The sequence below is a fragment of the Prorops nasuta genome, unplaced genomic scaffold, assembly GCF_024137725.1.
Source record: "Prorops nasuta isolate Cenicafe-Biocafe unplaced genomic scaffold, Cenicafe_Pnas_1.2 PNAS00023, whole genome shotgun sequence".
Lineage (NCBI taxonomy): Eukaryota > Metazoa > Arthropoda > Insecta > Hymenoptera > Bethylidae > Prorops > Prorops nasuta.
Window position 1 is genome coordinate 3,629,123 of NW_027116820.1, and position 72,089 is coordinate 3,701,211.

Below are 72,089 nucleotides of genomic sequence, written 5' to 3' on the forward strand. Positions count from 1 at the left end.
ACCTTAAACCACTTAAACTTCTGCATTTACCGTAGACCATGTACGACTACACACACAACGCCGTATTTAATTTTTCTAACCGATGCTAAACCACACCGCACGTAGCACGTTCACAAACCCGATACAAGTGCTCGTGTTGCTCAAGCCAGCGCCATTACTGACGACCATAAACGGAAGAGGACAATTCCCTCTCAGACACGGCTTATATATAACCGTCAACGCCTGCGCGTTGTCCATCCTGACTAGGAATTATAAGTAAGCCGAGATAAGGATACCAGCCTGTAGGTAATCCGACTATAGCTCTCGCTAGACTATAGCTAATACCCGACTATAGTGTGTCTAACTATGGATTCTTACAGTATTCTCATTTAATAACATTTTATTATTCCAAAGCATATTCCTTCTCTACGAGTTTCACTCCTTTTTATTTTATTACCATAAAAAATATATCCTTAAGATGTCTTTGGGCCAAATATTAACAAAAAGCTTTGAGATACCCACAAAAAACACTTTCGTCTAAAAAAAACACGGCAAGTAATTTTTAATCCTTTCTCTCCACAAAAATTGTAATCCCAATGAAAATCCCCCCCCCCTCCCCCCCAAAAAAACAATTATTGAAGAAAATATACCCTAAACAAAAACCTCCAAAAATAGTAATTCCAATAAAATATCAACAAAAAAATGTTTACAGATAGTAAATCGCAAACAAAAATAATAGGCACGCAAATGATTGAGATAATTTACAGTAGACAAGTAATTATATATATTGCCTATAAAAGTAACAACAAAGAAAGTTATTATAGATAATAAATCTCAAACAAAAATACCGGCAACACAAAGGATTGAAATCACTTATAAATTCGACAAGTAATCAAGCGGCAACATAAAGCAATGAGATCGCATAAATTAGTCAAGTATAAAAAGTGAATGAATAATTAATTATTATATAAGTTTTATATACGTACTACTTGCCGCAACGGGCCAAAAAGTGTAAATTATATTTAAGTCTTCGTTATAGTTGTATTTTGAAATATCTGCTGCTCTACACTTTTTGGCCCGTCCTAGCAAGTAGTATATATACAAAAATTACATAATAATTAATCATTCATTCACTTTTTTTACTTGCCTATTTTATGCGATCTCATTGCTTTATGTTGCCGATTGATTTCTTGTCGAATTTATAAGTGATTTTAAACCTTTGTGTTGCCGGAATTTTTGTTTGAGATTTATTATCTATAATAACTTTCTTTGTTGTTACTTTTATTGGCAATAAATATAATTACTTGTCTATAAATTAAATTATCTCAATCCTTTGCGTGCCTGGTATGTTTGTTTGGGATTTACTATCTGTAAACATTTTTTTGTTGATATTTTATTGAAATTACTATTTTTGGAGGTTTTTTTTTAGGGTATATTTTCTGCAATAATTGTTTTTTTTTGGGGGGGGGGATTTTAATTGGGATTTCAATTTTTGTGGAGAGAAAGGATTAAAAATTACTTGCCGTTTTTTTTACACGAAAGTGTTATTTGTGGGGTAAATATTACTGTAACAGCTGCTCTTTACATTTCATGGTGCAGATATAAAACGAGTATAAAAATAATTTCAAATTTTTAAAAGTAATCAAAATAATTATAAACTGTTTTATAAAAACTTAAAAAATGGAAGTAAAAGTAAATGAAATAATATAACAAAAAAAGTAAGTAAAATAAAAAACATAAATATATGGACCACACAAATCCTTAAATATGCCTCGTATAAGTTTCATTCGGAGCTCTTTTGCAATATATATATACTTGTGCGTCATGTTTGTAATTGCTAATTTTACTTTCTAATGTTAAAAATTCAAGAATTGAAACATATTTGAATGATTGAGCAAGAAAAGTATAAAAAACTTGACAAAATTGCGTTTTTCATGATTTTTACACCTGCGAGCCGCCATCTTGAGTATGCCATCTTGAAATTTTGAAATTGCATTTCATAACTCTTTAGTATGGATCCATTAACCACTTTTAAGCATAGTTGCGATGCTTTCCATGTCCTTTTTCACGCTCGAAATTTGAGATTTTAGAAGGAAAACGATAAAAAAATCACGTCATCCCTTACATTTTCTTCTGTAACTTTTTTATTTGATTTCATATGTCTATGTTCGAGATCGGGAGGAGTAGAAATGCTGAGAAGTAGATTCCACATTTCTGCTATATCTCCCTTTCTCTAATGCACTCACAGTAGACGGCTAGACCGACAGCGTCTAGCCGCTCTAGCTGTCCTTATCTTTCCGCGGCGCGCTTGCGCGTCTTCTAGCCCTGGCGCGTCGCGGCCGCGACAGCGACACTACTTGCGCGCTTGGCCACTAGGTGGCCAACGCCCGCAGCAACTCTCTCACTGGCAAGATTAGTGTCGCGCAATTACTTAGGTGAGTCCTTGATAAGGACCCATCGCACCCCAAACCAGTGAAGCCAGACTGGGTCTAAAATGCTTCCCCACTCTGCCTCCATAGGCTCACTAACACGTAGAGCTACTGAAGCATCGGTGAGAGCACCCCACTTCTACCTCCTCGAACGTTGCACGCATACCATTACTGCAGTACGTGCATGTTTCGTTGTCCTTCGTATAGCTCCGGTATATTTCGAGTACGAGAGAGAGCGGTATACTTTTCTCGGACCTCTCTTTCTCGCACTCCTTCTTCGCTCGTTTAGCCAACGAGCTTAAACGAGAGAAGCCGAGCTAGCCGAAGGAAATTAAGAAATGTCTTTTTCGCGGTCAGCTATGATAAAAGCTGAATACGCTAAATGTGAATGTATTAAGATAAAATATTTATAAGCAGCCGTTAACTTATTAGATTTTATAATAAATAAGGAAATGCGATGATATTACGTAACATTGGTCAATTGTCTTAAGACTCATATGTTACGTATTATTGTTAAAAATATTTTATTTTCTTAATTTATTATTTAATCTAGTAGGTTAATGGTAATAAAAAAAATTAAAAAAGTTTGCATAAGTCTGCGGGAATCGAAACCCGAGCCCGCGTAAGTAGCAAGCAAGCGCCTTTCCATCTGCGCTACGGAACGTACTTGTTAACTGTGAAGCTTAGTAGCCTGATAGAGCAATGGAAGCTTTTTCTATGAAATTCAATTTACAGAATAAAATATCAATTATAATCGTACATATATTTATTTCGTATGTCTTTTCCTAATGAAATAAAATATTTCTTTTACATATTTCTAATCATTAATCACTTTAACAGCTGTAGCTTCAAAAAGTGACTCCAACATTACGAAGAATATTTTTGATAGCTGTGGAATTAAAAATAAGTAACCCAAGATTTGTATTTGGGATTCAATTTATTATTTCTATTGTAATCAATTTATTTTGAAATAGCTCATATATAGAAAAACGATTCATCGTTCTTGACAAGTAAACGCGCATGACTGACAGAGATAAGACGATGTAGCCAAACAAAGTATTTATATAGCATATATACTGTATTAAAAGGCTAACAGAATATAAAACTTATATATTGAGTAAGTACAACAGAGATCCCAAATACGAATCTTGGGTTACATATTGTTAATTCCACAGCCATCAAAAATATTCTTCGTAATGTTGGAGTCACTTTTTGAAGCTACAGCTGTTTAAGTGATTAATGATTAGAAATATGCAAAAGAAACATTTTATTTCATTAGGAAAAGACATACGAAATAAATATATATACGATTATAATTGATATTTTATTCTGTAAATTGAATTTCATAGAGAACGCTTCCATTGCTCTATCAGGTCACTAAGCTTCTGAGTCAACAAATACGTTCCGTAGCGCAGATGGTAAGGCGCTTGCTTGCTATTTACGCGGGCTCGGGTTCGATTCCCGCAGACTCATGCAAACTTTTTAAATTTTTTTTTCGTCATGATTTTTTTTTATTACCATTAACCTACTAGATTAAATAATAAATTAAGAAAATAAAATATTTTTAACAATAATACGTAACATATGAGTCTTAAGACAATTGACCAATGTTACGTAATATTATCGCATTTCCTTATTTATTATAAAATCTAATAAGTTAACCGCTGCTTATAAATATTTTATCTTAATACATTCACATTTAGCGTATTCAGCTTTTATCATAGCTGTCCGCGAGAATGACATTTCTTAATTTCCTTCGGCTAGCTCGGCTTCTCTCGTTTAAGCTCGTTGGCTAAACGAACGAAGAAGGAGCACGAGAAAGAGAGGTCCGAGAAAAGTATACTGCTCTCTCTCGTACTCGAAATATACCGGAGCTATACGAAGGAGACCGAAACATGCACGTACTGCAGTAATGGTATGCGTGCAACGTTCGAGGAGGCAGAAGTGGGGTGCTCTCACGGATGCTTCAGTAGCTCTACGTGTTAGTGAGTCTATGGAGGCAGAGTGGGGAAGCATTTTAGACCCAGTCTGGCTTCACTGCCCCAAACCAGTGAAGCCAGACTGGGTCTAAAATGCTTCCCCACTCTGCCTCCATAGGCTCACTAACACGTAGAGCTACTGAAGCATCCATGAGAGCACCCCACTTGTGCCTCTTCGAACGTTGCACGCATACCATCACTGCAGTAAGTGCATGTTTCGGTATCCTTCGTATAGCTCCGGTATATTTCGAGTACGAAAGAGAGCGGAATACTATTCTCGGACCTCTCTTTCTCGCGCTCCTTCTTCGCTCGTTTAGCCAACAAGCTTAAACGAGAGAAGCCGAGCTAGCCGAAGGAAATTAAGAAATGTCTTTTTCGCGATAAGCTATGATAAAAGCTGAATACGCTAAATGTGAATGTATTAAGATAAAATATTTATAAGCAGCCGTTAACTTATTAGATTTTATAATAAATAAGGAAATGCGATGATATTATGTAACATTGGTCAATTGTCTTAAGACTCATATGTTACGTATTATTGTTAAAAATATTTTATTTTCTTAATTTATGATTTAATCTAGTAGGTTAATGCTAATAAAAAAAAAACCATGACGAAAAAAAAAATTAAAAAAGTTTGAATGAGTCTGCGGGAATCGAACCCGAGCCCGCTTAAGTAGCAAGAAAGTGCCTTACCATCTGCGCTACGGAACGTATTTGTTAACTCTGAAGCTTAGTGGCCTGATAGAGCAATGGAAGCTTTCTCTATGAAATTCAATTTACAGAATAAAATATTAATTATAATCGTATATATATTTATTTCGTATGCCTTTTCCTAATGAAATAAAATATTTCTTTGCGTATTTCTAATCATTAATCACTTTAATAGCTATAGCTTTAAAAAAAGACTCCAACATTACGAAGAATATTTTTGATGGCTGTGGAATTAAAATTAAGTAACCCAAGATTTATATTTGGGATTTAATTTATTATTTCTATTGCAATCAATTTATTTTGAAATAGCTCATATATAGAAAAATTATTCATCGTTCTTGACAAGTAAACGCACATGACTGACAGAGATAAAACGATGTAGCAAAACAAAGTATTTATATAGCATATATACTGTATTAAAAGGCTATCAGAATATAAAACTTACATATTAAGTAAGTACAACAGAGATCCCAAATACAAATCTTGGGTTACTTATTTTTAATTCCACAGCCATCAAAAATATTCTTCGTAATGTTGGAGTCTTTTTTTAAAGCTATAGCTATTAAAGTGATTAATGATTAGAAATACGCAAAGAAATATTTTATTTCATTAGGAAAAGGCATACGAAATAAATATATATACGATTATAATTAATATTTTATTCTGTAAATTGAATTTCATAGAGAAAGCTTCCATTGCTCTATCAGGCCACTAAGCTTCAGAGTTAACAAATACGTTCCGTAGCGCAGATGGTAAGGCACTTTCTTGCTACTTAAGCGGGCTCGGGTTCGATTCCCGCAGACTCATTCAAACTTTTTTAATTTTTTTTTTCGTCATGGTTTTTTTTTTATTAGCATTAACCTACTAGATTAAATCATAAATTAAGAAAATAAAATATTTTTAACAATAATACGTAACATATGAGTCTTAAGACAATTGACCAATGTTACATAATATCATCGCATTTCCTTATTTATTATAAAATCTAATAAGTTAACGGCTGCTTATAAATATTTTATCTTAATACATTCACATTTAGCGTATTCAGCTTTTATCATAGCTTACCGCGAAAAAGACATTTCTTAATTTCCTTCGGCTAGCTCGGCTTCTCTCGTTTAAGCTCGTTGGCTAAACGAGCGAAGAAGGAGCGCGAGAAAGAGAGGTCCGAGAAAAGTATTCCGCTCTCTTTCGTACTCGAAATGTACCGGAGCTATACGAAGGACACCGAAACATGCACTTACTGCAGTGATGGTATGCGTGCAACGTTCGAAGAGTCAGTAGTGGGGTGCTCTCACGGACGATTCAATAGTTCTACGTGTTAGTGAGTCTATGGAGGCAGAGTGGGGAAGCATTTTATACCCAGTCTGGCTTCACTGCCCCAAACTAGCTCGACAGCTGTGTAGCAGCAGCAACAGCAGCAGTTTTGACGCCTCATCGGCAAGTTTTGACGCCTCTACGGCAGCGCCTCCACGGCCATCCAACGAGCGCCTCCACCGGCGAACTCTTCTGGTGAACCACTTTGGTAAGTATCACCAACCACCCACCGCCTACCAAGAGGGGACTTCCCCTTGCGGTAATCTCCTCCCTCCTAAGGGAGATTTCGCCGGGGACTTCCCGGGAGGAATTAAACCCTCTCCTTCCCCTCCACACTGCCTCCGAGGACTACCTTGGACCCAGTGTTCCGAACCTCAATCCAGGGCTCTCGAAAGAGTCGGGTAGTGGAAGGGGTAGACTCACCTTAGGGGTTGGGGTGGCTCGGAGCCACTAGAGCTCTTGGAGGTGGAGGCTGAGGTGTAAGGGGACTTCCCCTTCCCTAAAACCACTTCTCCACATCCGCTTCCTACCGAGGCTGGGGACTTTACTGGGGAATACCCCAGGGAAAATTGTCTAGTCCGAGAGTTTTAAGTTCGCGTTCCTTTCTGGGGAGTTTTTAGTCTCTAGGGTTATTGGGAATCTTCGCCTACCGTAATTCCCTAGAATTTGACGACAACAAATTTTCTAGGAAGTCTATAATTAAGTATAGCGGTTCTTTTGTATATATTTTGTAAATTTTGTACAATATTATTTATTGAATAAATCACCTTTTTCCCGTTAAACTTTGTTTTGACAATTTTATTTCAAGAACAAAAAGCCTTCCCGTCTGACCACAGGTTCGGAGCCGACTTGGAACATTGTTTCGCACAGTCTAATTGAACAACGGCATTCAAGAACTGACTTTTTAAGCATTCAAAATCACTACTGCAAAATTTTTTTACAGTGCTTTTTCATGTATAGAAATACTTCTGAAAATGATGTTAAAAATGTGTCCGCCATGTCCTTAAATGGTTAACGTAAAACAAAAAGCGGTAATTGTATTATGTTAATCTTCCGTATTTTTTATTATTTTTCATAATCGATACTTATCAGTGTATGACTGAAAATAATATATCGCATAATGTTACCACCCAAACATGTTAAAAACTTGTAATTGAATTGGATGATTGAATGTTTGGATTTTGAACAATATATAATGCTTATTGCTTGAAAAAATAGGTATATAAAGTTGATCATTTGTCGGAGTGCTTGAAAAGCCCGCTCAAACTGTATCTTCAACCTTTTCCCCACTACATATCTGTTACTTCTTACGCTGTACAGTGGTGAAGTATTCTCCCTCCATTTTGGTCAATATGCCGTCTCTTATAACGCGAACATCCTCCTTGACAGCAGAAAAAAGGGAGGAAGCGAAGTGAGAAATGTTTCTTGTGTGGAGAAATTGAGAAGTTGAATTATTATATCTGTGCAGATTACAGAAAAGCAAAAAATCATCCGTTTTGGTTACAAATTTGCAGTATGCAGACCTTCTTCTTGAAACTTACAATTCACCTATTGACCGGAACGGCACACCATGTTACAGCAATTTCCATGAAATAAAATTAAAATTATCAGAAATGTTATCACCTGAGTAAGTTATATATTGGAATATGTAATAGAAAATAATAATTTTAAAGTGGAATGACACAAATGTGTTTAATAAAATAATGAAGAAATTATAACAATTTTTTAAATTCCGAAATAGCTTACAAAGGTAATAACATTATATACCTATTGAAATTACGAGCAAAACTTAGGATGTTGAGAAATTCAATAATTACAAGCCGGAAACAAATGTGACCGATAGTTTTAAATAGTATCACTATCAATATAAAGTTAATATGTAGATTCGTAATTTTTTCAAATATTATTATAATCAATTATATTTAAATTTATTTTCAATCTTTTTATCATGCACATATAACTTAACGAAACATGGTTCATGTAATGCGGTTTATATTACTAAAATAATTACACATTATATTGAATTTCGATGAACAATGCAATTGTAGAGTAATATAGGTTATGAAAGGTTGAAGGTTAGAAACCATGCATTATCCTTAATTATCAATAATGAAATGCCTTTTGATAATAGTGACTTCTTGGAAAATTACGCTGATTCTTGCGCAAACGAGAAAAACGAACAACTATTATTATAAACTAATTTTAAAATACCAGTAAATTTTTGAAAATTGTTTGGCAACACATCTTTTTACCCAATGAAATTAAGAAAATAATGATTGCTCGGCACGGAGCAAAACTACCGAAATGCTTTTTATAAACAATATATGCAGAAATGTACCTACAAAAATAAGTTTTCCAGTAATCCCCAATATCAGTGCAATCAATTGTTTTTTACAAGTCTCTAATCTGAAAAATTGTTGGAAAAATCACTTCATATAAGTATACATATTAATGAATTTGTTACAAAATTTAGATTCATTGAAGCATTTCGGCCTATTTTATTTATTAATAAGATGGCGGCATTGCTCTCTCATGAAAATAGCCCTCTTTTAATAATAATTTAATAGCCTAGAAGGATGTGAACCAAATATATTTGCTAAATTATTTGCTATGAATTGCTTTATAGTAATAGTTCTTTACATTTATAGTAATTGTAGGCTGAATTTTTAAATTTACTTTTTATTGATGTTTGGAATAAATATTAAATATAGTAAGGGAAGTCTGTAGCATTGTTTTATAAATGCCAAAGCAATTGTTTCATCCGTTTTTCGACCTATAATTTTTCCATTACTTTTTGTTCAAAATTATGGCCACTTTCAATATTATATATTTTCATCATGATAATTGCCATGAGTAGTGGTAGCTAGGCGGTTCCTGTGACACGCTGGTGAGGGGAGTGCGGGGGGGAAGTGTCTTAAGAGCTGGGGTATATCGGGTGATGAGGGGGAGTGCGGGTGTGCGAAGGAAGAGCCTTGGCTGTGGGGAGTGTGTGTGAGAGAGAGCGAGAGAGAGAGAGATCCCTCTCACCCTATCTTTCTCTCTTAGTCTCTCACCCCTCTCTCATCACCCTAGGGCCCGGATGGTTAGTTATCCTACGGGTCCACTAGTTCCCTAAGGCTTACCCCCTCTCCCATGACTCTTGGGCCCGGGTGGTTAGTTATCCTACGGGTCGACTAGTTTCCTAAGGGTTACCCCTCTCCCATCACCCTAGGGTCCGGATGGTTAGTTATCCTGACAGTTACCCAGAGAACTTTTTTCGTATCTTAGTTGGTGGAGAAAAAAGTTTCAATTTTCTCCACTAGGTGGCGATCACGAAAATTACTGGGGCAGCTACACCGCTAGGGGTCCTCACCATCTTACAGACTATCATTTTTTCTTAGGACTGCCCTCGGAGGGTCTTTTCTCCCTCCACATACTTATCCTAGACCCTCCCACTATTTTTCTAATATAGACCTGCCATTTAACTTGATTTTACATTTTTCCTTAAACATTGAGCACTTGGTAGATTTTTTCTTTTATGAGTTAGTAATAATCATAAAATGTTTTTTCATTTTTTTCTGTTTTTCTTTTTTTCTTTTTTTCTTTTACGCATTAAATTAATGGAAATAGGAGCAGGAGAAAAGAAAGAGACTTTTAAATAAAATTTATCATATAATTAAAAACGAACATGAAACTTATATAAAAACTAATACAATTGAAATTTATATAAAAACGAATATACAATAATATTTAGCCCATTCAGCTAATAACAGCTTCTAAAACATAAAAAAATTTATTAATATCAAGTAAATTGCGAACTTAATTTTTAATATTTACCTTTTATTTGTTTCCGCACCCACTTTGCGAAAACATCTACCTCCTGTTTCACACAGTGGATAGGCTTTTGTGTTTTTCGCGTAATTTTAATTTTATGCAGCTCACAATGAATAATGTCTGTTTTTATATATTCAATTAAGAAATCGAATTTTGGACAATTAAAATTTTCTAATTTGACATTATTAATATTCATTATATTTAATAAGTCACGTTCGAAGTGTCCACCTTTATATGCAAACATTGGTTGCACACTTATTCACATTCAATGATTTTTAGAAAATCATATATTTCATTTTGTGAATATCATTCATTTCCTGTATTTCCATATGCAATTCCGTGCACATTATTAAACACAAAAGATGCAGTTTTCAGGTCAGCAATACTTAAAGTGTTCATTGATTCACTAACTTTAAACGCACCATAATGTGTTAAATTAGAGTATATTGTAACCGGACAAAACTACGGTTTCGATCGGTTACATAGATTTTGATTTCCGCGCCGCCAGTAGTGCGGTGGCACAAGTGGGCGTGGGCCCGGACCTAAATCGATCAATGGATCGATGCGAAAAACTAGTTGCGCCGGCCCTGGGCGCGCCTGCGCCTTTCTTCTTTTCAGGACTCGAGCGAGGTGAACCCCGTTGCCTCGTGGCACTTTTTGAAAACCCTAGACACGAGTAGGTCCAGGCAAGGAATAAATAGAGGAAAGAGACAAAAGGAAAAAGGGGTAAAATAAAGGAAATAGAGAAGGAAAAAAAAGGATAAATAGAAATAAAGGACAAAGGAGAAAAGCCAAGGTAAGTGATAACACGTGTATTTATAACCTAACCTATAGGCGCCAGGATTACTCCTTTGGCTTGTTTGCTTTTCATAATTTATAAGAAAACCTCTTCTCTTGGCGGGGCATGGTGAGGGCTGTTGCTGATGGCAGAGAGGTTTTGTTGGGGGTGCAGAGTAGCATGTGAACCATATAGATGGTAAAATATGAATTCATGCTGCTGATGCCTATTTAGTGAAGGTGAATTATGATTAAGAAATCTGGCAGTGAATTAGCTAGCATGCTATAGGAAATAATCACCTAGTGGGACCCTCTCCCATCAGCAATAGGCTACGTAGCCTGTCAGGCAAAGGAAAAGAGAGGTACAAGACAAGTATCTGGGGCAAGCGAAGCCCAAATATTCTTCCCAGCAGGTCTTGAAAGATTATGTGCAAACAATCCAGTATAAGAAATAGTATTAACTGACAAGCCAGTCAGTAGTAAGGAAAATATACCACAGGAGCATTAGTCGAAAGGGATACCCATCAGAAGAATGAGCATTGGAGGGCTTACGCAGTGCCTACCAAAGGATAAAAGGGCAGTGCGAAGAGGAAAATAGACTGCGAAGAATCTTTTAGGACTCTGATGAGGCTAAACCACCAGCCTAAATTAACTATAATGTCCTGGAGGACATTGAGCATACAATCAGTCTCTTTAAGCTCTTAGTATAGAATTTTATAATTTAGCCTCATGTAAATTAGGCCTCTAGAGTAATTATATGAATGTTAAGGATCTATTAGTGATCCCTAAAATGGGAAGTTGTAAGATGTTCAAATGTATATAATGATTATAACTAGCCTTATTAGTGTAAAGTAGTATGCTTGAGAGGGGACTGTAATTTGAATATAAAGGAACTGTATAATAGATAGTAAAAGTTGGAATTTAATATTTACTCTAATACAATTGTACTTGTTAAATGCGTGGGCAGGACTCAAATCTAAGAGAACTCAAGCCGGGAAGGCCGCGGACTGGTCTATAATAAAATAGGCCTGGCGCCCAAAAATTTAAAAGTATTAAATCATAAAGTCCGTGTGCATTGTGCCTGTCTGGCGTTCACTCGCCTTTCCCTTAGTGAATATCCGCGATAGGTTACAATATATTTTTAATAGCCATTTCCTTGTACACTATCTTCTTATTAACGATAAATCCTTCCACATCTATTATGTGCGTGATATCTCTTAAATGATGCATAATGTCAGAGTACCTGAAAATTCTGTGACTAAAACTGAACTGAAGATTCTGTGGCTTAAACTGAACTGAAGACTACCCTACACGCTTCTCAAGATTTTTTAAATGCTGTAAGGGATGTGAAAAATTTGATCTGTGGTGGGAGGTGACTAACCAGACACTCTTAGAAACACCATTGGTCCAAAGAGAGAGAGAGAGAGAATATAGTTAAGGATAGTGGGAGAATTGAAATACTTGGTTTGAAGAGAAGGGGAAAACTTTAGAGAAACAAAAAAAGAATATATTTAAAATAAAGGCAAAGTGTAATAAATTTAGTATAAAAAACGCTAACATGATGATCCCAACGTTCGTCGATTTTCAAGGATTCCATTTAATTGATAAGACATTTATAGTTAAAGAATTTGCAGTTTTACAAGAACTAAAAGTGTATCATATTTTATTTTCACCCCCCTATCCACATACTTGGTTAAGTGAAGAGGAGAGAAAGAAAACAGAGTAAGTATATTTCATAAAAAACAATAACGAATTATTATTTTCAATGAATAAGGAATTTCTTTTTCAGTTCAATCTTTTTCAATTATCATGGCTTAAATTGGATGGATGGTTTTTCACCATATTATAAATATAAAGATATTATAAAAAAATATGTATATGAGGATACGGTTTTTGTAAAAGGGATGGAAAAGTTAAATTGGCTAAGGAGTAATTGTGATTTAGAAATTAGCAATGTAGTTGAATATGTGTGGGGAAATTGTAATTTAGAAGATGGTTTATATAATTCACAACTACCTATTTGCATGAATCATGAGGGTATATGCGCACTGAGAAATGTATATTATATGAAATATATGTATGAATCAAACATCTAGAATATATGTATATTTCAAATTTGAATGCATTCTTTTTACTTCAACGCGCAACCTGATCCGTAAAATATTTATATTACTGAAGTGTCTCGGAGACTGATTATTTGAAAGACTCTCCATCTAAGATTTTTCATTAGTTTCACGCTGATCATTTAAACGGAAAGAACTACGATGTCGCTTCTAAATAGAGTTTTAAATAGTCAGGATTAATATCGTGAGTGGGTACGTGATTGTCGTGATTACATTAAAAAATTGGGAGTTGCTAGCCACAATGCACGTATAGGGGCAAGGCAGAAAATTTTTACGGAAGTTGCTCAGATGGTAACCGGCCAATTGGCCTAAAAATTTTTTGGTCAGGCGCATCGCCTCTATATAATCGCATGAATATGACTGAACTTCGCGCAGCTCTTAAATGCCTCTGGTGGAGAATATTGGAACTAAATGTTCCAATCCGGCAACATTGGTCTAAACTGTCAGATTTCATGTTGTCATTAATTGTTTGTGTGTCAGGTTAGTAATAATTATTTATTTAATTATAAATTTGTATTTTAAGAAAATGATGCTTTGTAGAACATTTTTGTTTCAGATTTCTTGTAAATTCATCGTTATTCATGGAAATAGTATGACAAGAAGGAAAAGATAAGTGATATAAGATTACGGTGAAGTATTAATTATCATTTCATTTACATGGTAAATATTGAAATAATCTCTCATCTCATTTAGAATACACGTTAAGAAGTAAAGGATACAAATAGCATTATTGTGGTAATGATAAAAGAGTTATATTTCTCCGCTTATAAACTTTAGTAGAAAATATCTACTATAAAGTGGAAAGAGAAGCATCGTTCCATGAAAGAAAATCTATAAAGCGACTTGCCACACACACAGATATGGATGAAAGTGAGGATTTAATGTATGAAACATTTAACCGAGTGAGTATAAGAATTGGTTATTATTAATAAACTAGCAAAATTTAATTGTATTAAAGTATATTTATTTGTAGTGTTTGTATGGTACAAGACACTAGAGGACAGCGGAGAACATATGCTCTTCGATACAGTGATCACATGTAGCATTTGGGGTACATGTCTACAGATGTCACAATTTAACTTCTGCGGTTACTGCATCTAGCCTCTTCGCTGTTTGCATCAAAGATTTTTTGGTTCATCTTTGCCAGAATGTTAAATTGATGAGGATGGCAGGATAAATGAGCCACTATTGATTTTGCAGTTTTCAGGTATACTTTAAAATTATCCTGTTATTATTTTTCTTTTACTTTATAAAAGAATTGTAGTCTATTTCATCCGTCAAATGACATCAATTTCTTATTTTAACTTGCCTGTAATTTCATTTATATAGAAAATCAAATTTAAGGAAAGTAAAAAGGAACATTATTCTGCATATACCGAAAAATGAAGATCAACCGCATGATTTCTCTCCTAACGTCACCCTGCTGAGTTCAGTTCAAAGATTTGCACAATTATGACAGTTGGACTCAAGTACGGAAAAACCTTTGACACTGACAAATCAGGCAGCTAAATATCTATAACAAAATTGAGCAATAGAGATTGCAATAATTTAAGTTGCTGGTAATATACAACTATGTGCACTACTTATAATTAATTAAGGGATTTTCAATTAATCAATTTTTCTGAACTGATAAGATACATGAAGTTAAAATAATGATGTTAAGGATGCGTCTAATATTTTTAATATGTATATTTCGATTGTATAAATATAAATTATTTTATTAATAATTAATACATGTTAATACATTGTTTGATAAAAGTTTATCAATGCATGTATTTCTTAATTTGAAGCATTTTTCATAACACAGTATTTATAAGAAATTTTGTAAATACATAATAAATAGTAAAGTTCTTGTATATAATACAGAATTATTTTATTTGAAAACTTAAATAGTATCCTATATTCTTTTTTTGTCAAAGTTTGCAGGCTAATCTTATACCCATATAAGGTCGTATAGGAAACTAGAGGCAGAAAAATGGAACCATCATCTCATATTTATATGAATAATAATTATCACTAAGATAATGTTCATGAATGCGCCTGGTAATCAATAATATAATAATAAACTAGGTTATAATAGAACACTTTTCCAGTAAATGCAAAACGTCTTAAGTTTGATTCTAACTGATTTTTTTTGTACGGATAATTACATGTTTGAATATTGCCATTAACATCAGAATTAATAATAAATATATTCCAAAACCTTAACAAAATAAAATAAGGCTACCACCCTTGTTAAAATACTAGATAAGATATAATAGCAAATTTGTTTGATTATATTCAATGGTATTTGTGAACCCCGAAAATGTCAACTTTAATCATTAAATCATAAAATATTGTTACATACACAGTCTATCTGATCTTGAGAAGTGAATGTTGTATCTTCATTTAAAATGATGGGATTTCTTAAAATTCAATTAAAATGTTACTTTTTCTATCAATTTTAACAAGCGTAATCAAGTACAAATGGAACTCGAATTTGTGGCTAGGCAAGCATTTACGTTACTACCTTCAGTTATTTATTCATTTATAAAATCAGAAAAAAAGCCCCTTCTTAAATTGGTGAAATTGCTGAACTAATTATAAACACACACAACCAAACGCTATCTAAAGCCCTTTGACATTTCAGAAAGATTTTCCCTTTTTTTAGAGAGTATTGTATTATTTTACAAAATGAAGAAAAGAAATGTATTGTTTTTACGAAGAGTTACGATTTTCAAAGCAGTTTTTACACCTTTAAATATTTGCTAAAAAGCATACTCTATGTACCTTTTATAGCATTGTCTGATATATAATAGGTCTGGCTACTGGACGAGCAATATTTACAGAGTCTGATGATAATATGATTATTCTTTGTAGTTTTTTTACGAATAAATGTTTGTTTAAAAAAATGGGAAACTACTGGAGATTTCATTTCCATTTTTGTAGGTTTTAATTTTATGGTATGATATTTGAAATTCATTTCACGCTAATTTAAACTAACTTCTAGTTTATTTGCGAAAGAAAGAAAAATTTTAACTTTAAATATGAAATGATTTAGTACATAATTAATAATGTTGAGAAAGCAGTAGTTTTATTTTGACTAGCTAATAGACATTAATGTGCGAAATCTATGTTTGTCTTGCAGAAAAGCTAAAACATAAGTCCTGTACATAGTTATAGGAATAATAGTAAAGTTAAGAACAAAGATAAAAACAAAAAAGGATAGCAATGACTTGCTTAATAATTTCGACAGAAAGCTTTATCGGCACCTTTCATGCTTTTGCGGTAACATATCAAAGAAGCTGCGCTGCACTTCTTATAAGCTTCACCGGCATAAATGAAAAGAAGCGATTCGTAAGTAAACAATATCCAGGACGAACTAAATAATACAGTAAAAGCATAGAGCTCAGTTTCAATCTGATATTCGTGAGGTGCTCGTCGATTAAAAGTGTCAAAATGTCTTCTGCAAATTTAGTGTTTCCAGATGGATTTTCGTATCACAAAGTGAGAAGTTACGAACGAAAAAATGGTACTTCCATAATGTAAGTGTAATATATAGACTATAAATCATACATATGGGTTCATCTGAATTAAAATCACCTGAATTTTAAAATTGTTTATCTGTGGTTCAAAAATTGGTACAGAGGTCTACTCTTCGTCGGACTCAAAAAGTTCAGCAAAAGTCTTTAAAAAGGTATGTGCAGGTTAAACAATATTTTGTATTACCTCATTAATGAATACAAATTTACAGTAAAAATTTATAGTAAAAATTCAAAATATTTTTCATTTTTAAAATTACATTTATCATTGACAGTTATAATTAAATTAGAATATTTTATATAATGGATCCTTGAGAATTTTTCAAAATTTATTTTTGTAACATAGAAGATATATCTATATTTATTATTTAAAAAAGCTGTTACTATTTCAAAACAAAAAGGTAAATTTTTACACTTAAAGAAAAGTTAGAAGTTTCTAATATTTGAGAATATTCTATAATACACAGGCATTATGTACGTACACCGGTTGTATAATAAATTACTGAAATTGATGTGTCACTTTTGGAAGAGTGAATAATATATTATTTTGAAAGAGCTGTAACTTTCTAAAAAGAATAATTGTATCATCATCTTTCTATAAATTGAAGCATAACATTTTCACTTATAAATTAATTTTATTTTTTATATTTTGTTATTCTTAGCTCCAGCAGCATAAAAAAAACTGATGCAGCATTTGTATTTTTGAAAATACCAAATATTGCACGAACTTCGGAGTCTTCTTGTGTTTTTCGGTTCATATTTAAAACATTGAGTTATATAATTTAGACTTTTCCGTACTATGTAAGACCAATAAGAAGAGCCCGCTGCAATTTTTGTCACAGAGTTAGTGCATATTCTGTGAACCCTTTGCATTTATCTCCGGTTTATCTGCAAATTTTATTTTTACTCGAAGGAATCAATATAATTTTAATTGGAAACAAACGTTTTTAAATGTGAGATTTTCCTCGTAACCAAGAAAAATGTGAAACTTCTGCGATCTATTTTCATGAACATATAAAATGAGTTTATTCTTTTTTTTGGGCAAATTTACTTTATTGATACTAGATTAACAGTATGTAAAAGTGATGTAATGATATTATCAGGAAAATTGAATTTTAATCTAAATAAAGAATATATTTTCCTCAACAATTTAGAAAAAGAAGACTATCAGTTTGCACTTTTTTCACAAAGTTAAAACGTATCAGTGTTACTTTTACATTTTTCATTAATGAAGGATGACAGAGCGCTCGTACGACCCTTCTAAAAAGTAACATAGTGTTGCATTTTGAAACGAACAAAGAAGTTTCTATATATAGGATTTGACTATTTAAACACCCCGAACCATAGATGTAATTAGACATGTATTTCCTTAATTATAAGAGACATTAATTATTGACATAAAACGTTTTCGAACCACTTTAATAATTATTTTCATAAATGTGTGTGTCTTATAAAATTGTTGATAATTTCAGTAATTACGGAGATACGTGTTTCTTCTTACATCTATGTTCTAGAAGTTTTAACGATCAGTCTCTATTGATTAACTGTATATTTTACGCTTTTGTTTGAAGCCGGAATAATTTTTTTTCTCAGTAGAAAATTCAGTGTTTTTAATAGAACCTCTAATTTTGTATTGCATATTGTTGTAGATCATATGCAGAGAATTCCAAAACATTCTTTTCATTCTTTTTAATTCCAACCAGTCATTTACGAGATATTTAAATTTGAAATTGTATCAACTGTGGTTTAGCTGAAGTAGTGTGCGTGGCCGCTACTTTTACCTCGACCTTCTTCTATTTGGTTTCCGAAAATTTGAAGATAATGAGACTTTAGCTAATAAGGTCTCTTTTTCTTAACAATACCCGAAGTTAGATCGATAAAGGTTCATTTTTACGTACGTACATATTCGCTCGTTTACGAATAATTTCAAATCTTAATATCTCATGAACGATCAGATGAAATAAAAAATTGTAAAGAAAGTTTGGAAAGCTTTTGAGATAAGTTGCAAGAATATACAATTTTTAAAGAAGGGGTTTCATTAAAACAAGTTAATAAGTCTCTTACTAAAAAAATTATTTCCAATTTGGAGCAAAAGTAGAAAATATATTCATTTGATAGAGCGTATTCGGTAAACATAGAAACGGGTAAGCACACCTTGATTTCAAAACTTCTTTACTTTTTAAAAGAGTATACTTTGGGTGCTACATTAAACATGTTTCCTTAAACGCTGTAAAGGATCTAGCCGGAATTAGGGTAAAAAATGCTCCTAAAGATTTTCAATTCTTACATATGGGATCTCAATTTGCATAAATAGAAAACTATTTTTCCAAAGTTTGAAGTCCTGATGTCATCAATGTCGGCTGTAATCACGAAAAATGTGTTTTTCGGCATTTATCGATTATCACCTAAACGGCTGGTCTTACAGTGGGCAGACAAGTGGAGGATATAAAAATTAGTAAAATACATCGTATTATGTACATTTAGAATGGTTGCGTTATGTGACCTTGCTTTCATTTAAAAAATAAAATTTAAAATCGCTGCCATTTCTACATTCTTAGAGGTGGTATAATGATTTTTTTGTACATAATCTACCTACTCATCTAGTAATTCTCAAATTATTTCTGATTTTTTGAGCTGGTACGATGTTCTCAAAAAAATTTAAATACTTTTTAATACGAAAATCAAGATGATTACCATCTTTATCGAATTAATTTATGTAGAAAATTGTTAAATTACTTTGTACAAATAATTTCCCATACATTAACGAAACTATACAAATATTTAATTGTAAGGTAGTATTTTGATTGGATCCAGTCTTTAAGTTTATATTTACATAAAAATTATTTATACAAAGTAATTTAACAATTTTCTACAAAAATTAATTGAGTAAAGATGGTAATCATCTTGATTTTCGTATTAAAAAGTATTTAAATTTTTTTGAGAACATCGTACCAGCTCAAAAAATCAGAAATAATTGAAGAATTACTAGACGAGTAGGTAGATTATGTACAAAAAAAATCATTATACCACCTCTAAGAATGTAAAAATGGCAGCGATTTTAAATTATATTTTTTAAATGAAAGCAAGGTCACATAACGCAACCATTCAAAATGTACATAATACGATGTATTTTACTAATTTTTATATCCTCCACTTGTCTGCCCACTGTAAGACCAGCCGTTTAGGAGATAATCGATAAAAGCCGAAAAACACATTTTTCGTGATTACAGCCGACATTGATGACATCAGGACTTCAAACTTTGGAAAAATAGTTTTCTATTTATGCAAATTGAGATACCATATGTAAGAATTGAAAAGCTTTAGGGGCATTTTTGACCCTAATTCCGGCTAGACCCTTTGTAAGAAGTTGTAGAGCTTATTTTAAATCTTGCAACAACAGCATACGAAAAAATATTTTACGTTTTGATAAAACTATAAGGCACTTAAACCGCTCCAGAACATGGATGCAAAGATGACGCGTATCTCTTTCACTATAAGAGATATTCAATTTTCGCATATGACCTTTTTGAAAGCAAATAAAAAGAGGCTTCGAAAAGGTCCTGAGTAAAAATTGAATATCTTTCATAGTTAAAGAGATAGGCGTCTTTTTGCATCCACGTTTTGGGGCGGCTTAACGGGATCCCTCACACGAGCTTCACCGACAGTACAAGTCAATAAACAATTCGTTTAATAAAAGTCAAATGCGAAGCAAATTGCAAAAACGGGCTTCTTTATGACAAGGTGCCAATTCTAACGAGTCAATCGAGCTTAAAAAAACTCAAATCGGATGAAGAATAACGCTGTACCACTGTCCCGCGTTCTTGAAGTGGAAATAACCAAAAGTAACCTCTTTTCAAGAACGCGACACAATGGTACAGCGTTATTTTTCAACTAATTTGAGTGTTTTTAAGTTCATTTGACTCGTTAGGACTGGTACATTGTCCAACAAACGCCCGATTGTTAAATTTGCTTCGCATTTGAATTTTATTAGACTAATTGTTTATTGACTTGTACTGTCGATAAAGAAGGCGTGAGGGATCCCGTTAAGTACCTCACCCTGTATAGTTAGTTTGTTAGAATAGTGAGGTAATTATTGTTCCGTCATTTTGTTCTAAACAGTTTTTACTCATTAATGATGTTATAAAAATATTGAATTAGTTTATAACGCATACTCTTTCAAAAACCCTGAAATAAGATTTTGAGTGAGACCAAGAAAACCTGTACTATTTTTAAAACTATACATAGAAAATTTTAACTTTAAATTAATTTTCAATCAGTTAAATTCTTATAATACTTTTGTATGGAAAAAAACAGAAGTTTTAATATTACAATTGTTTAGATGTTTTAGATGTGCTTTGAAGAACAGTTGCCCTGGTAGAGCAAAAATTATTAAAGCACAAACATGTTTAGACAAATTTATAACAAGCAAAGCGCACAATCATATAGTTGACGAGACAAAAATCAAAATTAAACTTTTTAAAAAGGAAGTAAAAGATTTCGCGCAATCATCAAAAATAATGCCGTCAACCTCAACGAGAGAGATTTATAATAATTGCGCTATACAGTAAGCAATACAAATTTCAAATTGAAGATTATTATATTTATAAATTACTTTTAATCATATAAGTAATCATACGTTCTCTTACCTCCATAGAAATCCTACAGCAGCCAAAATCACTCCTTTTAGAACGGTCGACAGGTCCATTAGGAAATGGAAAGGAAAAAAATATCCGAAACTGGATCTAACTCTGCAAAATTTAGACGGAGTTCTAAACTCTACTAAATACAAGAAATTTTTATATTTTAAAGTTGGCAGTGAAAAACATAAATTTACTGTATTAGGATATCAAGAGGATGATATTAGTTTTGTAATTATATTTGACAAAAAACTGATCAAAGCTTTAAAAAATTTTAACAGAGTATATGTAGATGGTACATTTGAAACCACGCCTAAAATAATAAACGTCTATCAAGTGGTTGCAATAATGACTGAACACAACGGAAAGGTAAAGTTTTTATTTTCTTTCCTTTAGATATAGTTACTATAGAAATTGGTAAGTGTATGGGGAGAAACTTTTATCTTGTGATACTCTTTTCATAAATTAATAGAACTTTCAAAAATAGCTAATTAAGATTCTTTCGTGTATTGACTTTAGGCATGCATGGACTACTTGTCTTTTAAATATCATAGGCTCATTTTTATATGTTTGTTTTATTTGAAGAATAAGAAAACTTAACAATAATCCTAATGTATGGTCGAATATACGGAAACTTTACGTTTAAGTTTGTATTAATATTTACTTATATAACTTTAGTAGGGGAGACCGGGGCTAAGTCGGCGTTTCTTTGAGCATACAATTTTCTGTATTATAATTATTAAAAAAAAACGTTTATCCGTACTAAGAATAACGATATTGTCTTAAATCAAGTGAAATGTCGTTAGTAATAGACTATATAGAAAATATTTCAATAATATTATACAGATAGGATCTCATTTTACTTCCAAGTACAGACTTTGCTCCAAGGCCGAATTAACCTCTGTCTCCCCTAATACAAACTGTACGTATAAAACTTGCAGCACTTTCCGTTGTACAAGGAAGTCCAAAGAACAGAGCTGTTTCCTATTCCAATTCTTTCATATTTTTTAATTTACAGGCAATTCCGTTTATTTGGGCGTTGGCAAATAAGAAAACAGGAAAATTGTATGATAAGTTATTTTATTTCATACAAATGAAAGTTATACATTTGTGCCCAAAAATTATACACGTTGATTTTGAAAAAGGATTGCAGAATGCTCTAATAAGTAATTTCCCACAAGCACAGTTAGTTGGGTGTTACTTTCATTATGTATATGTATGTAAACTTTTTTTATTTAACTAAAATCGAAATAATATTTGAAGTATTCTCAATCAAAAAGGTCATCCCATCTTCATACTTCAATTTTTTAGATAAAATGCTTTTTTTGGTTATAAATTTTCGTTGTAATATCTATTTTGAATGCCATATCGTCTTTTTGAAACTTCATAATAACCGACCCAGATTCAATACTGGAATGAACGACTGCATAATATTTCCTCTACCATTATGCAAGTTTTATTTCAAACAGTAGATTGGAGATGCAGCGGCTCTCTGGAAGAGAATACATCATATATTTATGAACGTGTATATTACTTATTCACTAATAACTAGTGCGCATTCATGTAACCTATTTTTTCGTTAATTGTTTCGGTTGAAATTAAAAAATGTTGTGATTCAAAATGTAGGGTTTGTTAAATCTCATCTATTCAAGAGTAATGATTTTTCGAAATATTATAATTCAGTTATCTTAAGTAATTTTTTAATAACGATCGCATCATTTCTACCGATTCAATTTAGGTTTGTGACATATTATATTGTTTGTTTAATAATCTTTCATTGAAGATTGCAAATAATATAATTGATATATATATATATATAATTAAAAAGAGTTTTAACATATAATATTTTAAAATATGAAACTATTCCTCAGCCCTTGCCACATCCATCGTTGTCTCCTCATCCTCCTCCTCCTGCTCCTCCTCCTCCTGCTCCTCCTCCTCTTCCTGCGGAATTATCCCTGCCTCTATCTCAATCATTCTGATACCTCTCATTAACATTTGCATACAGCGTGTTACTGTAAAAAATCATCAGATTTTAGAAAAATGTATGATGCGATCTCATTCATAATAACTTACTATTTTCATACTCCATTCCATCCGTCTCGATTGTTTCTTCATTTACCGCTCGTGATAAATTTTGCATAATTTCATCTATTATTCTTGTAATTATAGGAATTACTGGAGAATTCTCTCTATACGCTAGATTAATAATCACTTGATAATGCATATTTTTTCACTTTATATTTATCGACAGCTTGTATAAGAAAAAAGGAATCTGTATCCAAGGTTCAAGAAAGGTATAATGTGAAATTAAAAGAAGGACCCATAGGAGGAAAATAGTAGGTGGGTCTATAATGGGTATGTGGAGGGAAAAAGACCCTTCAATAGCGTAGAGGTCGTTTGAGAGGGGAGAAAAATGGTTAGAGAGTATTAGGGAAGTTTTCAAGAAGAACATTGACTTTAGTTTTAAACAAAATTTTAATAGATTCACTTGTTTCATTATTTACAAGTTGTAACATTATATCTCATTCAATTAAATTTTTGTTAACATATAATATATGAATCTATTCCTCTTCTTCCTCCGATCACGTATACGAATCGTCAATCGTATGTCCTCCTTCCTCAATTTCCCTGATACGTCTTAAAAACATTTGTAAGAAGCATAACACTGTTGATAAAAACAAAAAAATTAGAAGATTTTCAAAAAAAAAAAAAAATGTTTAATGTGGTCATCTATAATAACTTACCATCTATATCCAACACATCTTCTGGCCCTCACTCACTTATTTCAAAGAAATTCAAATGAAACAATTCAATCATTTCCTGTATTATACTATCCGTAGGACGTCCTAAAATAATAGCAATGCTAACTTTCATATTTTTTCAATTATTACTAACTTGTGTAAAAGAAAAAAATCTACCTAGTGCTCAAGGTTTAAGAAAATTTGAAATCAAGTTAAATGGCGGGTCTATAGTAGGAAAATAGTGGGAGGGTCTAAGATAAGTATGTGGGGGAGAAAAGAGCCTCCGAGGGTAGGTCTAAGAAAAAAAAATGGCAGTCCGTAAGATGCTGAGGACCCCCCTAGCGGTGTAGCTGTTCCCCGTAATTTTCGTGATCGCCACCTAGTGGAGAAAATTGGAACTTTTTCCTCCACTAACTAAAATACAAAAAAAAAGTTATCTGGGTAACTGCCAGGATAACTAAACATCCGGGCCCTAGGGTGATGGGAGAGGGGTAACCCTTAGGGAACTAGTGGACCCGTAGGATAACTAACCATCCGGGTCCTAGGGTCATGGGAGAGGGGGTAAGCTTTAGGGAACTAGTGGACCCGTAGGATAATTAACCATCCGGGCCATAGGCTGATGGGAGAGGGGTGAGAGACTAAGAGAGAAAGAGAGGGTGAGAGGGATCTCTCTCTCTCTCTCTCTCTCTCACCCCCCACAGCCAAAGCATTTCCTCCGCACACCCGCAACCTCCTCATCATCCCAATGAACACTAGCTCTTAAGAAGACACTTCCCCCCCGCACACCCGCACTCCCCCTCATCACCTAATATACCCCAGCTCTTAAGACACTTCCCCCCGCACACCCGCACCCCCCTCACCACCATGTCACAGGAACCCCCTAGCTACCACTACTGATGTATATACAACCCACAAAAAACAGACTTCGCCTGTAAAAAAAAGACGGCAAGTACATAAATCGTCCATCGTAAACAATATAGTGAAATAAAATATTCCAATTAAAAAAATTAATGAAATCCAAATGCTAGGCAAGTATTTATTTTTACTGTGGGAAAAATTAAAATTTCGAAAAAGAAATAGTAACATAAACAAGTTACTTGCCGGGGGCCCTTTGTGTGCAATGACATTAAGTAGCTACATTTTGGAATTAGGAGAAGCAACGCTTTTATTGTAAGAAAGTGACTTACATATGAAAATTACGGGCCCCCGGCAAGTAACTTGTTTATGATACTATTTCTTTTTCGAAATTTTAATTTTTCCCACAGTAAAAATAAATACTTGCCTAGCATTTGTTTCATTAATTTTTTTAATTGTAATATTTTATTTCACTATATTGTTTACGATGGACGATTTATGTACTTGCCGTCTTTTTTTTACAGGCGAAGTCTGTTTTTTGTGGGATCTCATAATGTTTTTTTCATAATTAATAAAAGCGTAGATAGTTAAGTGTAAATGGTTATTTTAACTAAAAATTTGTTCTATTATTCGTTATAAATATCATTTTACTTAATTAAACTCAATCATCACATTTAATACTTAAATTAAATGGAAAACAGTAATTTTACTATAATTCAAATTGCTATAGTCTAATAACACGAAATATATTGTGAGTGCACAATCTATTAAAAATTAATTTTTGAAAAGATATAGATAACACAACGTGATATCTGTGAATTGCATGAACCAATTTTGATATTCATGGTCTCAAATGAAAACTTGTTCAAAACCAATTTAAGAAAAGCTTTACTTAAATCATGACAATCGATATTTACGGTGATAAATCGGTTTGATATAATTGGGACGACTAATCTAACTATATAAGAAACATAGTGTTTCGGCGGCGGTATAGACAAGTCTTTATTTACTTTTAAATGTACTTGTCGTTGAGACACTACTGTGCCTCTTGATTTATTTGTAAATTCATACTTTTTCCAAAAACAATATATACAAATTATTTGCATTACGGGGCCATTTACTATTTATTATTTTATTGTTATCAACAGTTATCCAAGTAGAACCTGTACTACGTAATATAGCAGTATAATGTCCTTCCGTAATAGTATCACCATCATGGAAGATACCACCAATAACTTTATAAGTGTTATTCATAATTCGTAATTTTGTTGTTGGAATTCCTTTAATACCACATTGTTTAAGTTTCATTAATTCATGTCCAACTATTTTAAATATTACGAATTGAATGATAAGCACGTTACTACTCGCTGTTATATCAACTTTTTCTAGTTGATATTTGCCGTTACAATATTTACAACGCTTCTCTCTTTTAATCCATATCGAATAATTTTGATCTATTAATTCAGAAAGATTAAATGATTTTTTGGATATTTGAGGTATATTAATTGAAATTAAACAGCTTGCAAAATGACACATTTTTGTGTCATTGCACGTAACACATCTTGAAGTAGTAGTAAAGTTATTTTCTACAAGTGGCTGAATATAATGGAATTTTTTGCAAACATCTACAAGAAATTTGCTTGCATCTTGTTGAATGTTCTCAAAGTAAGTATTTCCTAAATATTGTCTAATTTCATCAAGTGTTATAATATTTGTATTAGACTGATAAGCAATGATAAAACGGTTCATCAAATCACTTTTATCTAATAAAAATGTAGAGTTTCTAATTGAGGAACAATAGAACATGCATTGCATCGTCGCATTTGCATATGATGCAATCTTATTTTCATCTGTAATTCCTTTTACATTCCATCCCACATTACTAGGATTTTCATTATTACTAATTTGACACTCCATTATGTTCTTTGGTATCATCCAGATAGTATCGGCTAATTTTCGAGCTTTACTGTTAAAAATATTTATTTTCTCTAACTCAGGTCTAAATTTTTGTCTAAGTCTATTATATTCTAATATAGCCAAATCACTCGCTTTCACAGAAGAAGGATCGTAGTTAATAATATGCAATCCTTCTAATTTGGTTACTCGCGAAAGTGCAACGTAAGCTTGAGCTATTTCCTCCTTCGGCCTGTTTTGGACGAGGAGGAGGAGGGTTAGGCCCTGGCTGGCCTTGTGGCGGTGCTTCGGGTGGCGGTGCTTGGGGTGGTGCCGGTGGTGCCGGCGGTGCTGCTGCTGCTGCTGCTGCTGCTGCTTGATCTGGCAGTGCTACTGAAACAATATAATTTAGAATTATTATTATTTTTTTTTTTTAATTTATTTTGTTAACTTACCATTAACTGGAGGCGTGTAACGCCTGGTCGGCGGAATGGGCAATTCCTGCCCAACCACTCTCCCTGATGGCCCAGGCAATGCTTCTGAAAATAATTAATGTAATTGTTAATACACCTATAATAGTATTAAAAAATATAACTTAATAGGTTAAATATCATATTAATTCTTCTAGCTTTTGCTTCAACAAAAGCTACTATACAATATTTTAACCTATCTAAGTTACCACGTGCATGCATTTATCTATTTAATTTTTATTAATGAGATACATACCCTCAATATCCATCATTCCGAGCAGTCTCTGAAATATAAAAAACATGAGTTACATTAATTGATTTATATTTTTAATTCAATAAGCAATAAAAATTAAATAAAATCAGCAACTTACATCTTCCTCGCTGCTTCGGTCAGACATCTTTTAAAAACAAACCTATAGATTGTACTCTCTAGTGTATTTCTTTTCAGAATTCAAATTTTGATAGATTGCACACTCATAGGAGATTTCGTATTATTTTACTATAGCTATTTTAACTAGTATAATTACTGCTTTCCGTTTGATTTAAATATGAAACAATGACCGAGATTAATTAAATAAAATAATATTTATAATGAATAATAGCAGCAATTAAACCAAAATAATCATTAAAACTTAACTATCTGCGCTTTTATTAATTATGATAATGTATATTAAGTGATTAGGTGCTACAGTCAAATAATACAATCCTAGAGTTTTTCTCTTAGGGCCGTTGTAATTTGGAAAAATTCAGGGCTGGAAACCTTAGAATTTGAAGGCAAAAAAGCAGTAATCATTCTAGGTAGACGGTAATTCCATGCGAAAATGATAAATTTTTATATAATTTATCTAGTTTTACTTCAGGGTGTCTTCATTTCAAGCTCCCGAACATGAAAAATGCTTTTTTGTTTTCAAATTCTGAGGTATCCAGCCCTGAATTTAAAGGCAAAAAAGCAGCAATCATTCTAGGTAGACGGTAATTCCATGCGAAAATGATAAATTTTTATATGATTTATCTAGTTTTACTTCAGAGTGTCTTCATTTCAAGCTCCCGAACATAAAAAATGCTTTTTTGTTTTCAAATTCTGAGGTTTCCACCCTTGAATTTTTCCAAATTACAACGGCCCTTAGAGTGAGTCCGACCAAAACCTGTAAGGTAAAATTTTACCACCTAAGATTGCCAATTTATCGAAAATACGTATGCTGATTGGCTAATTCACAGCAAATTGGCAATCCTACATGGTAAAATTTTACCTTACAGGTTTTGGTCGGACTTACCCTAAAGGCAGAACATAAGGTCTGTTCTCGTTGCCTACACTTTTTACACTTTGTGCACTTTTTAGGGTGTCAACTTATACAATGGACAAAGACAGAAATACGGAAAGCGTAGAAAGTGTTAAAAGTGTAGGCCAACGAGAACAGACCTATAGAACTATATTATTTTACTATAGCATTAAATCACTTACATTGGCTGCGTTTCAAAACTTTAGCGCTATGGTAGCGCTACGTAAAATACGTGTCATGATTGGTCAAATTGATTCAACTGACCAATCATGATATAGCGCTACCTTAGCGCTTAAAATTTGAAACGCAACCATTGGTTTACATTTCTAATCCTTAGCGCTAAAGTAACGCTGTATCGTGATTGATCGATTCAGTTAATTTAACCAATCATGACAAGTCTTTTGCATAGCGCTATACATAAGCACCAAAGATTAGAAACGTATTACTATAATTAACAAAAGCATAGATAGTTTATTTTTAATGGTTATTTTAGTTTAATTGCTTCTACTATTTATTATAAATATCATTTTACTCAAATAATCTGGGTCGTTAAGTTTAATACTTAAGGCCCAAAACTTCCAGTCGGATTAAGTTAATTATTATGTGACGTCAAATGTATTGATTGAGTTCCTTTTAACTTTTCATTCCTTCCAAACTTTCATAATAACTGGCATTAAATTGATTACTATTATGATATTTTTATTGGCTGCGTTTCAAAACTTTAGCGCTATGGTAGCGCTACGTAAAATACGTGTCATGATTGGTCAAATTGATTCAACTGACCAATCATGATATAGCGCTACCTTAGGGCTTAAAATTTGAAACGCAACCATTAACTTCAGATCTCAGGATCACCAAAGAGTTCTGGCATATCCTATGCCAAACTCAGATCATTTTTATCTTTTTCTGGACATTTTTAATCAGAAAATATCACAAAGAATATCGTTAAAGCCTCTGCTTTTTAGATATTCCGCTGTCAATTTCCTACTTTCACCCACCGTATACCTGTAAAATGAAAAATCATAAATTAATGGATTTTTCATAATTGTATGCTTCTAAAAGTTTGATCATAACACTTTTTAAATATTAGCCTCATATTGCATAGAATTTTAGTGCAAACTGAGTTGAGAGCCCTTCTTTTCTCAGAATGTGGTATTAAATTTATTATTTTATTGACATCTTCTTTAACTCCAGGTCTGAATATAAACATTGGGTTCTGGCATATCCTATGCCAAACCAAGGTCATTTTTATCTTCCTCTGTATATTCAGAATTAGGAATTACTATGGAGAATATCTAAGAAGTAGAGGCTTCCTAGATATTCTGCTGTCAATTTGCTACTTTCACCCACCGTATGACTTTAAATGAAATAAAATGACTCTATGAATTTTCCTGATTATAAGATTCTAGAGGTTTTGTTTATAACACATATTAAATATTAACCTCATATTGCATAGAATTTTAGTGCAAACTGAGTTGCAAGCCCTTCTTCTCTCAGAATGTGGCATTAAATTTATTATTTTGTTGACATCTTTTTTAATTCCAGGTCTGAATATCAACATTGAGTTCTAGCATATCCTGCGCCAAACCAGTGTCATTTTTATTTTCCTCTTGACATTCAGAATCAGGAACTACTATGGAGAATATCGTTCAAGCCTCTGCTTTTCAGATATTCCGCTGTCAATTTCCTACTTTCACCCACTGTATGCCTGTACAATGAAAAATGATAAATTATTGGCATTTTCATAATAATAAGGTTCTAGATGTTTTAGTCATATCGATTGTTAAATATTATCCTCTTATTCCTTAGATTTTTAGTCCAAACTGGATGGCAAGCCCTTCATTTATCACAATGTGGCTTTAAATTTATTACTTTTTTAATATTTTTATTAACTTTATGTCTTAACATCACCATTGAGTTCTGGTATATCCTATGCCAACCATAGGTTATTTTTATCTTCCTCTGGACATTCTCAATCAGAAAATACCACAGAGAATATCAATAAAGTCTTTGCTTCTTAAATATTCTGCTGTCACACACAATTTTATCTCCTTTTCAATTGTACAAATGTCATTTGCAAAATACTAAGCTAACGAATTATTATGATTAATATATCATTCTAAAGAATTCTCATCATAACATTCATCAATCATTAGTCTTATATTTTAAAGAATTTTACTTTGTACTCACTAGCAGGTGTTTCTTTTTCCAGGCTTCAGTTTCAAACATCAAGTTTTTGTATATTTTAATAATTAACTGCTGCTGTCTATATCACCATTTGCATTTCTTACTTTTAAATATAGAATTTGTCCGGATAGTTGATATTACAATTATCAATGTTATAGTATCGTTACCATGGAAATCCATTTTGATAATTTTAAACTTCTCCGTCTATTGCACAACTTTCTAGCCAAAAATCTTTTTTCAAACTTTCCTTATGCAAAACATTATATTAACCTGAAAACATAAAATCCCACAAAGTACCACAAAATATTAAATTTTAATATATTTTACAGTGCTGTGTTACTTATCTGATTCTGTTTCAGACTCTTTCATGTATTCATTCCTTTAGTTTGTTTAACAACTTTATAGCCAAAAATCTTTTTTCAAACTTTTCTTCATATAAAACATTATATCTTTCTAAAATGAGGTGGCATTACAAGAATCTTAACCTGAAAACATAAAATCCCACAAAGTACCACAAAATATTAAATTTTAATATATTTTACAATGTTGTGTTACTTATCTGATTCTCCATCAGACTCCTTCATGTATTTATTCCTTTAGTTTAATTATCTACACTTTGAATTATATCATACTATTTTTATCCCAACAGAGTAATTTTGATTTTGACAGTTCTATCAAAATCGATCGAAATTTAGGGTTATGCCGGTATTGAATATAGCAGTTGAATATAGCAGCCAACTTCAGCCCGAGACATACAGAGAGAAAAGGGAGAAGAATTTCAACTTTGGCATATATATAGCTAACAGAGTATGAGATCTCTGGATTGCGTGAACCGATTTTAATGTTTATGGGCTCAAATGAAAGCTCGTTCAAAACCATTTTAAGAAAAGCTTTGCTTAAATCATGATAGTGGATTATTCACAAAGAAAAATCGGTTTAAAAATTAGGACAGCCAAACTTGCTGTATAAGAGAGTAGTGCCTCGACGGCCGTATATACATGTCATTATCTACTTTTTTGTGTACTTGCCGTCGAGACACTACCGTGTCTCTTGATCAAGTTTTATTGTAAATTAGTAATGATGTACGATAATGTTTTGATTGCTACTTTTATAAATTAAAACTAGTTCAATTAACCTATTATTTATATTTCTTCCCTCATTCCAAATTCTATATACACATAGCACGTAATTGCATATTCTCATATTAGTCATATATTCTTTAAATTATTAACAAAATTATTACAATTTTATATTTGTAGGGCATAACTGTTTGTTGCAATGATTTTTATTATTCGATCAATGTAAGACAAGTTGCAAAGGGTTTCTGCTAATGTTTTATTGATCCACCACATCCTTCCACATCTTGTGTGACATTTATTTGGCTCCGTTGCACTATTTTCTTCTAGTCTATAACATATAACATTAATTTTCTAATCATTTATACATACACACAGATCTGATAATACTGCTGATCTGCAATTATTTTTGTAATAGTTGAAATGATTGTTAAACCATTATCTTCTTTAATTTGTAAAATGGACATTTGAATGATACTATTAAAATTTGGCATCTTTTCTGCGAGATATGTTCTCATAATACTTGTGAAAATAAAGTTCGTTAAAAGGTATTTTTATACTGCTGAGTTCATCTTCTTTTCAGCTTCAAATAGTTTTCCCACTACACGCATAGATATCCATTTTGAATATAGAATACTTATTTCATTACATCTATTATGAGGTTGTTAGGATTGATAGAAAGACATATCAATTCTTTGAAAATGATATAATATATATCTAGTAAAAAGATAAATTAAGGAGGCTTACGATTAAAGATTGGCATTTCAATCCAGATTTACTTTTCTGCAGTCATGCAACTATCAACTCAAAAATTACTATACCGATCCGGATTGTCGCCTTCCGACAAAAGTCAATCCAGATTGAAAAGAATGGGAAGTGACCAAATTGCAAGTGTAAAGGATAAAAAAATTAAAGATAACCTCGTTAAAAAATACAGCAGTAAAATAGTGTAATACTATTTCTTTTTTTTTAAGATTATTGAAAAGAACATGGAAGAAAGTGACTTCGAAATTATTATAAATGAGATACAAGAAGATTGCTCAGGTGAAATTGATTTTTTATATGTGCATATAAAATATTTTTACTTGTTTAATTACTATTCAAATATTTATTTTTCTTAGATAATAATAACAGATTCGAATGGACATTAGAAAATACTAAATTATTATTGGAAGAAGTAAGGGTTAAGTCCGAGCATTTGAATAAAAAAAATTGCATAAATAAAAAAATATGGCAAGAAATTGCTTGCGTTTTTAAATCTAAAGGGCACTTCGCTACTCCAGAGCAATGTTCTTTCAAATGGAAAAATTTGAAACAAAAATATAAGAAAATAAAAGATAACAACCAAAAAACAGGCAACAGTAGAGAAACTTGGGTACATTTTAATGTGATTAATGAAATTATGGATCCAATGCCAGAAGTGAATCCAGTTTCTTTGGCTTACAGTGTATTATACCCTGAAAAGAATGATGAAAACGCTTGTTGCTCAAACATAATGCCAAAAAGAACAATTACAAAGCGGTCGAACATTAAAAAAAATGTGAAACCTGAAGATTTTTATAAGCAAAAAGAAAAGCATCATCGTGAGAACCTTGAACTGAAAAAGGAATTTTTATCCTTACTAAAGGTGCATCTAAAACGTACATAAAAATAGATTCATTTTAAGGTAACAAAATTATGTGACAAGTATTAAGTAATTGCATTTGTTTATGTTTTTTGGTTAGGACTAATCAATTTGTGAAATATATACTTATATAGATTATAATTTTCAGTTGAAAATCAGAACAAGACTGGAATTTTTTTCTAAGGTATTAAGAACAAGCCAGTCATATTTACATCTTACAGCACGCTTGAACAATAATATATTAAAGTATTATAGTTAAATAAGAAGTACTCACACTCAATTATAATTTTTAAAGAGGAGTAAACTGTAAGAGAAAGATAGTCTTGAAGGTTAGTAAACATTATCAAAGTTTATAATATGTAATCTAAGGAAAGGTATCATTTTTCAGGTCGGTGATACACAATAATTAAGTGACTATGATGCACCTTTAACATTTTTTCTACTGGAAAAATTTTATTTTAACTTTGGATTGAAAAGCACTCAAAGATAGTCGAAATCATACATTATATGTAAAAAGTTCATCGTTTCAAGATAAAATGTATGTTCCTAAGTTAATTTTATTTGTTTCGAATTAAAATCAGAAATTTTATGTTTGTCATTTATTATATTTATATTGTTATGAATGTGTTACCATTAGAATTAAATTGGCAATATGCGTAATTTAATTTTTTTAATGTATAAGATTTGTGATGATTAAAGTTTCTTTGAAGTCTAAACTGTAAAACTATTTATTGTATGACCTTTGGTATTTTACGTAATACAATTTAATATACTTGCAGATAATTGATAATACATAAATATAAAGAATATAGAAGAAAAGCTTTCAAGAATTAAAACGTACAGGAATAACAAATGAATGTTTACCAATTTTTTTATTTTTAATTAAATTAATATTTAACACAGAATTTAATAAAGTAGCTAGTAGTTCCCTTTTTTCTTTTCCATCTACAAAGATGTCATTGTTATTATTATAGTACATATCTTCTTCGTCATCTTCATTCACCTCAATTGATTCAAAGGGATCATCATCATTTTCAATACAAATATTGTGCAATATGCAACAAGCTAATATTACAGAAGGAATCATATCCGTATTAAACATATAAATGTAGTTTAATTTTCTGAATCTTCCTTTTAGAAGCCCAAAGGTTCGCTCTATTATCATCCTTGTAGAACAAAATTTTCTGTTATAGTTTATTTGTATTTCATTTAAATGGCCGTTATCCTTATAAGGTGTTAATAAGATCTTGTATAAGGGATATGCTGAATCTCCCAGTAAGTGTGTATTATTAGGAAAATATCTGTCACATTCATTGTCTATTACTAATTTGATTTTGCTATTCTGCCATACCCGAGCATCATGAACACTACCACAGTAACCAGTAAAGACATCGATAAACTTCCTGTTTGAATCACAAATCCCTTGTAAATGTATCGAATGAAAGCCTTTACGGTTTATATAACTGTTGGGATGGTTTTTGGGAGCACTTATGGGAATATGGCATCCATCGATAACACCAATCACTCCAGGAAAATGACTAATTTCAGCAAATTTTTGTATATTATATTTAATTTGGTAATCATTTGGCCATTTAATGTAATCTGCTGCATGATTTTGGAGTACGTATGTTACATTAAAAACGCAATTCCATATAGTACTTTTACTTAAATCGAATCGATCTGATACAGATCTGAAACAAAAAAATATATATATATCTTATGTAGTAGAACTATTGTTTAAAATTCAACCCTACTTTTATCAAACATAATCTAGTCTTTCATATTAGTTGAGTATTGATTTATGTGGGCCTTCTTAAGGACACACACACACAATGACTTTACTCTAAACCTTCAATGCTATTCGCTATGTGCACACCTACACGTTGGCAGTCAGGTAAGAATGTGTAGCAATATACATAAACAAAAAAAGTCCGGCAAAAGTGACAAAATTTACCGATAGTCAGCGCTGATATTAAGCATATGCATCACTACACATTCTTACCTGACTACCAATGTGTAGATGTGCACATAGCGAATAGCAATACCCTCTTAAACTTTCACCACCATGAGCATATACATATAATAAATAAATACAAATCTATTACTTCAATATAAACTTAAGTTACACAATAGCCACAGAAACATTAACTTACCTGAATACCTCCTGATTTCCAAATATCCATAATGCAATAGCTAATTGCTTAAAAGGATGTACTTTGGGACCATTAGCTCTACGAAGTAGACATGGTCCTATTCGTTGTACCAATGCTTCAAATGTAAACTTCGATAGTCTGAAGTGTGATTTAAAATCTGCAAATAAATAATACTCTAAATTATATTATATAATGTTACTTACAGATATCACAAAAAGAAGCGGTACAGTAAACAGTACATAATATTATGAACTATTTAGTTAAGACTAATTTTTATATATAAAAATATAATATGCTATATATGTTACATTAAGACATTTTCAAATACCTGATAGTGAATAATGGAGCACAACATTTGGCAAATAATTTGCCATTCTAGCATGATATTCTCTTTTTCCTGATAACATTATTATATTTTCATCTTCTAGTTCACTATTAGCATCTTCAAAAAGTGAATTCCAGAAACATAATATATCCATTTTAACTACAGCCACTTATAATTTATTTCTTATAATTAATAATAACAAGATATTATCTTGTATTGACACAAATATGTGCTCTGTTAATTGTACTCCAAAATGTTCAATTTGTAATCAGGATTGACTTTTGTCGAAAAGCGACAATCTGGATCGATCTAGTAATTTTTGAGTTGATAGTTGCATGACTGCAGAAAAGTAAATCTGGATTGAAATGCCAATCTTTAATCGTAAGCCTCCTAAGATTTTAGAACAAATGAATTTCACAAACAAATAGGAGTATCAAAATATGTATCATATATTGAGGATGGATATACAAATGTGAAGTTGGATAATTATTTGAAGCTAAAAACAAGAAGCATTCAGCAGTACATTTAAATGTATTGGAGAACAACATCCTCTCAAATGTAAAGAGAAGATATCCTATGGAAGAGGTGCCAAACATTATAAGCACAATAATTCAAGTGTCCATTTTTCAAATTTAACAGAACAATGGTTTACCAATCATCTTAATATTTATAAAATCAGTTAGTTAATAGAATAGCCATATCCAAGTGTATTTAAAAATAGCAAAAAAATATTGGTATATGTTGAAAACTTGAAAAAGGGATTAACAAGGAAAATAGATGTCATACAAGATATGGAAAAATGTGGTGGATCAATAAGACATTTGCAGAAACCCTTTGCAATTTGTCTTACATTGATCGAATAATAAAGTCATTGCTACAAACAGTTATGCTCTACAAATATAAAATTATGGTAATTTTATTAGTAAATTAAAGAATATATGATTAATATGAGAATATGTAATTACGTACTATGTGTATATAGAATTTGGATTAAGGTGTAACGTAGGGGTCAGCCACCTCGCCGAACCAAAGTAGATCGCACCCGTCCGTGTGCAATACCGGTAGTATTGCACATTGCTGACACCCGGACTTCTTTTCCGGAAATGCGTCAAACCTTGGGCGTCGGCCGTGGATGTGGAGACTTTTTGGTTGTCATGTGTCAAAAGATCATGGCGCTACTGACGACACATGACCTATTAAGCCTCCTACATATATGCGAGTTCCGCGACCCTTGAGTTGAGTCTTATTCTGTGCAAGCTTAGCCGCTGCCGCATCATCCGCGTTCCAAGGTCGCAACTCTAGTGTTCGTTCCACGGGAGCAGAGTACTCCACCGTATTCTAACAAATCTCTTGCCCAGTCGCCGTGTACTAGTAGTTAAGTCTAGTATAATTCAATCCGAAACAAGTCGTGTAGAAATTGTCGCGAGTGTACATCTTTCAGTCGTGCCTAACACGTACCGTTCTGGAAGACAAGCACAACTACTACGAACTGATCATAATTAATTAAGTGCGAGTAATCCATAATCATCGGAGAGTCTAGTCTCTCCAATAGTTGTGACAAATAGTAAATAATCCTGCGAATGCTGATCCAGCATAATTAGCGTTTACTGTAAGTACATTTGCAATACCTGAAAATACATAGTTTTGTGTCAAACCTGCTGTTCCAACGTATGTTTATACATACTATCATTCACCCCGAATCTTGCCAATTCATTACATTCTTACCGCTCGGAGTGTAATACTATATTTCATTGTACCGATAGTCGAAAAGCTCAATCGGCGTTTCTACTGACCCAGACTGTAGTGTCGAGTCAGCGTGAAACTCGACCGATAGGCGGCCACGACTACCCAGTACGTAACAAAGGAAAGAAATATAAATAATAGGTTAATTGAACTAGTTTTAATTTATAAAAGTAGCAATCAAAACATTATCGTACATCATTACTAATTTACAATAAAACTTGATTGTATATACACCAATCGCTTACACATTCACTGTTATAACATTATGTCTAAATTATTGAAATGACTGGGCTACACAGAAATGCTTTATAATTTAATGCTTTTTCATTTATTGATCTATAAGTACTTTTTTCCTTCATTGAAACTCATCAGAAACAGGATTTCACCTGTAACAAAAATAAAATAATCAAAAAGTATATTTCCTTAGAAATTTACAATAATTTTCATGTTTTGTTATTAATTAGTACTCATCTGATATGTTTTTTCTTCTCTGTTATTTACTAAAATCCTTTCTTCTTTTCTAAAATCGTTTTCCGAAAATATTATTCTTGTTTACAATTAAAAATTAAGGTTAACCACGCCATTTGATAGCTAAGGACAAACTCCATTTTGCTACAGTTAAAATTCCCTAGATAAGGAGTCCTTAATCTAAGGAGCTTCTTAAGGACCGACTATGAATACGGCCGTAAGCTGGAACATGAAAATCTGGGATTCCACAAGTTTTACAACTTTGATACAAGATTCGTTTATAGCATCGAAAAACAAAAAGATGCATGGATTGTAGCACTATGGTGGGTAGCTTCCATTAAAATTTGGAAATTTTTTCAAATTTTATCAATTTTTGTCCACGGTCAAAATGAGGTAACAGTAGACGGTGCAGATGGATTTATTCTCTAAACCGTAACAGATAACAGTATTATCCATAGGACCTTTTTTACTTAGCTCGATGAGATCGATAAAAGACTCCATTGGACCTAGTCCCCATCTTGACTCCTTTTGCTGATAATTATCTGGAAACATGAAATTGGAAGTTTCGTCAATTACTACAAATCTGATGTTATAGTCATTTGGGGCTTTGGAAAGCTTCATGTTTCAAGCATTAATATCATTTTCTGTTTACGGTGAAAGAAAACTTCTATATAATGGAATCTAAGAGCATGATTATTATAATTTGGATGTAGGACCTCCATATCCTACTGAATAGGTTACGCAAATAATGTGAACCGTGTTACTTATGGATAATATGAAATCTGTTCTATTTGGCAGCAACTATAATACTTATGGTTTACCTCTTAGAGCTTAGATTTCTGTGTAAACAGCTATTTGGTAGCTGTGCTCTGTGGATTGCTTATATAAATGTCTCTTCCATTTTGTAAATTTGTTTAGTTATAAAGTTTAAATTAAATGTAATCCGAGTTACAATGGCTCAATTAGTAGATGCATTTGACATGAGATTCTGATAAATTTAATAATGATTGTATAATAGCCAATTTCTGATTGTGTATATTCTATATTTTATTAAATAAACAGTGGTTTGGTTTCACCCTCCCCCCCGCTCATAAATTACACCTCACTCATTTTAATACTGTAAAGTTACAATTACAAACAATCTACAGAGTGTAAACTATCAATTGGCTACTTACCAGAACTCTAAGGTCTAAAGGCAAGCCGCAATTGTATTTGCTGCAAAACAAAAATGATTTCCTAATAAACGAAAGCAACAGGGCTCTCATACTGCCGCTTTCCAACAAATTGGATTTCAGCATATTGTCTAATATCAATATTCTCTAAAGATTTATCAAAAGTTTCTGTAAGCAAAAATAAAAGATTTTAGAGAATTGTCTGCTCCTATACGAAATAGTACACTTCTAATTGAATAACAATTTACAATGCATTGTATAACTGCATTTGCGTATGAAGAAATATAATCACGTTTCATTATCCCTCTTATGTATTAATCAATATCATTTGCATATACAGCAATTAATGACAAATTTAGATGATGAAAGTTCTACTTATTACTACAACCTTCTATCCTCATAAAAAATTAGTCACCAAAAATTTTCGTAAGTTATAATGTTTCAACTGCATATCTTTACGCAAACATGTGACTGCTTAGCCTATTTCCCACTATTCTAGATGCTCCTTCTTGTTTCTGATATAACCTGTAAATATGAAAATTATAATATAAACATTGCTAATTAAGATAAAATATGTATAAATTAAAATTAGATAGGTATTAGACGATACAATTTTCTTCCAATTGTTGCTTTGCTACTTATAGCTCAAGTCATATATAATAGTTTCCAGGCTTACTGTTTAAATATACATATACATCGGTTAATGAAAAATTAAAATGATGAAAGATCTGCTTATTACAACAACTTTCTATCCTCATTAACATTAGTCACCAAAAGTATTTGTAAATTATAATGTTTTATCTGCATATCTTTACACAAACATGTGACTGCTTATCTAATTTCCCCCTATTATAGATGCTCCTTCTTCTTTCTGAAATAACCTGTAAATAAAACAAAATTTTAATATAAACAATGCTAATTAAGAGAAAAGGACCCCGCACTAATCATATGGAAAATCGGTCCCGGTCAAATAAATTGGTTTTTACATATGTTGTAGCTTATTACCTACTGAACAAAAGATGTAAAGGGTACAAAGCTCAATATTGGATAGTTATCGAGTTATAACCAATCAAACATGTAAAATTCGGGCTGCCGAATAATCAAATCTCGGAAGGTATTGATTTTTTTGAAAAATGTTTTAAACAAAAATAGTAGGGTTTTACAAAATTTGTTAATTAGTGATATTATTTAAGAATTTTGAAGAAACTTGAAAAGCTCCGTGAACAAAAATTTTTGTCTTACAGCAGAGATAAGGACCCTACGGTTCGTCACTTCCGTAGTATTTTTTGACTCCAAACCCTCTCTGCTGTGTGTTTATATGTGTGGTAATATAATAAAGGATATTATTGTTTATTACTCATTATTTGGATCCTGCTGTGGTGGTCTCTGAGCAGCATCTAATATTGTGTTCAATAATGATGAAGAGGGATAGCGAATATTGGGCTGGTGTCGTGCATATCCTAAGTACCACAACACGCTAGCTACATGTGCACATGTACCCACAGTCCGTGCGCCTGACTTACAGGTACAGTAATAACCCAAAATCGCATCCCTCTCATCATCTATATTATCTGCATCTCTTATGTCGTAAGCTATAAATATTTGATGTTTTGTAGCATTACGGAATCGTGAAAACACTCGCACCCTTATGAAACCTTGTTCATCAAACAACGAATCCAATTGAAATTCTTCTTGTGCATCACGCTGCATCTTATCTTGAATATAAGATCTTGCTAGACGAACCTGAAATGTGCCAATAGTCAAATCTCGTAAATATTCTAACGTTAGGCGTGGAAAGTCACGTAATTGCCCTTCATGTAAATGTATCCATTGTGCATTTCTATAACACATTCTTTCTACTTCAACTCGCGCTTGAATAATATTAACCTCTCTAGATTTATCAAGAAGTTCTCTCGCTAATTCTGCATTAGCTTCTGTCATTAAAATTAAAGGATGATATCTATTAATTATAGCACCTGCAATGTTATAAAAGTCGCCTAAGTGATGAAGTTGAGGCATTATAATTATATGATCAAAGAACTTGAACAGAGATTTGATATGTCCATTTCTAGCTTCAATTATCCACCTTGTTTTTGTCACCAATCGAGACTCATTAGCTTCTTGAGTGCATAATTGTTTCTGTTGAGGTTCAAGAAAAGCTGGCATTTTATGCTCAATGCCTAATTCGCGAAGTAATAGCTGAGCATCTCGATATCCACGATCCAATATAAAAATGTCACCATCATGAAACCATCCTCTCATATTGTCCGCATCACGTTGAAATTCATTATTTAATATTCGAGCATCATTGTTACGTGAATCGGAAAAGTAAGGACCCTGAATAGCCAGTATATACCCATCTGGAGCAACTATAAGAGAAGGTTTTATCAGATGTCGACCTTTTTGCATTGAGTATGTTTGTCGCAAAACACGAAAGTTGCTACTTTTATGAGTATAAGAATAAGTACCGTCAATATAAGCAATTACTTTCGGAATAGTTGGCTCAGAATTATATAATTCGTTTGCAAAAGGTGTTACATGTCTCATTATATACTCTTCTCGAGTTATAGCTTGAAAGCCAATATTATCAGGGACGAATCTGTTTACTAAAGACTGCCGAACTTTGGAAATCGCTAAACTCACTGCTTGTCTAGACGAATACTGAAACAGTACTTTCAGAAATTCATCAGACAGTCCTTGTCGCAGCTTGCATAGAAAAATTAAAAGATCTTTTTTAGTAACGTTTCTGATACCTTGTTCTTCGAATATAGGATCGCAATATGTATACAACTCTTGAAACTGTTGTTTTGTAAAGGGTGCTATACATTTAAATTCATCCTCTGTAAAACTATTTTCGTTTTCATAGCGATTATTATTACTTGCTATATTACGAAGAGCTTCTAAGAAAACTTGCAGTTGCTGACCTTTTATTACATATGGTCTATAAATAAATCGCAAACCTGGCAGCAGTGACTGTAAAATAAATCCGCGATCATCTAAGTGTTTGTCACAACAATAAACGTGTTCAGGAATATAAATAATTTTCAAAACATAGACATTTACCCTGGATTCTAACGACAATCGTCTAATATTTACAATAGCATTGCAAAATAAACAAGAATTATTTCGGGTTTGAGTAATGACGTTGAGTCGTAGGCACGTCGGATCAAGTTCTATCTGTTCTATTTCATGTATAATAGATATATTGCAATTAAAACATAATCGGCTTTCATTGTCTATGTCAATGGGCTCCTTACCCAGTCCAGTTCGTCTAAACACAGCGATTTGTTTTTTAATTGCATCATTATCGCCATTAATTCGTACCATTTGTCGAGCTTGAAAAGCACGATCGCAAACACAGCAATGTATTCGATGTCTGTAAGCCATGATAATATTTTATTATCGAATTGCGTAGAAATATCAGATATCCGATATCAATAATATCAATATCGAACGTAGTAACGTCAGAAAGTAATAGCATACGACAGCAATAACGCTAGAATAGATACGCTTAGTAATGACAAAGTCTGCGCTAGCAATATAAACCAATATGATTTCTTACAGATTGCAGATAGAACACTAAATCGCCCGCGGTGTAGCAGTGGGGATAAGTCGCCTGGCGGCTCTAACTGTAGGAATAGAACGCTCTACACATAACTCTACGCTCATAACCAGAGATGGTAAATCGTGTATATTGATTCTCAAGAAGTTTTAGTAGGAAAAAGGTTCATCAAAAATATTTTGAAAACGTCTCGAATTTAGCTACACGAATATAATAAAAAATAACCGTTTTTGTGGAAGATTTCGGTTCACGGAGTTCTTCAAGGTTCTTCAAAATTCTTAAATAATATCACTAATTAACAATTTTGTAAAACCCTACTATTTTTGTTTAAAACATTTTTCAAAAAAATCAATACCTTCCGAGATTTGATTATTCGGCAGCCCGAATTTTACATGTTTGATTGGTTATAACTCGATAACTATCCATTATTGAGCTTTGTACCCTTTACATCTTTTGTTCAGTAGGTAATAAGCTACAACATATGTAAAAACCAATTTATTTGACCGGGACCGATTTTCCATATGATTAGTGCGGGGTCCTTTGCTTGGATTAATTTTGGATACATATTAAACAATATAATTTCCTTTCAATTGTTGCTTTATGCTACCTAAAGCTCAACTCATACATAATAGTTCCCAGACTTACTATTTAAATATACATATACAAAAATTAATGACTACTTTAAATAATGAAAGATCTACTTATTACTAAAACCATCTATCTTCAATAGTTAGGCACTAACAGTTTACGTATGTTAAAATGTTTTATATGCTTATCTTTACCCAAATATGTGACAGCTTAGTCAATTTTCCACCATTGTAGATGCCCCTTCTTCTTTCTACGATAACCTGTAAATAAAATAAATTTATAATATAAAAAAATACTATTTAAGAGAAAATTGGTTTGAATTAAAATTGGATACGTATAATACAATTTTCCTTTCAATTGATACTTTGTTACTGAAACTACATCTCAAATATAATAGTACCCAAGCTGACTATTTAAATATACATACTAAACAATTAATGACAATTTTAACCCTTAGCGCTCCGTACGTTTTTGTACCACTGCCTACCACCAACTCCGCCACATTTTCGCAGCGGAACGTGTGAGAAGAAGGAGTCTTATATTAAGTGAGAAAAATTACACGTGCTTGTAAACGTTTTTGATTTTATTTATTTTATACATATGCACTTTCGTCTTGTAATAAAAGATAAATTTTAAATTTTGTATTTCACCATGGTATGATATCTTTTGAAACAATCTCCCATGTGCATTCTGGGTTTATTTGGGCAAGTGTCACAATATTCACTTGTTTGACGCCTGCCATCCCTTTGTTTCCTTGTAGAGCACACAACACAGTCCCTTTTTGAACCTTTCCTCATTATGTGCAGTTTTCCGTTTAGTCTGATTTCAGAAATTGATGTAGAAACTCTTGTTCTCTCCTGACGAAAATCTCCTACGAGTTGATCGACTAAAATTTTCCTGTACTTTAAGTGCGTCAATGCTTTCTCATTTTTATTGTGCTGTACAGTTTTATATAAGATGTACGAATTAATGATTGATATCTCCATTCCCCAAAAGAATAGTTTTCGCCACCACTTAAGTGACATCCTCAAAAAGCAATAACATGAGGCGTATTGATCAGCCCGATCAACACCACCCATCGACTTTGTGTACCCGACAGCTACACTTGGCTTTTCAATTATTTCGTTTGCACCCCCTCGAATAAATCTATTAGTGGTTATCATTCCAGCATTATGCCAGTTACTCAATAACGTTACTATTCTGTTATCCCTCCAAGCTAAGAGCATTGTATTTCCTCGTTTGTATGCGACAGTTTTTTTTTTAATTAATTTTGGTTTCTTCAGGCTTGTTGGAACACCTTTTCTGTTAGTTTGTATGGTACCGGTTAAGTGGCACTTCAATTTTCTTAATTCTTCAGCTAAGGGTATACTAGTGTAATACCTGTCGGTATGCATATGATATCCTTCTGCGGTAGGTACCCGATCTAATAATTGTTGGTACAGATGCAAGGTAATTCTGGTACTGACCAGTAAATCTCGCCTTGGCAGATTTTCGGAAGTGATACTTCCATAATATGGAAGAATGCTATAGACATATCCAGTTTCGGAATCTGCTAGAACGTATACTCGAATGCCCCACTTGGTAGGTTTATTGGGATTGTACGTGATGAAACTTATCTTTCCTTTAAATTTGACTACAGATTCGTCAACGCATATATTTTCTCCAGGTATAAAATAGTCTGAAAATCTTGAGTTTATAGGTTCTAAAAAATTAGATGCTCGTTGAATACGTGTTCTAATATCATTTTTCGCTGGATCCGGTGTTTTTAAATGCAACATCCAAAATATTTGCATGATTCTCTTTCTTGTAAATATTGTACTAAAGAAAGGGATGTGACTATTCTCCTTAACTGACCAGTATTCCTGCATATTCGCCAGAGGTATCATACCCATATTGATAATAACTCCAATAAAAGCCCAAAACTCATCCTCTTCGACCGCACGCCATGTTTGCCAAATAGAATTACTAGATATTTCTTTATACCTTAGAACATTTTCTGCGTAATTGTTGGTTTCTTTTATAATTTCATTTACCAATTCGTTTGTGAAAAATAATTTAAAATATTGTATTGGCTGTACAATATTTGTAGGAATTTGTGGTCCAATGACCTTTGGCGATACATTAAAAGGAATTCTATCCGGCATATCTATTTCTTCCGTGACATCACGCCATTCATCTAAGTCTTCCAGCGACTCTTCGCTTTCACTTTCAATAACCATCATTCGTCCTCTCTTTGGTGGTATAATTTCAGAACCACTACTTGAAGTGTTAGAATTACAATCATCATTGTCTTCCACAATATCTTTTAACACTCGAAAATCAAACACATCTTCACTATCACTCAACTCCATATCCTCATCATAATAATTATTTTTCTCCATGTTTCTAACTATATAATAAGCCAAAAAATAGTTCAAACAAGACAGTAGAGAGACAGAGCATGTTTTAATTACACATAACAATTGCCAACGCCGACAATTCCGGAACATCCTAAACGTAATCATGTTAAAAACATTGGGCTCCGCAGCGGAGCCTACGGAGCTACGAAACAAATGACGGATGGCTCCGTAGCGGAGCCAACGGAGCGCTAAGGGTTAAATGATGAAAAATCTATTTATTACTTAAACCTTGTATCTTCAATAATTATAGGCACCAACAGTTTACGTATGTTAAAATTTTTTTCTGCATACCTTTATGTAAATATTTGAGAGTTTACCCAATTTTCCACTATTCTAGATGCTCCTTCTTTCTGACATATCCTGTAAATAAGACAAATTTATTATATAAATAATGCTACTTAAGAGAAAATTGGTTTGAATTAAAATTGGATATGTACGTATTATAAAATATAATTTTCCTTTTAATTGTTGCTTTGCTACATAAAGCTCATATCAAACATAATATAATTTAATAATTTTATAATATCCACAAATGGCTCATACTCAACATACAGCTGCTGGATACAAATTATTTCTACTATTTTTTTCCATTCGGATGCTTGTTGTTGCATTATTTAAGAATATATTGCCTGGCAATCATTTTATAAGAATATAATAACAATGCAAGAGGCTATGAACCGAAAATGTGATAATATTCAAATTTCCACTAGCTGCAGGTCACAAATTAAATTGAAATAAGTATCTCAATATTATTGTATTAGAGTTTATTGATAAGCATCATGTATCACTATATACCAAAAAGAATTCTCCAACATAATCTGAAATTAATACAAAAAAATATATCTGTAAAAACATGAATATGTATTTATATATTTTAATATTTTTGTCTTACAATTTTATAGATTTTACGCAATGTAAAATACCAGGCCTCTTTTTAGTCGAAATCTATATTTATCATCCTCCGTAGCATTGTCTAATTGAATGATTTTCTAATATCCATAAATGGCTCATACTGGAGTCTGGCCGGTGATGTTGTCGTGTGCGGACGTGTTATTCTATGTTCCAGTGTGCGATACCATAAATAGATTCGTTATAAGTGACTTAATTTGTGAAATTTTAAGTTTACAATAACCTGGATCACAAATTATTCCAGTTTAATTCAGCTTCTCCTTTAATATAACCTTATATCTGTTCGCTGCGGTGCAGTGATTCTGATATAATGTCCTCCTTAAACAGTGAAATTTCTAACGGTCAGGATGTGCTTCTTACTTCTTCGGCTTTACATAAACCTGAAGTATCTTCAAACGTTGTACCAATTCCTTCTACTCAAAGTTACGCAAAGGTTGCTCAAAACTCGACATTTCCTAAAAAAGAGGAGGCTATTATCCTGGATGCAATTAACGATGTTCCTGTTAAGGAGTACATTTCTGCAGTTGGCACGATTGTTGGCCCTCCTAATGTTAAATTTGCATCTAGAATCTCTAATAATAGAGTTTGCATTTTTCTCGCTAATAAGCCTATGGTTGATAATTTTACATCCAGCAATAAGACAATAAAAATTGGAGCACATATAGTGACCGTCAGACCCTTTGTCGCTAAATCTGTAAGGGTTATTTTGTCGAATGTTTTTCCGACCATACCACACTTTGTTATTGAAGAAGAACTTAAAAAGCTAAACATTAAATTAAGCTCTTCGTTATCCTTCGTTAAGGCCAGTCATTCAGATGCTACATACGCTCACGTACAAAGCTTCAGAAGACAGATTTTTGTTTCTCCTGAAGAAGTTTACAAGATACCAAATAATCTTCAAATTAATTTTGATGAAACTAATTTCTGGATATTCTTGTCAACGGAAAAGCCTATATGTTTCATTTGCAAGAGTGATGATCATCTTGCTAATAAATGTCAACAACAATTAGCTCAATTGTCCTCCTCTGATATCAACTCTAACTCATCTTTACTACAAGATACAAACAATAATAGTGACAATGTTGTCAATCCTACACAACGAAGTGTGGTGACTAAGAGACCGCCTCCATCCGATAACTCTAATAGTAGTACTAACCAGTCAATTTTAAATGAATGTGCTACCAATGATACTGAAAATTCTTTACCCCCCATTATGTCCAATACCAATACTGTGAAACCTAAAAAGAAATCCAGAAAAATAGAAACCACACTACGATCGCGTTCACAATCGCCAATATCTGAAGATTGGCTCGTGAACTTAGAATCTATTGAGGAGGCTACGGAAAAAGGATTTACAAATAGCTCATACCCTCTTAATTTTAAAAACTTAAAAGATTTCTTGACTCAATCAAAGGGTAAAAGTGAAGTAACATCTATAGCCACTACTTTCACTCAAGAGCTTAGTAGTTTAGCTCATATGCTAAGAGAACTCTACCACCTCTTAAATGACCGTTCAACTAAAAACTTGTTCACAAGAATAATTGGTAAACTCGAAGCATCCGCTGTGTGGAAGGACTGTGATAGACAAAGTGCTGATATGGAGTTGGAATCTTAGTTATAACTTTATCGAGCTTTACTTAAACTGTTTACTGCATGTATTTATTTGCTTATATTAACTATAATTCTCCTATGACATTTGTTCTGAAATCTGGCATTTCTTGTGCATTCTGGAACTCCAGAAGCATTATTAAACGTAAAGAGGAATTACAGAAGCACATCATGTCATTTGATATATTCATCGTTGTGGAATCTTGGTTAAAGACGCAAAATAAAATTAATTTTGCAGGATACAATTCCTACAGACAAGATAGAGATACTAATGCCTCCTCTGGGGGAGGCATTATATTTTTTATCAAGAAATCTTTATTTTTTAATAAACTGGATGAAATCAGTTTGAATAATAACAAATTTGAGACGTGTGGTATCACTATTATTAACACTAATCCAGCTGTTAACATTATAGCCTTATATAGAATACCTGGCTACAGCACGTCCGAGAATGAATGGTCTAACCTTATATCAGATCTTAAGATCAGTGAATCCTGCATTATTGTGGGTGATTTTAATGCAAAACACACTGCATGGAACTGCTCTTCATGTGATACTAACGGAGTTAACCTTTTAAATGCCCTCGAATCATCTGATTTCATCATCCATAATACTGAAAGTCTTACCCATATAGACTATTACAGAAATAAATATTCAAACATTGATCTCATTCTTACTACACCAAATTTAGTCAACCTTATTACGTCCTCTACTTCTGATGACACATGGGGTTCTGATCATTTCCCAATTTCGTTTAAAATACAAGGAGAAAAGTCGATCTACAAACATCATAACTCAAAATTAACGACAAAAAAAACTGATTGGTCTACTTTTTTTAATCTACTAGAAGACGAATACAATAACATTCATAATGTGGTGCATGCTGAAGAGGAAGTGGAACATAAATATCAAGCCGTTATATCACTAATTACCAAATGTATAATTGCAAGTACACCTCCAAAACCTCAATGTAAATCATACCATCATAAAAATCCAGTGCCCTGGTGGGATTCTGAATGTGATTCTGTACTTAGATGCAGAAAGGCTAGACTTAAAAAATGGCAACATACTAATTCTATGGAGGACTATATCTTATATAAAAAAGCAATTGCAATAGCCAAAAAAACCTTCAAACAGAAGAAAAAACCAACTTCAGGAACTTCGCTGAGAGCATCAATTTAAAAACAGATCCTAAATATGTATGGAGAATGTGCAAAATTTTTAAGAACAAATGGGCCTCTACGGCTGAATTCAATACTCCCTTTAACCTTCTTAAACATCAAGAGTCTATAAATTCAGCGTTAGAAAAACTATTTTCCCCCTATGTACCCACTGACCCCGACTATCTTCCTGCCTGTTCAAGCAATAAATTTTTGAGCGATTCTTTTCTCTTTTCCGAACTTACTTATGCTTTAAATAACAGTAAGGAAAAATCAGCTCCTGGAAGAGACAACATTGAATACAAGGCTATAAAGTTACTGCCACATAAACTGAAAATGGATTTGCTCCATTTGTTTAATGAAATGTACAGCTTGGGTATCTTCCCTTCTGACTGGAAAAATTATAATATTTTCTTTATTCGTAAAAGCAACAACATGGGTGTCCGTCCGATTTCTCTTTCTTCTTGTCTTTGCAAAACCTTTGAGCGTATGATTCAAAACCGTCTTCAATGGTGGATTGAAATTGAAAACATTCTACCAGAAACACAATCAGGTTTTCGGAGTAACAGATCGGTAACTGATAACTTGATTGCCATGACAATTAAAATTCAAGAAAGCTTTAGCAAAAATAAAGATCTTTTAGCTTGCTTTCTTGACATTAATAGTGCCTTTGATAACGTTATTCCTTCAATTCTATTTGATAAATTAGCTGAAATTGGTTGCCCATCTAACCTTGTTAAATTCGTTAATTTTCTAATAAATGACAGGAAAGTTTATTTTTTCAATTCCTTTTACGTTAAGGAGGAAGAATATAGATCTTTCAAAGGTCTGCCCCAAGGTGGGGTGCTCAGTCCTCTCCTATACATTATTTATGTCAAGGACATCATGAAGAATATTGATCCCAATGTTTTTAATTTGCAATTTGCTGATGATATTGCAATTTATAGTCCAGTGTCCTTTTCGTCTTCAACAAAAAGGAAACTGCAGTCCTCTATTCGTACAGTGCAACAGAATCTATTAGAATTTGGCTTAAAACTTGCTCCTCATAAATCTATCCTTGTTCACTTTAATAATAAGAATATTCCTCCTGGCATATCCTCAATTACAATAGGTTCAGATATTATTAAATCCTCTCCATCGGTTAAATTTCTTGGCATTATATTTGACTATAAACTTAGTTTTAAAGACCATATTGACTATATTATATCCATTTTCTATAAACGCTTAAATATAATTAAATTTATCAGTTCGATTAGGTGGGGATCCGATCCTGACACACTTTTGGTATTATATAAAAGCTATATTAGATCCTTAATTGAATATAACAGTTTTCTTTTCTACCCTAAAAACCCAAAACTTGCTTTATCTTTTGAACGTCTCCAATTTGCTGCTATCAGAATTATCCTAGGCCTTAGAATAAGCACTCCAACTAATATTCTTATTGGTGAAAGTAAACTTCTTACAATCAAGGAAAGATCACTTTTTCTTGGGAAAAGTTACTTGACCAAAAGGTTTGCATCAAAAGGATCTCTCACATACCACGTTTTCACGAATTTTAATTTAAAGTATATTAATTTTATTTTAAACTCCACAAAGACTTCACAAGTCTTATTATTAACTAGTTTAGTGGAACTCTTGCCACTCTTTAAAACTATAATTGACTACAATTATCTTCCTACCACTATCCATGACTATAGTATTAATTTCGTTCAAATACCAATTATTACTGACTTGGGTCTACAAATAAAGAGCAGTCCATACGCAAAAAATATTTTCCTTGATCATTATATGAACAGAGCACCAGGTACCATTACCATTTTTACTGATGGTAGCAAACTGAATAATAATAACAACAGCAATAATTCTGGAGGGGTTGGTGCCGCCCTAGTTTCTCCTGAACTTGACGCTGCCCTTACTTTCAAACTTGAAAATGAGGCTTCAATTTTTACAGCTGAATGTTTTGCTCTTCTTCAAGCTACAAAACTAGCAGTAAATCAATGGCCTAAGCAAGTTCATATATATTCTGACTCCTTGAGCGCCATAGTAGCCCTCAACACTATCTATCTCAACAAATTAAAAACACACCCCTTCTTGAGAGAAATTAAAGAGATCATTTATAATAATACTTCTCTACACATATCAAGGCATAACAATATTAACTTCTTCTACATCCCTGGTCACAAAGAAATTCCATTTAATGAAAAAGCTGATCGTTTAGCTAAAGAAGCTGCCCTTTCTAATACAGTTGATCCCTCCGATTTAATAAGAATTCCTTTCACAGATCTCAAACCCTTTTTTCGTTCACAAGCCAGACACAATGATTCTAAGTTAATTTTAACTGAATCTAATTCCAAAGGGACTGCTTATTTTAAATATTTTTATAAGCAATCAAGTCGACCGTGGTTTTCTAAGGTTAACTTACCTAGAAAACTTATAACTTTTACTTGCAGAATCCGTTCCGATCACTATCATTTGAACTCGTCTTTGCAAAGAATCGGTTTTATACTTGATGGCGGTTGTCAGTGTGGATTCAATAAGCAGGACATAGATCATGTGCTTTGGAATTGCACGATATTTGAGGAGGGGAGACAAATTATGACGGATGCCTTACGCAAAAAAGGTTTTTCTTCTCCTTATTATTTGTCCTCCTTTTTGGAAAAGCCTAATTTAAATGCTCTACAGATCATTTTTAAATTCATTATGTTTCATAATCTATGTATCTAGGATAGATGGCACTTTAATTTGTCAAGTTAAGAAAAGAAAAAAAAAAAAATTTAATTAATTAACATGTCAATGTTGTCTCTTAATTTTATTTTCTGTAACCGAACAAATGTAATTTAGTTTTAATAACTTTGTGTTAATTTAGTTCTATTTTCTCTTGTGGTTAAATATACATCGAAATATATGTATGAAATCCTTAAATAAAAAAAAAAAAAAAAAATGGCTCATACTCTACATAATCACCACGTTACCAAAATTGGCTCAAATGATGTAAAAATGACTGGATTTCTGGTCATAATGACGTCATCTCGACCAATCTTGCTACTGGGGCAGCTCCTGGATACAATTTGATAACTTCTATTTTATTTTCCCATTCCGATACTTGTTGTTGCATTTTCGAAGAATATATTACCTGCCAATCATTTTATAAGAATATAATAACAATAGTTTAAAATATTAATGGTATATGACTGCATATAAGTATATAAAAGTACTTATATAGATTCAATTTTTAAACATACGTACAAACCAAGTTATGGCAAATTTAAATGATGAAAGAAGATTTATTTTGTTAATACAACCTTCTAACCTTATTGAAATTAGTCACAAACAGTTACTGTATGTCAAATTATTCTTTCTGTCTACCTTTATATATTTATCATTCTCATTGATCTTCGATTATTCCAACTATTTCTTGCATATTTCCAAAACAATCTGCTATTTAGGAAACAATAATAATATTCACTAACATATATAACAGAAAGACTAAGACTGAATTAAATCTAAATATTAATTGTTAAATGTTATTTACTTTCTAATTTGTCCATCGTAATCCATTATATCTGATTTAAATAACCTGAGTAAGCTTGAAGTATATGCTGGTATACAACTGCATATATAAATATATAAAAATATCTAGATTCAATTTTTAAACATACGTACAAACCAAGTTATGGCAAATTTAAATGATGAAAGAAGATATATTTATTAATACAACCTTCTAACCTCATTAAAATTATAAGTCACAAAAGATCAAAGTATGTTTAATTCTTGTTTCTGCATACCTTTATATATGTAATCTGTTCGATCTGCCATTCGTTCATCTGCTTTCTGCATTTTCCTAACACAATCTGTAATTTTGAAAACACATACTATAATAATAATATTGATAAACACATTTAATATTAAAACTGAGTAAATAAAAATCAAATATTGAAAAATGTTATTTAACCTTTAATTTGTTCTTCAAGATGCATTGAAACTAACCTAAATAATCTGCGCGTATTAAGGGTTATAGACTATACCACAACTATTTTCCTTGTTTTGGCATCATTTTTTAACCAATTACTTTATTAATTGGAATGTGATGAGCGTTTATAAACGCATGGTTTTCTATTAGTTACTCTATTTTCTGTAACCTATGAAACAAAGAAATCACAAAGTACCATTGCTCAAATATTTAAATATTTGTTCTAACAAACAATACTTATCTAATTGTTTTCTGGATCACTGCCATATAATTGAGTAATCCAAATTTTAACTATGAATTCACGTGGAAAACTCACGTGCGAATCATACTAACAAAACGAACACTTCGATGGATACTACATATACGTCGCGCCTGCGTTGCGGCCATATTGGAATCTGTTTCACAACTATAGCACGAACACATTCGGACTATATCGGAAGAGTGGTGAAGAAGGACAGAAGATGTCGTTGATAGGCTTCTATTGTGAAAGAGTGAGACTTCCGAGCGAGGCAACAATTTTCGGGCGGAAGAAGAAGAAAAGCTGAAACTAAAATAGCTGATGGTAATTGCTCAATCTTGATATCTCAGCATTGAGTGTACCGATTTAGACGTTTGTAGTCTCATTCGAAAGCTTATAATCGATTTATATAATGAAAGTTTCATTAAAATTTTCATTAAATGAACCGATTGGAAAATATATCCATCGGAAGAATCTAGTGGTATAGTTTGGTTCAATCATCGGGTAAAAGTAAGTAGTGTCGCGCGGCTCGTATTTTTTTAATTACTTGCCGCGTAACACTACCGTGTTACTTGATTGGCAGTGATTGCAAAATAATCTCTAACCTTGCTTTGCCTTACTTTTCACAATGCATCCGATAAGTAGGACCATGCTGCCATGAGTGATGGCTCATTAATGTACTGCCATACTCTATTAAAAGGAATTCGTATATTGGTTTACTAATCTTAATTTGATTTTCATTCTGAATATAGAGCTTACCAATATTATAAAGTCCATTAAATGTGCTGTGAATCACCCATTCTCATTCATGTTTTGTGTTGGGTATGCTTATTGCATTGCTGAAACCTGGATGATCAGATCCATCGTGCTTCTTCATCAAAGCACAAACTATTTCCAAATGACCATGTACATCACAGGCTAAGACTGTTCAGGAATAGAATTACACCAGTCAAAAGAATGGACCAAAAACTAGGAAAAGGAAAAGTAAAGCTTTGTAATCGTATTAGATATGAAAATTTTATATTGAAACCAATCAATATGATGACTGCCTATAATTTATAAATATGTTATAATAACACGAGGTTATGACCAGAAATTTTGATAATACTTACATTTCCACTACCTGTAGCTCCCGTGGCTAATTGAACATATCTCATTTTTATTTTATTAGACTACTAGAATAGACATCATGTATCATCGTATACCATACAGAATTCTCCATCATATATCTGAAATTAATACAACAAAATGTAGCTCTAAAAACTTAAATATGTATTTATAAATTTTAATATCACTATCTATGAATTTTATACACTTACTCCATGCTAAATGCAAGTCCTTCATTTGGTCCAACTCTCAATTTTTCATCCTGCATAGCATCGTCTAACTGAATTATTCCTCCAATATCCATATATAGCTCACACTCAAAATATTCAACTGCTAGATCCAAATTGATTACTTCCACTACTTTTTTCTCATCCAATGCTTGTTTTTCCTGTATTTAACAATATGTTGACTGCCTATAATTTAGAAATATGTAATAATATTTAATAATAATAAGAGGTTATGAACAGAAACTGTGATAATACTCAGTTTTCCACTATCTGCAACTCCTGTTACTAATTGAGCATTTTTCACTTTTATTTTATTAAAATAAATATTAGTTTCCGCAACTCATTGAGCGTAAGTCATATTTATTTTATTAAAATAAAAGAATATGCACCATGTATTTACGGTAGGGGACAAACTGTCAGAAAAAATGTAGTAACAAAATGGCGGCAACAGCATCTATTTTCCCAATGGTGTGTACCATTCTTGATAGTTGTTTGAATTCTGTCTGAAAGTTCGATGACATCAATATGCATTTCCGGTGGGTACATTGTACGAGAAAAAATGGTGTTAGAGCTAAAAGCCTGAGAACTCTGCAACTAATCTAACTGAATCCGACTTGCCCATCCATTTCTATCCATTAATAAGATTTCTCTTTTTGATAAAAATAAAAAAAGGTAGTTTATTATATTTTTTGCAAGTATTACCAAACCGAAATATTTAACGAGAATTTTACGAATAAATGGAAGAAACGTTCCAAAATATGTAAATAATATTGAGGTTGAGTCAAAAGAAGCTGGAATGAAACAAGGATTTTTGAAAAGCATAAGCAATAAGATAAGATTAATTCTGAACAATATAGGCCTAGCACAAATCTATAGTTTAAGTCGTATAGTTCCTGTTGCATGAATTATACCATTTCAACTGCAGTTTAACTTTAATTGGAGGGTTTGTCCTGGGCCATTTTAATAATTATTCATTTATTTAATATTCATTATATGCATTTTAGTAAATACAATGGATATACGGAAAGCAAAGGGGCTAATGAAATTGGTTGGGCAAAATTTTGCACCACTAAATGGACACCAAGAAAGAACAGTTTAAGTACTTCTATATAAAATAACCAAAGAACATAGCAAACTACCTACATCTTACCATTATACAACTCCACGTGATTTTGCTTATGAAGATTTAGAAAAGAAATATTGAAAAATATTGGTTATGTAGCTTCAATACATGGTGTTGACATGTCAGCTTCTTTTACAAATCCAGAGGTAACTGCATGGAATATTAGTTAATGGTATAAACATAACATATTTATATTTGTTATGTGAAAAATCTCATTTACATGGCATGCCAAAAAGAGATGTGTATTTTATAAAATATTTACATTTAGAAGTTTCAAACACATGGCGTGTTATATACCTATTTAAAGAAGGCAAAAAACTAGTACGGTTTGTAAATGGATTTTTTCTCTTTACACTATCAAAATTGTCAACTTTTCTTAATAAATAAAGTGACATTAATTTCACCACAAGTACAACAAAAATATTCTATATCTTGAAAAAAGTCAGTCATAATTTATTTTAGTATTACATTTAATATTGGATAAGTAAAAGGTACCTCAAGAGATGACATATTGACACATTTTATATCACTTATATGCTGTTTCCATCGTGGGGTTAAAATCGGCAGAGAATGAAATTAGAATTACTCTTTCACTAACGGAAATGTTAGAAGTCGATTTCCAATATTTTTTATTGGAAAAACTTTAACTCTAACCCGATTTAAACCCCTGCATGGAAACAATATTACAAGTTACTCATTTGATTTGAGGTTTTTAAAATTTAGAAATAATAGTGGTTTGTAATTTATCTATAAATAGATTCTTACTAATCCAACTGTCACTTATCCAAGTTCAACTGTATTTATTAAATATTGCCAGTTTATATTTTATGTAATATGTATTATATTTTAGCTATTAGGATCTCATTATTACGTTTGATTTCAGTTTGTTGAATTACACAAAATGTTAGAGAAATAATGCTAGGAATTTACTAATTTTGCTGCATCAAAAAGGATTAAATATGGGAAAAGAGTTATATATACACTATGCTTGTGTAGTAAGGACATGGTGAAAGTACTTATGGATACAATTATGAAACGTTTTCAAATTGAATGGTAATTAAATTAGGAACATTATTTGTTAAATCATAATACCATTTTTTACAAATGTTTAAAATATTGTAGATATGAATGATGGCTATTCGAAGAAATTGTTTTATCTAATTCAGATGATAAAGGGAAAGTCACTGTACCCTTTAGAGTATCGGTAGTAGGGGATAACTGCCACTCAATTATTGAAATGGACTACTCAAAAACAAAAAGCACAAAATGAATAAGAAGGACATTATTTTGGCTGCAAATCTAGAAGTATGGACATGAATATATTATTAATTTTGCTCGGATACTCCTGCACCTGATGTTAAGTAAACTTAAAAGATCTTGAAGTAGAACGAAAAGCTCCCCTCCAAATGAAGAGCAGCTTAAGGTTTTGGAAGACATTTGTTTGAAAGCTGCATAAATGGTTAAGTCACTTTATCCATATAAATCAATGTTTTTCTCCATAAGTTGAATGTTATTGTTAACGAAATTAGTTATTTCAGATGTAGAAATGGTAAATGTATATGATAATGAATATTGTAAAAAATAATAGAAATTGAAAGAAAGATAACTATTTTAGGAAAAAAAACAAGCTAGCACAATAGTTTGAAAAGTTTCATATGTGAAAATATCTTCAATGAAGGTTGAAATTGGTGAGTCACATTTAGAAAATATTGAAGTAGAAACTAATTTCAATAATACTAATTCTTTAGTACGGTTAACATTAGAAAGGTACAATTAAGAAAGATAGTGAAGAATGTGAAGTTGTCACAATATTCTTACTTTTCTACTTCAATGAATTTAAGCAAATCGTTTGTCAAAAGTTAAAGAAGCATTTAAAGACATAATAAAAATACAAACAGAGGTGTTTCAGAAAAATTTGGAAAAGTAAAGAAACAAATGCTTATACTTTTAATAATGAAGAATCTGCGAATGTATCGAATGCTGATATTCAACAGAAACTAGTAGCTACTCTATAGATTTAAACACAAAAATGTTGTATTAAAAAGATAAAAATAATTCAGAAATTATAATTGTTTACCAGAAAATATAATTTTCGTTGGAGATAAATTCAGTAGGAACAATGTGAAATATAAAACAGCTGTAAACATTACAAATGATGATCCAGTTATGAATGGTGTGAACACTGAAGAGAAAATGTAATCAGTGAAATTTTTGAATAAGTATAATATGCCGTCTTGTAAAAAATAATGATAAAACCCACAAGCCACAATAAATTATTTTTACTAAATTTGAACATTTTCAAGTGTAATTCCTTTATTGAAACCAAAATCAAAATACCTGAAAGTTGTTTAATGTATAATAACAAACAAACTAAAAGTATGAACATAACATAAAGTGTATATTGCACTGCAGGTTAGTCGAAACTTCAGAGACCACTTGCAAACATAAAAACTAAATATGTATGAGAACAAATATTTGGTCCTCTAGTGCGTTTATTTTCTATTAAGTCAGCCAATAGTAAAGCAATATAATAGCTATTGTATAATCATGGATATAATATAAATAACCGAGGAAATACTCTTATAACTTACACTTCATTATGTATTGTAGGATAAAAAGCTTTTATTTCCTGGGTTTATAGCACCAACGCGTGCTATACGGCCAAATGGGATTAACACTTTGACAAATATAATTTCTAAAGATATTGAAAAAAGACTTATGTAAGTAATTATTATATAGTCTCCTTCACATTTTTTATCCTTGATCCTTATTGTGTCAAACATACCTAAGCAATGAGTTTTTAATACAAGAAAAGGTCAAGTAGCAAGTAGAAAGCCAGTGCATCTGAATAAGCTTGTAGCCAGAAAAAAATAGTAGTGTAAAGCATAAGAGGAAACATTTTTGTCAATGCTACTTCTTCAATAGTGCTCGAACATGGTACCACAATTTGTCTTTGGGGAGGAAAGTCATCGTTTACCTGAATAGATCCCATTCAAACTATTACCATTTAAATTCTTTTCTCGGATGTGTTGGCTTTATCAAGCCATAAGTTGCTAAATGTGATTGTGGTAAGTTTGATCAAGGCCTAGACTTAATGAAATTATTTGGCAATGTCATCTGTGTGAATTATGTGAATCGGAAATGCTTGAGAACATGATCAAATTTATAGACATTACTCATCGTTTACTATTGAGAAATTTAGGTAGAAGCCTTCGGTTCATTCACTGCAAATTAATATAGTTAAATTTATAGGAAAACATATATATATATAGTTTACAAATAAATGTTGCACAACGAAAATATAATATAAATCCTTTGTACTTTTATGTCTCTATTATGTATGTACAAATAATATTTGCTAATAATCCATAAAGCATTGTAATGTATTATATAATTAAAAAGAATAAACTATGTCAATTAAATTCTTTAATCAATACTAAGTTTACTATCTTACCTAAATCAAACTGAAATCATAGCATCGATGATTATTAGAGGGAGCGGAGTGTAAGAACGTTAAAAATTTCAAACAGCTATTAACAATTAAATGAATCCTGAGAATGAAAGGAAGAAATTCAATGTTCTCATTTCAACGTAGAGAAAAAGAGACAAATGTATAAGTCATTTGCACGAAAATCTAATAGAATCTATTACTAAAAATATGCTACATTAAAAACCAGTGATAGTGCGGTATTAGTCCTTTTAAAAACGTAAGGTTTTAATTGACACAGATGGAAGATACATGTTGTCTTTGAATTTTTAGTAGTCCTATAATTGATAAGCTATTATTCATTTTTCGAAATAGAAACCATCAATATGATTTATTATATGTTCTCGTAAACTCTAATATTGAATATTTACTAAAAAAATACAATAAAACTTATATTATTGTAAATAAATTCATCGTTGTCCAGTTTTATTTCTGTTTTTGCAACTTTGACAACAACTGCAATAAATTTTATAAATAACTTATACGTATTTTTTAAAAAGTTCTTTGGCTTTTTTCCGTATAGTAATAGTGTTCTTTAAGAACCGAGGCAATTCTAATTTTAAAGAGAAGTTAGGCAATAATTATCGTTGCATATTAGCAGGTATTTGTTTTTTAATAATCTTTCTCTGTTAAAGTTGAAATAAACATTCCTGTAAAAGATAAAATATTATGAATATTCTAAAAGGTACAAAAGTAATTTACGAAGATGAATTTTGCTATTACAGAAGCTCCATAAAAAAAAATAAGGCTGGGCTTCAAGTAATGTGAGTATGACGTATTAAATGAATAAGGTTAATACATTCAGTTTTAATAATAATATAAGATTAATTTAAAACAGATATCTTAGATGTAAGCGCAAAAATTGTAATGGCACAGCCAAATTAATAGATAATAAGTTTGTATCTGTCAAAATACATAACCATGAAAAAGAAAACGAATATTTTAAAAAAGCTGCATTTAGAGAGGATCTGTATAAAGCAACAGAAAATATTCCTATATCCTTAAAGAATAATTATGATTATGTAGCAAGCAAGTAAGTTAAAGTAATTGTATTTTTTTTATCACTAAGTTGTATAAAAATTTATTTTATTGTATAATGTAGACACGAGAAAGCAGCAGAACTGATTTCCTTTCAAACCATAAAAAGCACATTGAAAATGAGAAAGAAGACATTATGTGTATATAGGCCAAAGAAACTCGGGCAAATTAAATCCATTTCTATGCATAAATCTTGGCTAGAAACATTAACATTTGATGTTAATAACAATTTACACCAAATATCAGTGGAAGAAATAAAAATTAATACATCTGTTCAAGTTATGCTTTTTGAAAAAAATTTGCTGGAGCAATTTGAAAACTGTAATGTACAAAATTATTGTTTAGACGCCACATATTATTCCATACCAAAAATTGAAGATGTTTACCAGCTGTTAACTCTAATGGGCCAAATAGGAAATAAAGTAAATTTATATTTTTTATATTTATAATTTTTTTAATGATTCATTTCTCAATAATTATTCATTATTTGCCATTACAGTTTTATCCATTTTGCTGGATTCTTATGTCTGGTAAAACCGAAACATTGTATGTACATATATTAAAGTTTATTAAAGAGACGATAATGACCAAGTTGGAAATAAAAAAAATTATGTGCGATTTTGAAATTGGCCTGCATAATGCAATAAAATTGGTACATCCAAATTCGGAAATAAAAGGGTGCTATTTTCATTATTTGTATGTAAGTATATAATTAGGTCTATACGCTTTGCCCATCTGTAGCTTCAATTATAGCAATTTGTACCTTGTCAACCTATGTATGAATAATTATTCTTCCGATCTGTATACTTTTGCACTACAAAATATATACTACGATATTAATTAGTCCCGAAACGGTTAAAAATCTTGGAAAATATTGATTACATTGAAAATTTGTTCAAATAAAAAGAATAGAATTTTAAAAAATCAATTACAACATATTACCGTTTTTATTTTTACATCACTTTAGAAGCCCCGGGAAAGATCAACTTTATGATTTGTGGTAAATTCTCGGAGGTGGAAAATGGTAGGATGAAGCACACCGAATTCTACTCAGTCAGAAACAACGCACTTTCGCTTTATTTTCGTCGTCTCCCTTTACATGACTTAATTAATATGACCTCTCTCCTCTAGTCCTGCTCTGCTCATCTTAACCATCCTATCCCCTCTCCTTAGTACACCAAATTTAAGGAAGAGAGGGTAGTGGGATAGGTGGCGCAAATTTTAAATCACCTTTATTTCCCACAGCTCGGCCCCTCCTGACATATGGTCGCCCCGACCATAGCCCACAGTCAATACATCAGTCAGTTCATGCATTGCTTTCATACACACATAGAGGCTGTGATTTACATTTGATACGCATACCATCACATCCCTCTCATTCCATTACTAATCATCTTAGCTTTCTCTCTCTCCCATTCCTCAGGACCAGCCTCACTTATTGAATTCGCAAACGGCCTGACGAAAATAATAGGCATGGTCATCAATACGCTTATATTTAAGTCGCAATCGTCAAACTTAATAGCTAAAATATATATATATATAGACTACTTTGTAACAAATTACAGTGTGTCATACAACAATAAATAGGTGTCATTCGCAGAGTACATACAGTCGCCGATTTACATAGATACGTACACGTCCGTACGCCGGTGTGATACTAACAATCATTTCTTTTATTCGGTTCAACGTAACTAATCCATGGTTTCATTCGCTCAGGGCTGAAAATTCCAGTGAATGGCTTAGGGTTAAGTTGGAATCCTTGAATATCGCCTATCACGTATCTTTCCTTGTCTAGGACCTTAGTGACCATGTATGGCCCCTTATATTTTGGTAGCAGCTTCTGGTTTACGCCAGGAGTGGTAACCACGTTTTTTATCATGATGTAATCACCTTCTCTATACACATGTGCTTTCTTGTGGTTTTTATCGAAAACTTGTTTATTATAGTTCTGTACTTGACGATTCTTTTCTATCGCACGGTCTCTAAGCTGCTCCCTATTCGTTTGCTGGTCATTGACTTCTTCAAAATACGATCTAAGCCCATCATCGAAGAAACCGAATTGCTCATACCCAAATAAGAGTAAGCTCGGTGTACTATCCACGGTTCTATGGTGAGTGTTGTTGATCACAAATTGGGCCTGAGCTAGAATGTCGTCCCATTGCTCCCCATTAGTCATCTTAGCCAATATCGCCCTTAAGAAATGATTGATACGCTCAACTTGACCATTACTTTGGGGCGAAGCGGTTGCAATCTTAACATGTTTTATACTCATTCCCGACAGTAAATCAGACGTTTCCGCGGAGGTAAATGAACTTCCCCGATCTGAAATGATTCGCCGACAATTACCAAAATGTAAAAAATACTGTTTTAAGTACAAAACGGCTTCTCTAGCTGTAGTCGACTTAACCGGGTATAATACCGTATACTTAGTAAAGGCGTCGATCATTAATAAAATGTGTTTGTTTCCGCGTTTAGTTCGCTCTAACGGCCCATAATGATCCACGTGAATTGTTTCAAATGGCCTTGTCCCTTTATCGAAAATATGCATTTCACCTTCCTTCTTTCCCGACGGTACAGAGTATGTAATACACTTTATGCAGTTTTCAATGTGGTCCTTTATTCGGGCACGCATGCAGGGAAACCAATAAGACCGTGTTATCAACTCAGTCGTTTTGGCAATACCCACATGACCAACATTGTCGTGGCAAGTCTGTATGACCGTATACACCATGCTCTCGGGAACATAGAATAATAGGCCTTTCTCATATTTTCTATAAACTACCCCGTTACGCAGCTCAAACCTCTTATTTTCTCGAATCTCTAACTCTTCGTGAATCTGCCTTATAATGGGGTCCTGTAATTGTTTGTATACCAAAATTTGGTCAAACGACAATGGCTCCACCACTAAAATACTCCTGCTCAACGCATCAACGTGACGCATTCGCTCACCAGGACGATGCTCTAGGACGAAATCATAATTTTGTAAAACCAAACACCAACGGCTGATTCGCGGATTTAAGTCTTTTTTATTAAATGCTAATTTCACCGCATTGCAGTCGGTTACAATCACGAACGGTATCCCCTGTAAGTATACTCGGAAACGCTCTACGGAATAGACAATCGCCATTGCCTCCAGCTCATAGCTGTGATATCGGCTTTCGGCGTCTGTTGTACGCTTGCTAAAGTACATGATGGGATGCATCTTTCCATCACTCTGCTTCTGCATGAGGATTGCTCCGTATCCATATGAGCTAGCGTCCGTGTGGAGCTCGGTGTGAACATTATATTTATAAAATTTCAGTATCGGGAAGCTAATCAGGCTATTTCGCAATTTTTCGAATGCTTCTAATTCCTGTTCTCCAAATGAAAAGTCAGCGCCTTGTTTAATTAAATTGTGGAGCGGTTTGGCAATTAATGTATAATTTGGCACAAACTTCCTAAAATAACTGGTCAAGCCCAAGAAACCTTGTACTTGCCTGACTGTTCTTGGCTGGGGAAAGTTACGTATCGCCTCAACGTTGGATTCATTCGGAGTGATGCCATCCGCCGATACAATATAACCCAGGTACTCAATCTTTTTTTTCAGAAACCGACACTTGCCAAAGTTTAATTGTAAATTGAACTTTGCCAACAAATCCAATACTTCACTCAGAATCTCGAAATTTTCTCCAATCGTTGGCGTAGCTATTAATATATCGTCGAGATATGTTAAAATTTTACCATCGTTTAGCAACGGCTTAAATATTAGATTTATGTACCGCTGAAACGCAGCGGGTGCATTAGCTAACCCGAACGGCATTTTGCAAAATTCAAATTGTCCATCAGGTGTAACAAAGGACGTAAATTTAATTGACTCTTCTGCAATCGGTATATGGTGGAACCCATCCTTAAGGTCAAGGCTTGTAAATACTGACATGCCTGCAAGGCGATCGATTTGATCCTCGATCAAAGGTAACGGAAATCTATCTTTGATGGTCAACTTATTCAATTGCCGATAGTCCACGCACATTCGGTAAGATTTATTTTTTTTCGCAACCAACACAATTGGACTACAAAATTCTGAGCTACTCGGTCTAATTACTTGCCGATTCAGTAGATCGTTCACGATTTTATTAACTTCATTCCTTTCGTGCCAGGAAAGGCGTCTTGGCGTATAGTAGAAAGGCTTACTGTCATTAGCTAGTACAATCTTGAATTCATAATTAATACTAGAAGCTCCCTTATCTGAACGTAGATAACAATTTAATAGATCGATCAGTTTATTTTGATCCGCAAAACTAATAGTGTCATCTAGATTTGAGTGTATGCTGTCCAAAACGCTAGCCTCATTAATCGCATCGATGTGTAATATTTCGCTCACGGTATCGTTATACCTTAATTCAACTGTTTTATTTAGAATAATAGTTAACTCTGACCTCATTAGGAACTCGCGACCGAGGAGACAATCGTAACTCATTGTTGAGTCCGGGACTATTGCAAACTTAACGCTAAAAACACGGTCATCTAGTGGTTTAAAACGAACCTCGAGCATCACGGTTCCATACACAATCAAGGGTGACTTATTCAATCCGCCATAATTTTTATCGATTTGCCCTTTTTCTAATTGGTAGCTGGCAAAATATGTTAAGTAGCTAGTTTCCGTCATAATATTAATGGCACTACCAGAATCGATTAAAGCCTCGATAAAATAATCATTCGCACGCGCCTCCTTAATCAAAATACAGTACTCGCGTGTCGTGGCGACTAAGGGTTCTCTGATGTGCGGCTCATGCAGTGTCTCTTCTACTACCTTCTCTTCTGCGGGTTGCTCAGCTGGGGTCTCAATGAGTGCAGTCGTCGTAGAATGGTTTACCCTCCGAACCTCAGATTTCGTTGGGCAATTTTTAATAACATGGTCTAAGGACCCACAAGAAAAGCAGGAACCCTTTGGTTTCTTTGGTAGGGGGCAGGATGTTGACAAATGTCCTTCTTGGTTACAATTGTAACACCTTGGCTTCGACTGGGTATGTTTACCATTCGTCCCAGGCTTCTGCGTCGATGGTGCTTGAATCTTAGGTTTCGCGCTAGGTTTTAGGGAAATATTCCGAAACACTCGTAATAAAGCAGCTGGCGATTCAAAATCCTGCATCCTTGCCTGATCACGGAGTCTCTCGTCCGGTATACCATCTACTAAATGCTCCAAAATTTGCTCCTCCTGTATTGGTACTCTATTTGCCAAGATCATTTTGTCATGGTGGTAATCAGCAAATGTTTCGTCAGGCTTCCATAATCTCTCTTCAAACCTCCGTTGCAACGATAATCTAGTCGATCGATGATCGAACATCATTTTCATCTGAGCTAATAAATTATCGACACTCATAGTAATAAACTCCGGTTTCGAATGAAACCATCGTAAAGCTCTGCTTTTCAATTTCGCTCCGATCAGCAGCTTTAGATTATTGTCACTTAGTTCATAGGTCGTTCGAATCAACAATAGCTGTGTCTCCCAAATAGAGTAAGCATCGTCTGACCCGTTGAAGTCGCTGATAAGGTCAGCAACGGATTTAATGTTTACATGTTGGCGACCGCTATCATTCGAATTAGCGGGCGTCCTCCTTAAAATTTCGTTCTCACGGCGAACAATTTCGACTTCTCTCTGGGCCAATTCTAATTGTTTTTGCATAAGCGCCATTTCTCGCATTAACAGACTATCCTGAGTCGGACCAGCATTTTCACCAACCAAAGCACTAATATCTGGAATTTCTGGTTCATTCGCGTGCTCAGCCATCATTTCTTCTGGTACAAGGCCGTTGGGATAGATATTCATCAACCTCGCTATCAACTCAGTTTTCAATCCTGACGACGGCAAGTCCAGCTTCCTCAACAAATCTTTCAACTGTACCACCGATAGTTTGCTTAACTGCATTGCTGCTCGACTGACCACAATTCCGCACTACCGCTCTCACCTCCTCTTCAATAGAAAGCGCGACGGCTCGGTCGCGGTATTCTGATGAGAATCTTAATACATTATCGCACCTCCTTCTTGACCGCACACAGTCGCTCGATTTGCATAAAAGTGCACAAATCTATACAAATCTTAGCGCACTAACATTGGGAGCCACGGTCTAATAAAGCACGATACACGCAAAAAGACCTCACCGACAGGCCAAGACTGTAGGCGCCAATATTCTTTATCCCACTTCTGAATGGCTGTGGTAAATTCTCGGAGGTGGAAAATGGTAGGATGAAGCACACCGAATTCTACTCAGTCAGAAACAACGCACTTTCGCTTTATTTTCGTCGTCTCCCTTTACATGACTTAATTAATATGACCTCTCTCCTCTAGTCCTGCTCTGCTCATCTTAACCATCCTATCCCCTCTCCTTAGTACACCAAATTTAAGGAAGAGAGGGTAGTGGGATAGGTGGCGCAAATTTTAAATCACCTTTATTTCCCACAGATTATAAACGGAACTCCCTATTTTTTAAAGCATATTCTTGTAGCTTATCTCAAAAGCTATGTAAGACCTCCTTAATTCTCACTTTTTCATTTCATCCAATCGTTTATGAAATACTTTGATTTGAAAGTAGTGATGCTAAAGATCTTCAAAATCGTTAAATTCTTGGAAAAATAAAGTTTTTGGAAAAATCTTTGACATGAGAATGACACTCAATCACGGACAAGTAGCACTAAAATCTCATTATTTTTTTCAGTATGTCAGAAAATATGCAAGGAAATTAAAGCTGTTAAAAATGTTAAAAGCAGAAAATCCCGAGAATTATATAAAAGCATTGGTATTGTTAAGGAAGTTATTTAATTTACCTTTACTTCCACATGATTGCATTGCAATGGGATTTTTTATGATTAAAGAAGGATTTGAACTTAGTGGTTTAAAAGATAGTTTGCAGTTTAAAAAGCTGTTCAAATATGTACAAAACTATTGGCTTGGCAAAATGGACTTAAACATTTTAAGTGTTTTTAAAGAAAATAACAAAACGAACAACAGCCAAGAAAGGTATCACAAGGGCCTAAACGAATGTATGAAAAAAAGGCCCAGTTTTTACACATTTATATGTATGCATGTTCATTTCTTATCTCTTTTTCCTTCATCTATACATTATTTACTTTTAATAACACTACTTTTTTAATATTCACAGTGAAATTAAAAGATTTATTAAAAATAATATTTAGAGAAATTCGTCAAGTCAGTAATAACGTGAAAGTTGCTCAATCTAACCAAAGGAAAGCCGACGTTGAATATAATGCATGGTTAAATAATGGGTGGAGATTATTTGACAATTATAACCTTTCGGATTCGAAAGAGAAAATTGTATATCAATTTATGTACATGGCCATATATAAAAATTCCAATTTTGTTAAAAAAATTGAATCACTTGTACGAGATATTGGTAAATATAGATTTGAAAATATTAAAAAAAAATTATTTTCACATTTTGTTGTATACTTCTGAAGCTATAATTTAATGTTTTGTGGTTATTTTACAGACAAGAGAACGTTAACGGTTGTAAATCCTGGAGAGCTTAGAGTAGGACCGGAAGAAAAAATGTTATTTGTTAATTAAGGCATAATATTCCTTCCTCCACGTCTGCTTTTCTACGATTTTTCGCCAATATTGCAGTGGATATTTTCTACGCCGTCCTTGTCAGAGCTGTACCCCATGCTCCCCCACTTTTGTTTCCATTCCTTTCCTCTCAATATCGTTACTATTCCCCCCTATGTTCAGTATATTAGTCAACCGTCCCTTTCATATCTTGTTTAGCACCCACTATCTTTAGCTTACTCTACCTTCGCCATATTCCCCAACCTTATTCGAAATTCCATCCCTACCTGCTGCTTTACCCTGCTTTAATCTCCTATTTCCCTCCATCACATCCCTTTTACTCAGTTCCTTCTCTTTTTATCTCTACTTCAAAAGTACCCAAAATTCCTATCCCATTATTACATATTTATATTTGATATCACTTCAATTATTATTCAATAATTTAGCGAGTACTTTACAATAATCGAATAAGAACAAAGTAAACTATAATTATTGGTTCAGGTTTCACTATAATTTTCATACTGCTTAACCATATTTAATTTTGTTTTATAGCTATATAATCAAAGTAACGAAAGTTGTACAAATACAAACTGTTCACCTTAGGAAATCACACAAAACAAATTTAACTGAAAATGATATTCTGCTACCTTCTTTTTACAAACTAGGCGTATGTAGGCCGCATCATATGACGGATTTGAGTGTGCTAAAAATTAACCCGAAAATCTAAAAGTATTGAATGAATGTGTATTTGAAATGGCAAAATAACGACTCGCATGATACTATACGAGAACATAATTCTTTCGATATGCAACAGATAAATTGACTATTTATGTATTCCTGGCCGGATTATTGTACCTATATTTCTGATGTACAATCTAAACAGCACGCTTTTTCTATTGTGATAAGATTTATAAAATATGTTTTTTAAAAAATTGTACATTTACACTAGACCTATATATTGTTAAGATTTACAATTGATACAATATTGAATTTTCATCCAATAATTAAATTCCAAATTATTTATTAATTAAAAGTTGTTTTTAAAATTGTGAAATTAAGTCATTTATATTAAATAAAATTTATTACTATTAAATTTTCAATTTTTATTCATTATCACAAAACTTTAAAAGTAATATAACTAAAAACCTTAGCGCGCTATACTAACATGTAAAAACATTAATTTAAATTTATATTATTTGCTTATAAAGCAATATTTATTGATTTTATTACAAATACACGACTTAACATCGAGATTTAATTATTTTTAATCTGTGCTACTATTTGGTTCCATTTTGCCAGCTTGGAAATCGTAAAAGGTAACATTAATTTCTAGCAATGTACCAAAACCGGAACCACGTGTATATAAGTAATCTAATTTTCGGACAGAGCAAATGTCCATATTCATATGGCAACATAGATCAGCATACACCATGGAAAAACAGATGCTGCCGCTGCCATTTTGTTACTATATTTTTTCTGACAGTTTGCCCCCTACCGTATTTACAACTCTTTGACATATTACTGCATTGCGCATGCGTTTGGATTCACACCTATAGCACCAACAAATTTGGACTATGTCGGAAGAGTGGTGGGAAGGACAGAAGATGCCGCGGATAGGCTTCTAATGTGAAAGAGTGAGACTTCCGAGCGAGACAACAATTTTCGGTCGGAAGAAGAAGAAAAGTTGAAATTAAAATAGCTGATCGTAATTGCTCAATCTTGATATCTCAGCATTGAGTGTACCGATTTAGACGTTTGTAGTCTCATTCGAAAGCTTATAATCGATTTATATCATGAAAGTTTCATTAAAATTTTCATTAAATGAACCGATCGGAAAATATATCCATCGGAAGAATCGAGTGGTATAGTTTGGTTCAATCTTCGCGTAAAAGTAAGGAGTGTCGCGCGTCTCGTATTTTTTTAAATACTTGCCGCGTAACACTACCGTGTTACTTGATATGCAGTCATATACCAACATATATTTTATGCTATTGTTATTATATTCTTATAAAATGATTGGCAGCTAATATATTCTTCAAAAATGCAACAACCAGTATCGGAATGGGAAAATAAAGTAGAAGTTATCAAATTGTATCCAGGAGCTGATTGTGTAGAGTATGAGCCATTTATGGATATTAGAAAATCATTCAGTTAGACAATGCTACGGAGGATGATAAATTTGGATTTCGACTAAAAAGAGGCCTGGTATTTTACACTGCGTAAAATCTATAAAATTGTAAGACAAAAATATTAAAATTTATAAATACATATTCATGTTTTTACAGATATATTTTTTTGTATTAATTTCAGATTATGTTGGAGAATTCTGTTTGGTATATAGTGATTCATGATGCTTATCAATAAACTCTAATATAATAATATTGAGATACTTATTTCAATTTAATTTGTGAACTGCAGGTAGTGGAAATTTGAATATTATCACATTTTCGGTTCATAGCCTCTTGTATTGTTATTATATTCTTATAAAATGATTACCAGGCAATATATTCTTAAATAATGCAACAACAAGCATCCGAATGGAAAAAAAGAGTAGAAATAATTTGTATCCAGCAGCTGTATGTTGAGTATGAGCCATTTGTGGATATTATAAAATTATTCAATTATATTATGTTTGGGATAAGCTTTATGTAGCAAAGCAACAATTAAAAGGAAAATTATATTTTATAATATGTACATATCCAATTTTAATTCAAACCAATTTTCTCTTAAGAAGCATTATTTATATAATAAATTTGTCTTATTTACAGGATATGTCAGAAAGATGAAGGAGCATTTAGAATAGTAGAAAATTGGGTAAACTCTAATATATTTGCATAAAGGTATGCAGAAAAAAATTTTAACATACGTAAACTGTTGGTGCCTATAATTATTGAAGATACAAGGTTTAAGTAATAAATAGATCTTTCATCATTTAAAATTGTCATTAATTGTTGTGTATGTATATTTAAATAGTCAGCTTGGGTACTATTATGTTTGAGATGAAGTTTCAGTACCAAAGTAACAATTGAAAGGAAAATTATATTGTATTATACGTATCCAATTTTAATTCAAACCAATTGACTCTTAAGTAGCATTTTTTTATATTATAAATTTGTCTTATTTACAGGTTATCGTAGAAAGAAGAAGGAGCATCTACAATGGTGGAAAATTGACTAAGCTGTCACATATTTGCGTAAAGGTAAGCATATAAAACATTTTAACATACGTAAACTGTTAATGCCTAATTGTTGAAGATACAAGGTTTAAGTAATAAGTAGATCTATCATCATTTAAAATTGTCTTTAATTGTTGTACATGTATATTTAAATAGTAAGTCTGGGAATTATTATGTATGACTTGAGCTCTAAGTAGCAAAGCAACAATTGAAAGAAAATTATATTGTATAATATGTATCCAATATTTAACCAAACAAATTTTCTCTTAATTAGCATTGTTTATTTTATAATTTTGTTTTATTTACAGGTTATTTCATAAATAAGAAGGAGCATCTATAATAGGGGAAAATTGGCTAAGCAGTCACATGTTTGCGTAAAGATATGTAGATAAAACATTATAACTTATAAAAACTTTTGGTGACTAATGTTAATGAGGATAGAAAGTGTTTGAAATAAGCAGATCTTTCATCATTTTAATTTTTCATTAATCGATGTATATGTATATTTAAATAGTAAGCCTGGGAACTATTATGTATGACTTGAGCTCTAAGTAGCAAAGCAACAATTGAAAGAAAATTATATTGTATAATATGTATCCAATATTTAACCAAACAAATTTTCTCTTAATTAGCATTGTTTATATTATAATTTTGTTTTATTTACAGGTTATTTCATAAATAAGAA

At 32.5% G+C, this 72,089-nt stretch overlaps 5 protein-coding genes and 1 long non-coding RNA gene across 7 annotated transcripts; 3 read left to right on the top strand and 3 right to left on the bottom strand.

Moving 5' to 3' along the window:
* The first annotated feature begins 13,532 nt into the window (after positions 1-13,532).
* On the top strand, positions 13,533-14,958 carry LOC136781558 (uncharacterized). Of its 2 annotated transcripts, XR_010823945.1 has the most exons (4): positions 13,533-13,605; positions 13,682-14,027; positions 14,099-14,332; positions 14,455-14,958. It is a non-coding gene; the product is annotated as an uncharacterized lncRNA (long non-coding RNA). The 2 variants fall into 2 exon arrangements; XR_010823944.1 differs by having other exon boundaries at positions 13,569-14,027.
* A 17,819-nt stretch (positions 14,959-32,777) lies between these two features.
* On the top strand, positions 32,778-33,436 carry LOC136781613 (uncharacterized). Its single transcript, XM_066740508.1, has 2 exons — positions 32,778-32,832; positions 32,910-33,436. The coding sequence occupies exons 1-2, from the start codon at positions 32,778-32,780 to the stop codon at positions 33,434-33,436; spliced, it is 582 nt and encodes a 193-aa protein (XP_066596605.1).
* Positions 33,437-34,235: 799 nt separating this feature from the next.
* LOC136781615 (putative nuclease HARBI1) lies at positions 34,236-36,044 on the bottom strand. Its single transcript, XM_066740509.1, has 3 exons — positions 35,894-36,044; positions 35,566-35,722; positions 34,236-35,103 (listed from the first exon to the last, which is right to left on the bottom strand). The coding sequence occupies exons 1-3, from the start codon at positions 36,042-36,044 to the stop codon at positions 34,236-34,238; spliced, it is 1,176 nt and encodes a 391-aa protein (XP_066596606.1).
* Positions 36,045-40,626: 4,582 nt separating this feature from the next.
* Positions 40,627-42,660, bottom strand: LOC136781616 (uncharacterized). Its single transcript, XM_066740510.1, has one exon. It carries the CDS (start codon positions 42,658-42,660, stop codon positions 40,627-40,629), a length of 2,034 nt encoding a protein of 677 aa, XP_066596607.1.
* A 1,395-nt stretch (positions 42,661-44,055) lies between these two features.
* LOC136781617 (piggyBac transposable element-derived protein 4-like) lies at positions 44,056-45,804 on the bottom strand. The gene has a single exon (XM_066740511.1). It carries the CDS (start codon positions 45,802-45,804, stop codon positions 44,056-44,058), a length of 1,749 nt encoding a protein of 582 aa, XP_066596608.1.
* Positions 45,805-49,934: 4,130 nt separating this feature from the next.
* LOC136781618 (uncharacterized) lies at positions 49,935-52,223 on the top strand. Its single transcript, XM_066740513.1, has one exon. The coding sequence runs from the start codon at positions 49,935-49,937 to the stop codon at positions 52,221-52,223; it is 2,289 nt and encodes a 762-aa protein (XP_066596610.1).
* Positions 52,224-72,089: the final 19,866 nt, after the last annotated feature.

Excerpts from the sequence above, each read along its gene's own strand:
- LOC136781613 (XM_066740508.1), top strand. The coding sequence starts at position 32,778 with ATGGAAGAAAGTGACTTCGAAATTATTATAAATGAGATACAAGAAGAT. Across the intron at positions 32,833-32,909 it reads GATACAAGAAGATTGCTCAG|ATAATAATAACAGATTCGAA; the intron begins GTGAAATTGATT and ends TATTTTTCTTAG.
- LOC136781615 (XM_066740509.1), bottom strand. The coding sequence starts at position 36,044 with ATGGATATATTATGTTTCTGGAATTCACTTTTTGAAGATGCTAATAGT. Across the intron at positions 35,723-35,893 it reads GCTCCATTATTCACTATCAG|ATTTTAAATCACACTTCAGA; the intron begins GTATTTGAAAAT and ends ATTTATTTGCAG. Across the intron at positions 35,104-35,565 it reads GGAAATCAGGAGGTATTCAG|ATCTGTATCAGATCGATTCG; the intron begins GTAAGTTAATGT and ends TTTTTGTTTCAG.
- LOC136781616 (XM_066740510.1), bottom strand. The coding sequence starts at position 42,660 with ATGGCTTACAGACATCGAATACATTGCTGTGTTTGCGATCGTGCTTTT.
- LOC136781617 (XM_066740511.1), bottom strand. The coding sequence starts at position 45,804 with ATGGAGAAAAATAATTATTATGATGAGGATATGGAGTTGAGTGATAGT.
- LOC136781618 (XM_066740513.1), top strand. The coding sequence starts at position 49,935 with ATGGGTGTCCGTCCGATTTCTCTTTCTTCTTGTCTTTGCAAAACCTTT.